At 39.4% G+C, this 72,089-nt stretch overlaps 2 protein-coding genes across 2 annotated transcripts; one reads left to right on the forward strand and one right to left on the reverse strand.

Moving 5' to 3' along the window:
* Positions 1–25,116: 25,116 nt before the first annotated feature.
* LOC138905833 (uncharacterized) lies at positions 25,117–26,361 on the reverse strand. The gene is made up of 2 exons (XM_070194350.1): positions 25,708–26,361; positions 25,117–25,644 (listed from the first exon to the last, which is right to left on the reverse strand). Exons 1-2 carry the CDS (start codon positions 26,359–26,361, stop codon positions 25,117–25,119), a joined length of 1,182 nt encoding a protein of 393 aa, XP_070050451.1.
* Positions 26,362–37,342: 10,981 nt separating this feature from the next.
* LOC138905835 (uncharacterized) lies at positions 37,343–38,269 on the forward strand. The gene is made up of 2 exons (XM_070194351.1): positions 37,343–37,449; positions 37,531–38,269. Exons 1-2 carry the CDS (start codon positions 37,343–37,345, stop codon positions 38,267–38,269), a joined length of 846 nt encoding a protein of 281 aa, XP_070050452.1.
* The last annotated feature ends 33,820 nt before the right edge of the window (positions 38,270–72,089 follow it).

The following is a 72,089-nucleotide window of genomic DNA, read 5'->3' on the forward strand; positions in this document are numbered from 1 at the left end:
ATTTAACAGTGGCTAATATAGGAAAACTTATTGCAAGGACTTTGGTTCGAGAATAAAAGATCATAGGTGAGTACTATATTTTGGATAATAGGATAGCCAACCCTAGGTATATTTGTATGTGCAATTTGGGATTCGTCATGGAAGCCATGTGCTTTTTCTTTTTTAGTTATTCCTAGGTTTACTAGCTATTGGAATGCCAAAAAGAGATTCCATAGGCTAAAAAGGAGGAAAGTCATTTAAACCAACTGCCTTTGTCCCGGCGCGAAAGAGCTACATATCCTCATCAAATTTATTATTTTAGTACATGTGCCGGAGTACCAATTAAGCAAGAAAGCAGAACTCTAGGTTCACAAGTCACTAGATCATGTAAATAGTAGCTCTTTATTTATAAAGAAGCTACTTCACGAGCCACTACGTACCAATAATCAAAAAGATTAACAGCGAGTTCAATCTATAATCACTAAGAAAATATTTTAGTTAAAGGGGTTTGTCTCCATTAAAAGAAACTACACAGTAGAATAAAACTTGTAAATTTATATGAAAATAAATTTTAGCTAACTAAAAGTATATCGTCCTAGCCAAAAAGATTTTAAGGACACCTTAATGACAAAAAGGTTATAATTTGAATCGTGATGTTACTGAGTTTGAATATTATCAGTTGGAATAGTTGGAAAAATTAAAAACTTGGAATTCCATTTGCCGTTCCCCCACATCCCATCGCAGCATAGAGAAAATAGAATACGGAATCCTTACTTATGGACCAAATTTCCAAACCGAGACACCAAGAACTAAGGTAACCAATTCGTGGAATACTTGGCTCTGAATTTTCTGATTCTAGATTTGTTCAAAAAGTTTTTGTAACAGTCCCTAAAAGGTTTGAAGCAACCATTTCCTCACTGGAAAATACTAAGGATATGTCAAAAATTAGTTTGATAGAATTATTGAACGCTTTGCAGGCACAAGAACATAGAAGGCTTATGAGGTCTGAAGAGATTGTACTAGCTGCAAAAGTTAAGTCAAAGTCAAGGAGAAAAGGGAAAGAAAAAGAAGCACAACCTGAATAAGAAGAAAAACTCAAGTATTGATTCCCCTAGGAATAATAGGAGAACAAAATATGATTTTCCTCCTTGCAAGCATTATGGAAAGAAAGGTCATCCACCTTTCAGATGTTGGAGAAGACCGACCAACAGTGCGAGAAATGTAAGTAGATGGGACATCATCAAAAGATTTAAACAACATTCTACAGAAAAATATTGCACAGGTAGCTAAAGATCAAGAAGAAGAAGATCAACTATTTGTTACATCGTGTTTTGCAAGCAATATTTCAAGTGAGTCTTGGCTGATCGATAGCATATGCACAAATCACATGACTTTTGATAAAGAACTCTTCAAGGAATTGAAGCCTACTCGATTTAAAACAGTTAGAATAGGCAATGGCAGCCATATTCCAGCAAAAAGGAATAAGAACCATTGCAATTGAGACACAATCAGGTACTAAAATAATATATGATGCTCTTTATGTACCTGATTTAGACCAAAACTTGTTAAGCCTTGGTCAACTGGTAGAAAAAAGTTTCAAATTATATTTCGAAGATAATTATTGCTTGATCAAGAATCCCGCGGGGCAAGACTTGTTTAAAGTCAAAATGAGAGCCAGAAGTTTCTCATTAGATCCACTTGAGGAAGAGTAAATGGTGTATTCAGCAAAAGAAAATATTGCTGAGTTATGGCATAAGAGACTCAGACACTATCACTATCAAGAACTTGTCAAAATGCAAAAACTGAAGATAGTGGAGAACCTACCTGATCTAGAAGTGAACTCTACAGAATGTCGAGCCTGCGAATTTAGTAAATAACACAGAAAGCCATTTACTAAATCAACCTGGAGAGCATCACAAAAGTTACAGCTAGTACACAATGATATTGCAGGACCACAAAGAACTCCATCATTACAAGGTAGCCTCTATTACGTTCTTTACATAAATGATTTTTCAAGAATGTGCTGGATTTTCTTCTTGAAATTCAAGTCAGAAGTTGCTGGTGTATTCTGGAAATTCAAGAATTTGGTGAAAAATCAAAGTGGATGAAATATTCAAGCTTTCAGGTCTGATAATGGAAAGGAATACACCTCAGCAGATTTAATTCATTATGCGAGGATGCTGGTATTGTGCATCAGCTTATAATACCACATACTCCGAAACAAATGGATTTAGTGATAGAAGAAATAGATCGATAATGGAAATGGTCAGATGTATATTGCATGAGAAGGAATTGCCCAAAATCTTTTGGGCAAAGGCAGCGAATACTGCAGTTTTTCAGCAAAATCGACTTTTAATGAAGGCTTTGGAAAATAATATACCATTTGAAGCTTGGTATGAGTTTAAACCTTCACTAAGTTTTCTTAAAGTGTTTGGTTGTGTGTGCTTTGCTTATGTTCCTCAGGTTAAGCGTGACAAACTTGATAAGAAGGCAATTCCAGGCATCTTTATGGGTTACAACATTATTTCCAAAGCTTACAGAGTTTTCGAACCTCATACAAGGAAAATTCTGATAAGTAGAGATGTCCATTTCATGGAGGATGAACAATGGAACTGGAACGAAGTACAACCAATATCAATTCCAAATAAAAGTACAAAGCTTCAACTGAAAGAAGATGAATTAGTAGATCATGTTCCAGTAAGAGGCACTAGATCTCTTTCTGATACCTACCAGAGATGCAATGTGGTTGTTCTTGATCCAGCTGATTTTTTGGAAGCAGAAAAAGATCCAAAAGGGAGAGCTGCAATGAAGGATGAACTCATCATGATTGAGAAAAATTATACCTGAAAACTGATGAGAAGACCTAAAGACAGAAAAGCCATATGAGTAAGATGGATTTTCAGAACCAAGCATAAAGCAGATGGCTCTATCAACAAGCACAAAGCCAGTCTTATTGTGAAGGGGTATGCTCAAGTCTTTGGTATTGATTTTTCTGACACATTTGCTTTTATTGCTATAGAAACCATCAGATTATTGTTGGCTATAGCAGCACAGAAGGGCTAGAAAGTGTTTCAGCTAGACGTTAAATTTGTATTCTTGAGGAAGAAATTTATGTTAAGCAACCTAAGGGATTCACAGTCAAAGGGCATGAAGATAAAGTGTACCATCTCAAGAAAGCTTTGTATAGACTAAAGCAGGTGCCTAGAGCTTGGTACAACAGAATTGATGAGCATTTGTTGCAGCTGGGTTTTAGAAAAAGCCCCAGTGAAGCTACTCTCTACATTAAAGGTGATGAAATCAATTTTATTGTTGTTTCACTATATGTAGATGACCTGCTGGTTACAGGAAACAATGGCGAACTTGTTAAGAAGTTCAAAGAAGATATGTATCATACTTTCGAGATGACGGAATTGGGAGGAATGGTCTATTTTCTGGGAATGAAAATCAAGCAAAAGAAAAATGAAGTGTTCATCGGTCAAAAGAAGTATGCAGGAGAGATTTTGAAAAAGTTCAGAATGGAAAATTGCAAAGAAACAACTACTCCAATGTGTCATAAGGAGAAGTTGAGCAAAAATGATGAAGCTGAAAAAGTTGATGAGACTTTTTATAGAAGTATGATTGGTTGTCTTATGTATCTTACAACAACTAGACCTGATATTTAATATGTTGTAAGTCTTCTATTTAGATTTACTAATTGTGCAACTGACACTCATTTTAGAGCAATGATCCATGTCCAATCCGCACTCAATAGTGTGTGGAAATGATCGTCGGAAGAATAGTACCCAACAAGAGTCGGGGTCAATTTTCACAGGGAGTTACTAGGGGTGTTAGGGGTATAGACTTGATGAAAGCGAATGAAATAACTAAATTGCACTTCCACAAAAGGCTTTAATTTCTAATTCTAATTTTACTCTTGCAATTATAAGCTAAGAAAAGAAACTAGAAGTGAATGATTATTTTTGGTATTTTTTCAAATAGTTAAAAAGCCTATGGATGTGATCATAACCTAGGTGTTCGCCTAATAGGTTAAATACATTAATACTTATTTTGTTGATTGGGGTATATTATAGCTCTCAACTCTATGTTACCCACTCAATACCTCTCGGTCAAAGAGTGATTTTGCCCAATTTGGCTTTCTCAAGTCCAAATGGGTATCAAACAAAATAGTTGATATGAGCTCAAGTTGGGTTCTCACTATCTCTAGTTTGAACCCTTTAATTAGGCTAATCAAACTCTCAGTTAGCCCAATTCCTTGTTAGCCAAGTTATCCTAGACTAGGTCCCTCTTTCTCAAGTAGAGACCAAGTCAAAAAGGCATGAATCAATATTTTTAACCATTAATTCTAAAATTGAAGCATAAACTAAGCTAAATAATCAATACCCAATCATAAACAAACATTAATTAAGTACCCATAAGGATTACACACTAGGGTTGGGTGACAACCCTAGTAAGAATCTAGCTACTCATAGTGGGAATTGAAAAACAATAAAGAAGAAATGCTACTTAAACTCATAATCTAAGATTAAAATGATAAAATATAATGTTTAAACACTAAAATAGTCACAAACTTCCTAAAATGACAAAATGTAACGGCTACAATAGCTCAAACTTCGATACTTGACCTAAAAATATGAACTCGTCTATTTATAGTGTCCTAAAATTCGCTGACAAAAATGTCTATCGGGAAGTTCTGCGGCCGCACAATTCCATGTGCGGTCCACAAATTTCTTCAGTTGCAAGATATTGGATTCTGCAGCCGTACAATTATGGATTGCGACTGCGAAGCATCTTCTACGGCCGCATAATTCTTGTGCGGTCCGCACTTCAGCAAGGCTTCAGGACTTGGTCTTCTGCACACTCTCTGAACTTTGAATCATTTGTCAGTGCATACCTTGTTTCGCAGCCACACAATTCATATGCGGTCCGCACATTGGCCAAATTCCTGCTGAGCTCTTTTACTGATCTGCGGCGCAGATGGAATTCTGCGGTCCGTTCTTTCTTCTGCGGCCGCAGAAATCTTTCTACGGACCGCACTTCTTTAGTTCTGCGCCCCTTTCTTGCCTTGTGATTCAGAACACTCCCTTTCAAGTCGGATTTCATCATGGGAGACCAAACTTCCAACATTCCTGTAATTTGCACACTTTCATTAGTTTCGGGAACATAAAGTAATATTTTTGGACTAAAACAAAAGCAAAAAGCTGCTAATAATAAGTAGTCAAAATCTCTACTTATCAAGCAGGTAAAAGAGTGATGAGATATGTCAAAGGAACACTGAATTAAGGAATCAAGTTCTATGCAAATCAGAAGTACGTGTTGCAGGGGTATTCAGACAGTGATTGGGATGGTTCTTTTGATGATATGAATATCACTTCCGGTTATTGTTTTAATCTTGGTTATTGGGTATTTTCTTGGTTTTCTATAAAGCAAGAAATTATTGCACAATCTACAGTTGAAACTGAGTTCATTGCAACAACAACTGCTGCAAATAAAGCCTTATGGCTTAGAAAACTGTTGCTTGATCTGAATTTGAAGCAAGAACAGTGCACAAAGGTGTTTGTGGATAATCAAGCAGCTATTGCTATCTCAAATAATCCTGTTTTTCATGGGAAAACCAAGCATTTCATAGACCTGCAGAAGGAAGGATATGTTAGATTAAAGTATTGCAGGACTGATCTTCAACTAGCCGATATATTTACCAAAGCTTTGCCAAGGAGCAAATTTGAATTTCTGATAGAGAGGTTTGGAGTTTGCAGCAACTGAAGCAAGGAGGACTGTTGAACAATTGCCTCAGTTACTCTGCAAGATTAAGTCAAACAACTGCTGCATTTTTTCTTCACCTGTTTTACATTTTAGTATTCTTAACTTAGTTGCTGTTTTTTAGGAGTTTGTTGATCATGGAATCATGTGCTAAGTTGTTTCTTAATTCTAGGATCTAGTTGTTCAGTTTTTTCTGTATTTAAGCACCATTTTCAGTTTTGAATATATCACTTTTTCACCAGAAAATATTATCTTTTCTTCTTGCCTTTATTTCTATTTTCTCAAAATTACAGCAGAACTTATAAAAACTCCAACAAATTTACATGGTCATATTGATTCATTTTCTTGTATAAATTGCCATTATAATAAATGGAAATACAGCAGTATTATTCCTTACAAACTGTTTTATCCCCCTCCCCCCCCCCCCCCCCCCGCCCACCTTAATTCTTACTTCTGTGTAGTCGAAATGACGAACTTAAATTCATTTCTACTTGCCCTCATCTACGAGTTACATAGTCAATTTCTTTTGTCCATTGGTTTTCTTTTTCTTTTGGTAAAAATCCTATAGAAACAAAGATTCCCAAGGCACTTGGGATATATTTTGACCAAGCACGAGCATTCACATACTAAATTAGAGTAAGAATAATCACTTAACTTAATTAATATGATAAAAGTTTATACACACAATACATGTTTTACATTCATGTGTTTGATATGGACACTAGCTAGGGACATGATTTGTTTGCAATGTTGAGTAATCTGAATCCTTCATCTTTTGAAATTCAAATTCTCTAATAATGTTGAGAATACATATTCCCTTCCCCTTTCATCTCCTTCATATTCTTTCTTCAGGAAACTCCAGACCTCAAATGCTAATTTCATTGTCATAATTCTGACAAAGATTTCTCGTGAGACTGCATCAAATAACGTAGTTCTAGCCTTTGACTTTCTTATTTTCTTCTCCTTGTGATTCTTCATCTGCGCCATAGTTGGATTTGCAGGCAAGGAAGGAACGTCGTAGTCCTCCTCAACAGCTTCTCAGAGATCATTTTCCTCCAGATATACCTCCATCCTTGATGCCCAGACATGGTAGCCTTCGCCATTGAAGACGGGTGGTGCAAGTGCAGTGAAAGGGGTTTCTAAATCCATAGAAGAAGAAAGAAAAAAAAAGTGTTTTCCCTTAATTACAGGTCCCTCAAGAAATGAGCTCTTGATACCAATTTATTGGAGTTATTGTAAGTTCTGTTGTAACTTTGAGAAAATAGAAATAAAGGCAAGAAGAAAAGATAATATTTGCCGGTGGAAAAGTGATATATTCAGAACTTAAAATGGTACTTAAATACAAAAGATATTGAACAACTAGATCCTAGAATTAAGCAACTACTTAGCTCATGATTCCATGATCAACAAACTCCTAAAAATCAGCAACTAAGTTAAGAATACTAAAATGTAAAACAGGTGAAGAAAAAATGCAGCAGTTGTTTGACTTAATCTTCCAGTAACTGAGGCAATTGCTCAACAAAATTTTCTATACAAGTTAAAAAGTGATGGCAAATCAATCCATTCTACTCGAAGTGCTTCTTCTTTGAGTGTAATTTTGTGATTATTTCCGTTACCAAGCATTACTTTGTCGCTTCTATCATAGCTAAAGTTAAAATGAAATGAAATATTTAGCAGATCCTCTGTTGAAACATGGTGAGATTCGCGTGAGTCAACTAATCAGTTTGCATCATTATTTTCAGCTAAGCAAAATTGGAGATTGAAAAGGTGTACAACTAGAACTGTTAAAATTTTCACCAGAATTTGAATCTATAACAGTATTCAAGAGCAAGTGGCTTATGGAAATGCTTAATGTGATGCCCTGGCTTGTGGCAAAGTTGGCAGGTAACTCAAGAACAATTTCTTACCATATTCTTGTTTGCGATTTGGAGAGGTAGGAAAAGGTCAACTCTTGTAGCATGAACCACTGTAATTGCGATTGGAGTGTCAATTTATAGCAAGTTCGGCAAAAAGAAACTTTGGTGTGATAGAAATGGTGACATTAGACGCATTAGACAAATGTTTGCTCAAGACCAAAGTAGCTCTTCAAATGTGATAGGAGGTGAGAATACGATACCGAATTAATGGAAATCCATGAAAAAAAACTTCATTTGTAGAAATCTGTACTATACCCCAATTAAACCAATGGGCAGAGCATATAATTATTTGCTTGATCTTCTGTAGATAAGCAAAAATAGAGAGATTTCCTTATGTTATGTTGTTTAAGTATTCTCTTAGCTGGCTCATGATACGCGCACGCACGTTATGGCTAAGTGGTCCATCGTAAGTTGTTGCCAAAGATCATATTCAATAAAATGGAGTACTGTAATGTCAGCGGAGAAAGCAACAATTTCACCTCAAATGAGATGATCTTGGCGGAGGTAAGTGTTGCTCAATTTTAGCGGGGCTTGAGAGATACTATTTATGAAATACGCTTGGCGCGCGTTATTATACATAGAAGAAGGTTAGCAGAAGAAGAAATAGAGGTAGCAGTGGAGGACAATGCGGTTGTTAGTTCAGAGATATTGAGTTTAGGTGTTGCGTCTGATAATGATCAGTTGCATTGGTTTTTCAGGAGGAATATAATTAAGCAATGTCATTTTCAAGAAGGAAATATAGACCAGAAAAGAAAATATTTTGGAGGGAATATAATGGTGTTACGCTGCACTTCCGTTGATTATAATAGCAATTTATACAACAGAATAAATCAATTACATCAAGTAAAAGATCAATACAAAACAATTAGTGATATCAAAGCAATCTACTCCTATGAAAGAAGAACTAACAACAAAGGAAACTACAGAACTGAAATATTTGATCAATCATAATATATCACAGAAAGGAGGTGAGCAAACCGCTTTTTGCTTCTTCTTCTTCGGAATTAAAAGGAAACTTCAAAGTGAACTTTGGTGGTAGAGTAACCATAGCCTGTCTACTCTTAAACAAACACTTCAAAGATTTCAACCGATAAATAAATAGGTTGAAGACCACAGCTTTAGCAACATAAAATGTTAATTAGATGCTCTTCCTCACCCTCTTTAATCTCCTCCCAATCTTGATCTTCAACCTGCGCAATTTCATTTTCACTACCAAAAAACAAAGAAATTGTGGCGTTTAAATTACGGAGGTTGTAAAGCACCGCCACAAAAAGAAACAAAATATGGCAATTTTATAGACGCCGTCTTAACTATTTTAATAGCGGCGGTTCTATTTATATTACGTGGTTTTAACCGCCGCTATATATATATATATATATGAAAAGTTAATATACAGTTTTACCCCTCAGCTATATTGAATTTCCCACCCATATTATTTGGTCTCCCTCCATATTTTCCCTCGTTAATTCCTTCTCTCTCATCTCTCTGCACTCTCCTTTCTCTCTCGTCTATCTACTCTTGAAAGAATTTAGGGCTCGCCGGCATCGATTGATAAATCTCTATACCGTGCTCTCAAATCGTTTGCTATGGTTCAATTTTTGGGAAAAACTGAAACCATTTCCTTAAATTTTGAAAATTCTGTAGCTAGGGTTCAATATAAATCAAATCGTTTCAATATAAGTTAAGAAAACATCCTTTCTTCTCTTTAAAATATGCTAGGGTTCATGCATGTTTGGGAGTGTAGTGATTTTTCCTAATTTCTGTCTTTCTTTTGGTCCTGGGTCTACTTTTTGTTATTTTCTGTTTGATTATCCGATAGTTATTAAATTTTTTGCTGCTTTATTTGGTATTTGGATTATACTTATATTGCATGCAATTAATTTTGACTTTGTTGCTTGTTGTCCGAAATTTGGTATTCGAATTTTACATAATAGTACTACACATAATACAATAGCTTAAATTAAATCTGCTATTTTATTTCAACTATAAAAGTCTGTTTTAATATCCCGATTGGCCAAGCTGCAAAAATCAGCTTATTTTGAAAAATACTTTTTTTCAAAAGTATTTTTGGTGAGAAGCAGTCTGTGTTTGACTAATTAATTTGAAAAGCACTTCTGAGCAGCAATTAGTGTTTGGCCAAGCTTTAAAAAACTGCTTCTAAGTGTATTTTTTCTCAAAAGTGCTTTTCAAAAAAGTGATTTTGGAAAGAAACTATTTTTTTCTGCTTCTCCAAAACTGCTTCTGCTTTTCCTCAAAAGCACTTTTTCTCCTTTCAAAAACTTGGCCAAACACCTTAATTTTAGAAAAAAAAAATACCTTTGACCAAAAAAAAACGTTTTTGCCTCAAAAGAAACTTGGCCAAACAGGCTATTCCTTTGCACATAACCTGTTTGATAAAAGTTCTGTTCAAAGGCCTAAAAATGTCACTCAACTAACAGAAATGGCCTATCTATGCCATCCGTTAAAAAGTTGGTTCATTCATGCCACTAACGTTAAATTTTTTGCCCATTTATGCCACTCAACTAACAGAAATGGCCTACATATGCCATCCGTTAAAAGGTTGGTCCATTCATGCCACTAACGTTATACTTTTGGCTTATTCATGCACTCAACTAACAGAAATGGCCTATCTATACCATCCGTTTAAAGGTTGGTCCATTCATGCCACTAATGTTATACTTTTGGCCTATTTATGCCAGCGTCTACTAACAATTCTATTTTATGATTTTTTCGTAATAAAAATTAATTTTTCGACCCCGGCTTTGCCACATATCTTTATATTACTGGTTCTTCTTTACTTGACCTTACATTTCTTTTAACCCTGATTATGTATAATTAACCATGCTCAACTCGATAAAATCCAACTAGTCGTGATGACACCTAACCTAGTAAGCCAATTAACAACTATCCAATTTAATGAGATTTTTAAAGACAAATAAATGATAAAATAACTGACCCTTAATACATTCCCATGGAGATTTAATAAGTTATTTTATCATTTATTTTTCTTTAAAAAAACTCATTAAATTGGATAGTTGTTAATTGGCTTACATAGCGGGTTGAGTTAGGTGCCACGACTAGTTGGATTTTATCGGGTTGGGCATGGTTAATTATACATAATCAGGGTTAAAAGAAATGTAGGGTCAAGTAAAGAAGAACCAGTAATATAAAGACACGTGGCAAAGTCAGGGTCAAAAAATTAATTTTTATTACGGAAAAACCATAAAATGGAACTGTTAGTCGACACTGGTATAAATAGGCCAAAAGTATAACATCAGTGGCATGAATGGACCAATCTTTAAACGGATGGCATAGATAGGTCATTTCTGTTAGTTGAGTGGCATGAATGAGCCAAAAGTATAACGTTAGTTGCATGAATGGACCAACATTTTAACGGATGGCATAGGTATGCCATTTCTGTTAGTTGAGTGGCATAAATGGGCCAAAAGTATAACATTTGTGACATGAATGAACCAACTTTTTAACGGATGGCATAGATAGGCCATTTCTATTAGTAGAGTGGTATTTTTAGGCATTTTTCGTTAAAATAATGATCTATAAAGGTCTGCTTATCTTAGCTTTAACTCGAATACCTTCAGACATTTTAATCTGTAATAGGATTCAATTGTGAGGTTCCTTCAGTTGATCGTTGTCATCCTTCCTTTGTATTGTCACAGTTCATAGATACAGATTTTGATGTATTGCTAGTTGTCTCGGCTAAATACATCTCCAATCCGTAAAGTTGTAATCTGAAAAAGTAGTTGCTAGTGCTTTTAATTGTCCTTGCTTAGGGTTTTTAAAAAGGTTACTGATCATATATTGGATTGTAAGTTCGAGGTAAGAAACCCGATCACAGATTGGATTATAAGTTTGATGTAATGAAACATTTAGTCAGTCTAAGATCTTTAGTTTCACAACTTGATATAAAACTTGATATACTCATTTTGTTCAAAATTAGTATGAATCAAGTACTCATTTATTGGCTAGTTAGTGGCTTCTCTGTAACATAAATAATGATAAGAATGATGTAGTTTAAAGGTTCTGTTGGTTTAACGGTAATTATTTCTTGATTATGGATGGTATCATTTTGTTTACTTAGTTTTGAACAAGAGAATAGAAGTAAAAATACAGAGACGATGAAAGCAAATATAAGAAACAAGTGTTAAATTTTTTATGGAGGTTCTTATCATATAGCTATATTAGCTATTTGTTTATTAGTTTTCCATTTTGTTTCTCTTTTTTCTCTGTTTTATTTTTACAATTCAATTTCTAATTTTCTTTGTGGTCTGCTAGTTTTGATCCTTCATATTAACTAAGTGCATCGTTGCTTGATAGGTTGCTGAGAGCTCAAAAACAGGTGCTAAAATTATTGGGGTTGACGTCGACATTAAGCAATTTGATGGGTATAGCTAATCCTTTCTTAGCATTGAGTTACCTTTAGGGTTGTTTGGTAGGAAGTATTTGAAAAAATAATGCAAGCATTAGCTTTATGCATTACTAATACTTTTTTTGGTACATTTTTTCAATCTGTGTATAACTATCATACTTGGTATTATCCTATATATAAGTAATGCATAGAAAACCATGACATTAGTAATACCAAGGCTATTAATGCATGCATTAGTATGGTTAAAGATAAAATTATCCTTAATATCCCTTAAAGCTTGAGAATATGGAGGGCATTTTTGTAAACAACTATTTTTCTTAAAAATTATGCAATGCATTATAATTTTAATACACCACACCAAACAGTAGATAAGAAATAATATCTGCATAACTAATGCTTGCATTACTAAGACATGCATTACTAATCATGCATTACTAATACACCTTATTCCGCACTATTTTTATACACCCTACATATAAAGAGAAGAACTAGCTCTTTACTAATACACCTCTTTATTGTATAATCGTTTTATTCAGACATATAAATAGCTAAGTTTATATAAATTTTCACTTAGAAGAACTAAGTTATAGATATCGGCAACTTTTAGATGGTAGAACTGATGATCATGAATGACGAATTTACGAGAGTAACATATAATGGGATAGATCAGAAAGCTAATGATGCGTCGTTAACTTTGTTTTTCTTGAATAAGTGGGATCAGGTGACTAATATTCTTTTTTATTTTGATATTATTGATGTTATCTTATTACTTCCTTTCCAGGTCAATTGATAAATCTTTGATTGGCAAATTACGAAACACACCTGAATATGCAGATGGGCTAAAAATATTTTTGAATTTTGCTTTTGAGCACGGATCTATTGATGGGCGCGTAATTAAGTGCTCGTGTACAAAATATGATTTTAACAAGTGGCAAAGAAGAGATATAGTTTAAGAGAACTTGATTCTTAAACCTTTTTCAAAAAACTACAAATTTTGATATTGGCATGGTGAAGAATCAAATGCAACCGTGCAACAGACTTCTCAGAGCACACATGTTACACAAGATACTTTACAGCCCCTAGATCTAATGGAAATCATGATTTATGATGCATTTGAGTCTCCACAGCAATGCTCGACCAGCCAGCTAATAATCAACAATAACCGTGGCACCTGGATCTACACAAAAATATGCAGAAGCATAGTATGAGTTCACCACAGCGGTATCTAGTAAGTATCAAGATTAACCTTGGTAGAATAGTGACGAGGGACAGTCAAGACACCTACCGGACTAAACAACCTAAACAAGCGTGAAGGTGAACTAACAAAGAAACAATATTAATATAAAGCTAAGCAAGATAAGGAATACAAAACAATACTTGCAATGATACACTAGTAACATCAATATTTAACAGGAAGCAGTCAGGTAATAATGCTGTAGAGTAAGCTGATCACAGTCTAAATCCGGTTAAACCAAATAAAGGAAAACCAACAACAACTCAATAAGAACAACCGCTTTCACACCAGATTTGTTCAAGCATTTCCACGAGGTACCGAACCTCATAATCACAGCTCATGGGTCCCAATTCATGAACCCTAATCACTTGGCATCTTGTGCCCACATTACAACTCATAACCGCACAGACGACTCACGTACCAATAGACAATCCTCACATAGAAGGCAAGTAGACAAGAGTAGGTATGATGGTCAATGACGTCAGGATTCATCTTCTAAAACCGATATGGGTGAATTAACTACGTGTATGCTTGTGCAAGTGTTCTACCACAATTCAAGTCAACAAATAAGAGCAGAGACAATGAATGACACATAAGAAACGATCACCACGAAATGTACAGTATAATAAAGGTAGCAATGAAGTTGAAGCAACGACTAGCACAATAAGATTAGCTACATAGAACTAAGCAAATAGTGCAACATGGAGGAAGATAATTAATAACATGCTAAGAACACAAAAATCAAAGATAAGTACAAAAGAATGGGGAAATAACAACAAGAGCCCTACCGAGGTACCACCTCGTAGTCTCAAATCATAAAATGAATCACAAACTTTCCTTATATTACCGCGGGAGCCTTTACATTTGGTTTTTGAAAATTATTTTTTCCAAAATAACATCCCCCGTTTTAGCCCACCTTATCACACCGCATGGCTTCTAGTAGTTCTGTCACGACCCAAAATCAAACCATGGTCGTGATGGCGCCTATCGTATTACAAGGCAAGCCTACTTCTCAAAATATTACTACTAAATTGATTATAAGAGTTTAATAAAATATTTCAACATTTAAATTTTTCATACTCTAAATTAACTCTAAATATAATATAGAAAAATACGAAAACGAGCCCCAAACATCGGGGTGTCACTAAGTCATGAGCTTCTAAAACTATAAACTAAGATATATAAACTGTCTAACTGTCCAAAAGAAGAAATGACAAAAGGAGTAACAAGGTCCTGCAGACGCTAGCAGCTACCTTACAATCTCCACAGATAGCCGGCCTGAACTCAACGATCGTCGCCTTCTAACTCATCTGGATCTGCACATAAAGTGCAGGGTGTAGTATGAGTACAACCGACTTAGTAGTAACAGAAATAACTAAGGAACAGAGCAGTAGTGACGAGCTAAGTAGAATAATCCAATTATTATTTCCATAATTAAGTACAAATAGGAGTAGACAGGTAATTTCATAAATCAGTAAGACTATAAGGAAAATTAACAGGTAAATGTAGCAATAGCAAAAGTAAATGCAACCTCACAGCAATGTCACTCCATCACTCAGCACTTAACGCTTAACACTCTGCGCTCACTGGGGGTGTGTACAGACTCCGGAGGGGCTCCCAAAGCCCAAGCGCTAAGCATTGACAACTCACATGCCATCATATCAATACCTGGATCCGCACGGTCAACTCACGTGCTATGCGGATAACTCACGCGCTATAGTATCAATACCTGGACCCACACGGTCAACTCACGTGCTACATAGACAACTCACGCTCTATGGTATTAATATACTCACAACCAGGCCCTCGGCCTCACTCAATCATGTACCTCACTAGCCTCACCATCATCAACAAATAAGGGAACACAACCCACATCAAGTATCACAACATATTAGCAAATAATAGAGACTGAGGTAAACATGTATAATAATTTCTATGACTGAGTAAAAATAGTGTGAGCATGAATAAAGCCTAAGCATGATCTCTAACATGAAGGCAGACAAGTTCAACAATAAGTAACTACGTAAACATAGATGATAGCCATGAGGCCTCACGGGACGGATCAAGTCTCAATCCCTAGAGGTATACACCCACACGCCCGTCACCTAGCGTGAGTATCACCTTCAAACAGTCACATGATATCAAATTCTCCGGATTTATACCCTCAAAGCCAGAGTTAAAACTGTTACTTACCTCAACAGCGTAAAATCCTACTCCAGGATGCCCTCGTCTCTGGACTCGGTCTCCAAAAGCTCCGAATCCCAATCCCTATGGTAAAAATCGCCTCCAAAATCACCCACAAAAGTACAATTCAACGATAAGAGGGATAACATGAATCAATGGTTCCAAATAAGGATAAGTCAACAATGATAAGGAATAACAAAACCTCATTTATGGTTGAGAAATTACGGAAGAGATATAACAAATTCAATTAAGGATAATCAGATTATGAAAATGATAATAATAACTTCAACTAATGATAGGCAATTACGGAAAAGATAATAATAACTTCAATCAAGGATAAATAATTACGGAAAAGATAGCATGGCAATAAAAGAGGCAACAACTTCAGTTACAACACATAAGAGTTTAATCGGCAATATGGGTAAAACATGAAATAATTAATTCCAAATAAAACACGTAAGGGTGAATTTAGTAAATGGGAAATTTAACATGACAAAACAACTTCATATTTAATGGACATAAGAACCTAAGAGCCCTAAACAGTCAAGTTTCCACAAATAAACCCGTGCACGTACTCGTCACCTTGCGTACACGACCTTCACATGACACAATTAGCAGCAAAGACTCAAATCCTAAGGGGTAGTTCCCCCACACAAAGTTAGGAAGGATACTGTAACACCCTAGAAAATTTTGAGTACTTAAGTGGTAAGCCCGGTAAATTTTGCAAAGAAAATAATATTTCATGGTGTCGGACTAGGCTTACGTGATTGAGGATTGTAGAAATTCTTGGACTTTTTGGGTTGAACAATGCACCGAAAAGTAAAGAAAAATATTTGACGAAAAAGTGCATTTCTGCGGTCCATTATGCGACCGCAGAATCACTCTGCGAACCGCATAATGGCCGCAGAGTGAGGCAGTTAATTGGACCAATTAGAAGCAATTATGCGGTCGACTATGCGACTGCATAACTATTATGCGACCGCATAATGGTTATGCGGACCGCATAGTAACCGCATACACAGACAGTTCTTTTGCCTATTTTATAACTAACTATGCGACCGATATGCGGTCCGCATATCGGTTATGCGATCGCATAAGCGATCACATACCTTGTTCCGGAGCTCCATTTTTGGATTTTTAAAACCCGACCCTATTTCATTAAATACACTCTTTGGGTCATTTTTGAGCTATTAAGTGACATTTTAGAGTGAGAGAGGGTGCCCTAGAGTGAGAAGGTGTTATCCAATATTTGTCCTTCAATTCTTGCCCAAGTTTTGGAAGATTAAGAAGGAAAACTCACTAGGTCTTCATCCTAGAGGTAAGATTCTACACCCTAACCCTCAATTTCGAATTTTGTATAGAAATGAATAATAAGCAAGATAATTTCTGGGCAAGAGGATTGGTTATTTTACATACATGTGTTATCAAAGGACGTAGGAAGATTGTTGAGCTAAAAATTGTAAAGATTGTGTTGTGGGATGATGGAATCCTCCATAAAAAGGGCCTTGAAACCTTAATGCACACCTAGTGTTTAATAAAATGCTCAAATGAGCTAGAACCATAATCATCTTCCTAATTGTGGTTCAATTTGTTATATTTCTAAAATAGATTGAAGTTACTAAGAATTTCGGAACGTTTTAGAGTTTGAGGAAGCTCAATTGAGGTATGTTGGCTAAACTCTTCTTTAAGAATTGGAATCCTCATTATCCTTGTAAGTACCGAGATGTTGATTATAAATCGAGTATTCCGATAAGTTTTGTGATGAAGATATATGTTCAATTCGTATTTCAAATGCTCTTATCATATTGCATTATAAATTGAGGATGTGTCCCAAACTATAGATTATGTATCCACATGTTATAATTTCTAGTCGTGATTTATGTGAAAATTATTATGCCAAGTTGTGTAGAGATTGCGATTGTGATACACCTCCACCCGCATACATCGGGGTGAGGTGGCATGACTGCTTTGTGTGGGAATTATGGTATAGAGATTGTGATTGTGACACACCTCCACCCGCATATATATTGGGGTGATGCGGCATGGCCGCTTTGTGTAGGGATTATGATATTGTGGGACTGCACCTCCACCCGCTTACATTGGGGTGAGGCGGTACGACCGCTTTGTATATGGTTTTGGTATTGTTGTGGCACCACCACCCGCATAAATTGGGGTGAGGTGGCATAGCCGCTTTGTGTTGGTATTGGTATCGTTGATGCATTTTCACCCGCATACATTGGGGTGAGGCGGCAGGGCCGCTTGATTAGAGTTGTGGTATTGTACGTACACCTCCACCTGCATACATCGGGTGAGGCGGCGGGGCCGTTTTGTGTGAAGATGGTTATAGAGGACCTCATCTTAAATCCTATAAATGTTGTTGTTAGCTTTTAATAAGCTTGTTATGGTTGATACAGTTATATATATTATTCTATTGCCGCACTGGTTCATCATAATTATCTTGTATTCCTAAATTCTTAAATTGGTGTTTAGTTTTTATACTAGTACTATTTGACGGTACTAATGTCCCTTTTGTCGGGGGCACTGCATCTTTAAATGGATGCAGGTGGTTCCATAAAAGGAGACATTGATCAGTGATAGCAGTACACCTTCTTCCCAGATGACTTGGTGAGCCCCACTTTATCCCGAGGTCATGTATCTTTTGTTCTTTATGTATTATAGTTGAGGTATAGCCGGGGCCTTATTGCCGGCATTATCATTGTACTCTTCTTTATCTATAGAGGCTCCATAGACACAGTGTGGGTTGTGTATTGGTACTGGGAAAGACAGACTATGCTATGTTGTGGTTGTATTACTTGTCCATTTGAGACTTTAAAAATGGTGAAACTTATGGTAAGAAATTGGTAACTGCAGCCACGACCACTTTATTGTTTAATTAAGGAAAACATATATTCTCTTTATTTATGAATGAGTTTGGGTAGAAGAAATCTAACAGGCTTGCTCGGTCGAGTTCACTAGGTTGAGCGTCGGTCGCGCTCCACGGTCTTGGGGCGTGACAGATACTTACCTCAAGGAAGCTAGACCGTTACTCTAAAATGACCTTCTCGAGTGAAACAACCTCCGGACGGCTCAAATCTAGCCAAAATAACTTCAAATCATAAATAAAACTCATAGGAAACAATTCCGGATAATAAAGCTCCAATCTTTAACAAGAACTAAAAAGACAACCCCCAGGCCCGCACCTCTGAACCTGATAAAATTCATAAAACCCGAACACCCATTCCGATATGAGTTCAACCATACCAACGCAAACCAAATGGTAAACTCAAACCGAACTTCGCATACGGCTCAGAATGTTCTCAGATGTCTACTAAATGATCCTGCTAAGGTATTTTTCTTAATAGTTCCATGAATGTTTTCTTAAAATTATCCAGATTCAGATTGAGCGGATTGTTATTAATGTAGAAAACCTGCTACTGCATTATTTGTTACATTAGGTGATAAGCCTATTTGTTGGAATTCAAAGAAGCAACCTACTGTATCATTGTCCTCTATAGAAGCTATGTATGGAGCTCTAAGGAAGACTGTTGCAGAACTAACTTGGCTTGTGAGGTTATTGGGTGATGTTGGTGTTTTTGTTTTCACTCATGTGCCTATATATTGTGCAAACCAAGTTGCATTGATAAAAACCATGTACAACATAAAAGAACCAAGCATAAAGAGGTTGACTGCCATTTTGTGAGAAAAACACTTGAAGATAGACTAATTTCTCTCTACTATGTCCCCACATCTTCTTGGTGTAATGATCTGACCGGCCGTTTTGAACTCTATTACTTCGGTCTGGTAGATTGAAACCTTGATTAGCTTCACATTATATATTATGACTCGCGTATGTATTTGTTTTCGATTTTTGAGAGGTTTGGAGTTGATTTGCATGAGTAATTCTTAATTCAGAAGCTTTAAATTGGAAGAGTTGACCAAGGTTTGATTTTTGAGTAAATAGCCTCGGAATCGGGCTTTGAAAGTTAATATGTTTTTGTAAGGTAGACTTGAGTGTATGTTCGGGTTGAGTATCGGGAGGTCCAGAAGCGATTCGGCGCTTATTGTCGGAATTTTGCATTTTGAAGGTTTTTGAATTTGCTAAGTTTGACTTGGAGTGGACTTTGTCATTATTGGACTCCGATGGTGTTCCGGGACCTTGGATATGTTCATTTAGTAGATCGGTACTTGTGTGTGAAGTTTGGTCATAATCCGGAATATCTAAATGTGATTCAGACGCGTTTGGTGAAGTTCGAAGGTTTGAAAGTTAAGAGAAGGGTTTTATCGTCGTATCTTAATATTGATGTTATTCGTGGTATTTCAAGCACTCAAATAATATTGGATAAGGTATTGGGACTGATTTGTAGGATTGGATGGGGTCGTGGGGGCCTCGGGTGTGTTTCAGGGTGGTTTTCGACCCTGTCAGAGTATTTTGTTGTTGCCGATTACTGGTTTTGGTTTTTTTCTTCATGAATGTGGTGGGAAGCATGCATTCGCAATGAAAATTTGGGCTGCTGGAGTTTTCTCTAAGCGAACATGGCAGGAGAGTCTTGAACATAGAGAAGGAACTGGAGGCCTCTAATGACCCGGTCGATTGTTATGAATATTTTAACCATGTTTCCCCTATTTGATGCTTTACATATGTGTACTTATGGTTACATGACTTGCGGGGGTGATTGGTTTTGTTTCGGGGAAGTTTTGGATTGAATTTGGATGCTTAGTCTCAAGGTTGGATGCTTAAGTTGTAAGAGTTGACCGGAGTTTGAATTTTATGTAGATGACTCCATAATAGTATTTTGATGGTTCCAGTAGCTGTATATGGTGATTTTGGACTTAGGCGTATGTCCAGATTTGGATTTGGAGGTTCCTAGGTTATTTTTGGCTTGAACTGGCGAAAGTTGGAATATTGAAGGTTTGGAAGGTTGATTGGTTTGACCGAGAGTTGACTTTTTTGATATCGGGTTCAAATTTTGGTTTCGGAAGTTGGAATAGGTCCGTTGTGGTATTTGGGAATTGTATACAAAATTTGAGGTCATTCTGACTTGATTTGTTGTGGTTCAGTACGAGTTTTGGAAGTGGAAAGCTCATTAGTTTTCTTAGGCTTGAATTGAGGTGTGATTCGTAGTTTTGATGTTGTTTTGTGTGATTTTAGGCCTCGAGTAGCTCTATTTTAGGATTTGTTTGTGTGTGTTTGGATGGGGTCCCGGGGGCCTCGATTAAGTCTCGGATTGATTTCATGTCATTTTCGGATTATGTTGCATTGCTGAAGAGGTGGCAGCAGATGCAGGAGGACTGGGGCTTAGTGAGGATCGCAGATGCGGTCCTTTTACTGCAGAAGAGGCACCACAGAAGCGGTTAAGTGTCCGCAAATGCGGATTAACTGGGCAGGATATTAATTCGAGGGGTTTTGGTTATTTCTCATTTTTAGAGTTGTGGAGCTTAGTTGTAGGCGATTTCGGAGGGCTTTTCATCACAATTGAAGGGGTAAGTGACCCTTACTTGATTTTGGTGTTAGATATTGATTACCCATAGATTATTACACCTAATTTGTATGAATTAAAGGTAGGATTTAGGAGTTTTTGGACTACGATTTTAGAGAGTGAGAGTTTGATGATCTGAGGGTCGATTTGAAGTTAGAATTGGATGAAACACATATATTTTGACTTGTATCAGAATGGGTGTTCGGAATTTGTGAGTTCTGTCGGGTTTTGGGGTGCGGACCCGGGATTGACTTTTTGGGTTGTCATTGCATTATTGAGCCAAGATCTTAGCTTTATTTTTAGGGCTTGTTTCATATAGCTTCTATTGAGATTATTAAGTTATTTTTGCTAGATTCAAACCGTACAGAGGTTGATTCACGCGGGAAGGACTTCTTAGAGTACTGATTTGACTTGCTTGAGGTAAGTATCTAACCTAAACTTGGCTGAGGCACTAGTTACCCGAGTTATTTGTGATAGCTACGTACTATAGGTGGCGCACATGTGTGGGGTTGAGCTCATATGTGTGCATTGGGGTATTATTCATACTTAGAGTAGGCTTTAATATATCTTGAATTGATTGCTAAGCTTCATGTTAAGATGTTTCTCCTATTTGTACCCCCTCTTATGAGTTATTTGAGCCATGTCTAAGATTACATAGAGGTAAATCTCCTGATTGAACCCATTATTTGCTACTTTCATGATGTATTTTCCTGATTGAGTTGTGATAGTACACTTTGCACATGCATACACCTTAGCATGTCACTTATACCAGTCTAGGAGTATGAAATTTGATGTCTATCGATTATGTACATGTACTCTTGTCTGCTTTCTGTGTGATATGGATTGGACTGATAGCATATGACCATGCCGGGCGGATTGTGATATTGAGCGTGTGACCATGCCAGGCGAATTGTGATATTGAGCCTATGACCACGCCAGGCGAATTATGATATTGATCCTGTGACCACGCCGGGCGAATTGTGATATTGAGCCTGTGACAGCGCCGTTGAGCACATGCGTTGCCTGTATAACACGTGAGTTATTCGTGCATATCCGAGATATTGTTATTATTGGCACGTGAGTTATCTATGCGGTTGATATATTATTGGCATGTAAGTTGTCCGTGCAGCACGTGAGTTGTCTGAGCAGCGTGTGAATATGGATCCATCCCTCTAGGGTCACCATCTCATGTTTCTTCTTGATGGTGTACACGCGGTTTGAGGAAATTTGATAAGTGGTTTGGTTTAATTATTGAGATTTGGAGGAAAAGCTGGCCAGTGTTTGATTTGTTTATTGCATTTCATCTTTACTTACAATTTCCTTGGTTGTTACCTGATTTGTTTGCATATTTTCTAGATAAGCTGGATTGTTGACTGAGCAGAGTATGGTAAGTTATTGTGTGCACCAAGGTGGTTCATTTTGTGATTCATGACTTGATCATATTATTATTTTGAACTTGTTGGATTTATAAACTGTACAGGTGATTAGCGAGTATCATTTATAATTCTTGCTTCTATTTTCTCGACGAGGTTAGTTGTGATACATGATGAGTACACGGGGTCAGTTATACTTATACTATACTCTACGCTTAATTGTGCAGATCCAGGTGTCGGACCGAGCCACCAGTAGCTGAGACTTGTTGCTAAGATATGTTGGAGAGATGAGGTAGAGCTGCATCTTGACCAAATACTTGTCATCTCTTTTCATTTTGTACTATTGTTAGATAGTATTGTCATTTGGTATTTCAGACGTGTATTTTTGGAGTAGAAAAATTAAATACAGGATATGAAGAGAGGGATTAGGAACAAAATAAAATGATATATCCATGGAAGAAATGAGGATTCTTATATGTAAAAGCTCTCACTTTTTCTTTCTAGAAATTTCAGCTTGTCCCTCTCTTCTATTTATGGTTTGTTTGAGTCAAAGAAAGCAGAGAGAAAGGAAAAAAAGAAAAGAGAATTTAGAGGTAAGGTGGGTATGGGGGGTAAAAAAAGTAGATTGACAGTAATGAAAAAGACGAGAGGAATAATGGGTGTAGGAGAAAGAGAAATAAAGGAAGAAGAGAGTGAAGGAGATGGGTTGAGGAGTTGTTGTGGGAGAAAAATATAGGGTTCCCTCCTTTTATATGATATGTCTAAATGATATTTTTTTAAAGTATATCCAAAATAGGCTAAACATGGTAGAAATTATAAGTATGTGCTCATTTTAATAAAGATAGTATCTACGCTGTATTTTCACGCAATTCTTTCTATTACAAACGCCTCTTTCTGGTAATAATGTTTTAATTAATATTCATGTGTCAATGTGTTATGACCCAAAATCCCACCAGAGTTGTGATGGCACCTAACCCCGCTTGTTAGGCAAGCCAACAACAAATATGCGGAAATAAATTTCAACAATGATAAGACATAGTCTCAAATAGAGGAATAACATAAGTAAATGAAGTCATAAAGTCAATACAACTGAATCCACCCCAAAATCTGGTGTCACCGAGTGCATGAGCTCTATACAACAACAACAACAACAACAACAACAACAACAACAATAAACCCAGTGTATTCCCATAAGTGGGGTCTGGGGTGGGTAGTGTGTATGCAGACCTTATCCCTACCTTTAAAAGGCAGAGAGGCTATTTTCGGTAGACCCTTGGCTTAGGGAAGATAAAGGGAAGGGCTAATGACATGCAAACCAATCAAAAAATCAAGCAAAAACACACAACTATCACTAGTTAGTAAAATTAAAATGGAAGCGAAGGCAACCACAAGTAATAACAGAAGTCAAGAAAGGCGAAAATACATAAAGACACTAAGTGGAGTATCGAAGCTATTATAATAAAACAAAGACAAAGCTAGACTACCTAACCCTCTACCCTAATTTTGAACCTCCACACCTTCCTATCTATGGTCATGTCCTCAGTAATCTGGAGCAGTGCCATATCTTTCCTAATCACCTCTCCCCAATACTTCTTCAGCCTGCCTCTACCTCTTTGTTGGCCCTCCAAGACCAACCTCCAACACCTCCTCACTAGTGCATCTATGCCTCTCATCTTCAGAAGTCCGAACCTTCTTAGTCTTGCCTCCCGCATCTTATCCTCTATATAGGCCACACCTACCTTGTCCCGGATAACTTCATTCCTAATTCTGTCTAGCTTGGTATGCTAACACATCCATCTCAGTATTCTCATCTCAGCCGCCTTCATCTTGTGGATGTGAGAGTTCTTGACTGGCCAGCACTCTGCCCCATACAACATAGTCGGTCTTACAACCGCTCTATATAACTTCCCTTTAAATCTTAGTGGAACATTCCTATCACACAAGACACTGGAAGTGAGCCTCCATTTCATCCATCCTACCCTAATACGATGTGTGACATCTTCGTCAATCTCCCCATTCCCTTGAATAACAGAACCAAGATACTTGAAACCCTCTCTTAGGGATGACTTGTGAATCTATCCTCACTTCTTCGTCAACTACCGGAACCGCACCACTGAACTTGCACTCCAAGTACTTTGTTTTGATCATGCTCAACTTGAAGCCTTTAAACTCCAGGGTCTGCCTCCAAAACTCTAACCTTTCGTTAACACCACCACACGTCTCTTCGATTAGCACAATGTCATCTGCAAATAACATGCTCCACGACACTTCCTCCTGAATGTGGCACGTCGGTGCATCGATTGCCAAGGCAAATAGGAAAGGGCTGGCCCCTGGTACAACCCCATCATAACTGGGAAGTGTTCCAAGTACCCTCCCACTATCCCCAGTCAAGTTTTAGCTCTATCATACATATCCTTAATAGCCCTAATATGTGCAACAGGAACACCTTTGGTCTCCCTCGACACATTATCGTAAGCCTTCTCTAAGTCGATGAACACCATGTGTAAATTCCTCTTCCTTTCCCTATACTGCTCTATCAACCTCCTAAGAAGATAAATTTCTTTCATGGTTGAACGTCCTGGCGCAAATCAGAATTGATTCTCAGAAATAGACACAATCCTCCTCACCCTCAACTCCACCACCCTCTCCCATACTTTCATGGCATGGCTTATTAACTTGATACCCCGATAGTTGTTATAAGTTTGGATATCACCCTTGTTCTTATACAATAGGATCATCATGCTCCATCTCCATTCATTTGGCATCTTTTTCATCCTAAATATGACATTAAATAACCTATTGAGCCACTCTAAGCCTGCCCTACCCACGCTCTTCCAAAGTTCCACCAGAATTTTGTCTGTCCTGGTCGCTCTCCCCTTCTCATTTTACGCATAGCCTCCTCAACCTCCACAACCTTTATACGCCTACAATACCCAAAGTCCGGACGACTCTCGGAATATTCTAAATCACCCAGCACAATGTTCCTATCCCCTTCTTCGTTCAATAGTTTATGGAAGTAAGTCTGCCATCTTCGTCGAATAAGTGCCTCATCCGATAGAACTCTGCCTTCCCCGTCCTTGATACACTTAACTTGGTCCAGGTCACGGTCCTTCCTTTCTCGCACCTTAGCTAGCGTATACAGCTTTTTATCGCCTCCTTTGCCACCAAGTTCTTTATACAAGCATTCAAATGCGGCAGTCTTAGCTGCAGTAACTGCTAACTTTGCTTCCTTCTTGGCCACCTTATATAGCTCCTTGTTCGACCTCTTCTCCACCTTGTCCACGCTCTCCAAAAATTGCAAATATTCCACTTTCTTGACATCCAATTTTCCTTGGATCTAAGTACTCCACCACCAGTCCCCTTTGTGGCCACTAGAGGGTCCATTCGAGACCCCCAAAACCTCTCTAGCCGCCTCTCTAATGTAATTCACAGTCGCGGTCCACATACCACTAGCGTGCCCACTACTCCTCCATGCACCCATAGCCAGTAACTTATCCCCCAACTCCTGGGCTCTGTCTTTAGTCAAAGCTCCCCAATTAATCCTAGGTAGACCATATACCACCCGCTTTCTTCGCTCCTTCCTGATCTCCAAATCCATGACCAGGAGCCTATGTTGAGTCGTGAGGATCTCACTCGGGATGATCTTGCAGTCTGCGCAAAGACCTTTGTCAGACTTCCTGAAGACTAAATAATCGATCTGGGTCCTGGCTAACAAACTTTGAAAAGTAACCAAGTGCTCCTCCTTCTTCAGGAAAATTGAGTTAGCTATCACCAACTCAAACGCCTTAGCAAAATCTAGCAATGAGGTTCCACCTCCGTTTCTTACTCCAAAACCAAAGCCGCCATGCATGTCATCGTAACCCCCCGACGATGACCCAATGTGGCCATTGATAGCTCCTCCTATGAAGAGCTTCTCAGTGTGTGGAATACCACGTACAACCTCATCCAGCTCCTCCCAGAAGCACTTTTTGACCTCCTCGTCCAAGCCCACTTGAGGTACATACGCACTAATCACGTTTAAAGTAGAACCCCCAACCACTAACTTAATGCACATTAGTCTGTTGTTCACCCTCCTAACATCCACCACTAAATACCGGAGATCCCTATCAACCAAGAAACCTACCCCGTTCTTGCCCCACACACATTCGGAGTACCAAAGTTTAAACGCGTCATGAGCTCTATAGAATACTAAATATAAGGTCTGAACAAAATACAATATTGTCCGGAAGATTAAAGAATAATAACAATAGACAAAGTAGGGGACATCAATGCTTGCGAAGAAAATTATAGTGCTATCTCAAAATAACCAAGCAAATCTAGATAGACAACTCGCTAGCAACCACCAGTATCAACGACACCTGGATATGAACACGAAATGCAGAGTGTAGTATGAGTATAACTGATACCATGTACTCAATAAGTATCAAGTTTAATCACTAAAAACACAGTGGCGAGGTTGGCAAAGTCTGATGCTCACTTTCAACAAGCAACAACAATAATAACAACAGAGTAATGGCATAAGGAAAAGCAGCTCAAATAATACAGGCTCAACTCTAACACAATAAGAGGAGAAATAAGCATGCTTTTTAGGTATATCAGTCAAGGCATCAAAATTTCCATAGAAATTACTTAGACATGGATTTAACAACATAAACCTGTGACTTCAAGCGCTAACATCAAGTAGAGACATCAATTACCAATTAGCATGAGAAACATACAACTCTATGCCTGCATGTCATGTATACATGGAAAATCAACAATAATACAATTTAATCATCACGTATATACAATCTCAGCACATTCATAGTGCCTGACAAAAGTATCCCTCAATGATATTCTCACGGTGCCTGGTATAATGCCCCTGAATCATACTCTCAGCACTCTCACGGTGCTTGAAAAAATGCCCATAGATTATTATATACACACACACACACACACACAGCACTATACGGGTGCCTGACATTCGCCTCTCACAAAGCTCATATCATGTGCTTGCACTCACAGGTTCAAAGTAATATGCCTGACTCCAGTGGGGCAAATCCTAGCCCAAGCACTGATTGGATCAAAATCAACGATCAACATCACTCAGTTCAATATGGGTCTTGGTGCAAGCAGCTCCCCACAATCAATAGCAACACTCAACCATCAATGTTACCCAGCCCAATATGGGGCCTTGATGTAGTCACCACCTTGCAATCAATATCAACATGGCTTTATGGTCCCAAATAAATCATTAATCTCTTCAAGTCTCAATATGTAACGACTCGATTAGTTGTATTACTTTCTAAATCCATGTTCCTCTATTTAAGACTTCTTTTATGTGTTTTCCTTACTTTATGACTTGCGGGGAGGGTTAGTTTTATTTTGGAAGGGTTCGGGTTCAATCCAAAACACTTAGTTCCATTATAGTGACCTAAGGTGGACATGTTTGACTTAAGTCAACACTTTGAGTAAATGATCTCGGAATCAAGATTTGAATATTCAGTAGGTTCGTATGACAATTTTGGACTTGGGCGTATGTTCGGATTGAGTTTCGGGTGGACCGGGACTGTTTCGGCGCTTATTGTCAGAAGTTGACAACTTGAAGGTTTTAGAATTTTCTAAGTTTGATTTGAAGTAGACTTTGGTGTTATTGATGTCGGTTTGGGAATCCAAGCCTTAGAATAGGTTCGTATAGCGATTGGAGACTTGTGCATAACATTTAGCGTCATTCTGAGTTATCTAAGTATGATTTGTCGCGTTCGGAGTTGGTTAGAAGAAGTTTGAAGTTGAGAAGTTGATTAATTTGGTTTTGAGGTGTGATTCTTGGTTTCAATGTTATCTTATGTGTTCCGAGACTTTGAGTAGGTGCAGATTATATTTATGGACTTGTTGGTATAATTGGACGAGATCCCGGTTGGCTCGAGTGAGTTTCGGACCACCCAGAGCAAATTTGAAGTTGGCAGATTTTTGTTGGTTCTGGTTTTGTTCTTTGCAAATGCGATGGGAGTCATGCATTCACGATGAAGGATTTGGGCTGGAGGCATTTTGTGCTTCACGTTCATGTTGGGTGAGCCACGTTCGCGAAGGCTTGGGGCAGTGGAGCTACACGTTTGCAAGAAGGATGTCGCGTTCGCGAAGAAGAAGTAGGGATTTGAGGTTGAACTTCATGATTGCGTAGGTTTGGTCACGTTCGCATATGTTAGTCTAGGTAAGACATCATCTTCGCGAAGCCTTTGTCGGGGTGACCGCAGATTTTGCCTTCGCGATCGCGAGGAGGCTTCTGTGATCGCGAAGAGGAAGGGCCTGGGTAGAATGTATTTTTATTTCGGGACTTATTTCTCTCACGTTGCAATTGGCTCGGGCGATTTTGGAGCTCTTTGGAGGGGGGTTTTCATCAAGTATTATAGGGTGAGTGATTTCTACCAATTATGAGTTAAATACATAGATTATGAGTAGATTTTAACGTGGAAATTAGTGAAGTTTTAGGGATTTTGTTGGAAAACCTAGGTTTAATAAAAATGGGATTTGACAACGAAATTGATTATGGAATTGGTTATAAGTTATATATTTGAGTTCTTAAGGTCATGGGTAACATTTATCTTCAAACATTTTCGGAATTCGGGCATGTGGCCCCTGAGTTGACTTTTGTTGACTTTCCGAGTTAGGTTGGTAAATTACTCTAATAGTTTAATTATGAGCTTTTGAGCATATATTTATTGTTTTGTATGTCGTTTGATTAGTTTCGGTTTTCTCGGCCTTGATTTGAGGTGACTAGTGAGGTTTGAGAGTCGACTTGAGGGCTTGGAAGCGAGATAAGTCTCTTGCCTAATCTTATAAGAGAGAATTATCCCCATAGGTATTCTAATCATGTTTATGTTTGTGCGTAGCTAAAATCATATTTATGTCCGGGTATACTTAGATCTTCACCATGCCTTAATTGTAATACTTGATCTAAACTTATTTATTTGATTGCTTAAGAATATTAATTGAGATTGGATTAGAGTTTATGGTTGACTGAGTCTCTTCACCTTAAGTTTTGGCTAGATACTTGATTTTCGATAAAAAGTATGTTTTCATTGCATTCCTATCCTCGTTTTGTGTTTATGTGACCGGTAGTTTGGAAAATTTCTCTATTCCTATGGATCGGGTCGTACGCCTCGGCAGTGCTATGAAATAGCATTATAGATTGGGACGTACGACCTCGGCAGTATATTTGAGATGCATCTATTGATCTGGCCACACGTCCTCAGTAGTGTACACCATTATTATGGTTCAAGCCGTACGACACAGGTAGAATTCGTGCGCAATATTTGATAGGAGTCAAAATACGCATGAGCATTCCTTCTTGACTTGAGACTTGAAATTTACTTGATGTTCCTTGTTCGTTTGATATAGCATATAGTATTTGAGGATCTTATATTATTATTATGTTTAAGGATCATGTTATTTACAATTACTTATTTCATCGCTACTTGTTGTGTTTCATGCTTGTCTATTTTCATGTGCTTTAGTTATTGGACCACTAGTAAGTATCGTTGTCGATCCTTCACTACGACTTCTTCGAGGTTGGACTAGATACTTACTGGGTACGCGTTGATTTACGTTTGCATACTACACTTCTGCTCTAATTGTGCAGGTACTGAGGCAGGTACTCTAGGAGGTCATTCGGGTGTGCATACGCACTATCCGAAGACTTAGTGGTAAGATGCTCTCCATGCTTTGATCTGCAGCACCCGGGGTCTGCTTCTTATTATGTTTATTATTTTTTTCTATTTTATTTTAGACAGTAGCTATAATGAGGTTTGTATATTTTACTAGATTATTCGTGCACTTGTGACACCAGGTCTTGGGTATTTCTGGTGGATGTTCATGGTTGTACCTAATGTTATTATCACTTTGCTTCATGTTTACTTATACTCTGTGATTTGGTAAGGAAATACGTATATTGTCATCATTTACAAATTTAATTCCATTTACTTAATGTAATTCCTGATTTAAAAAGTATAAAAATGGATAATTAACGAGCGCATCCTAGAGTTACTCCAGGGGTACCACCAGTGGATCTGGTGGAGGATCCTGTTATTGAGGAGGAGGATGAGGTACCTATAGCTGAGCCGGCCCGAGCAGACTTTATGACTGCACTGGGATTTCAGGAGGTCATGGGCTGTATGCTGCAGTTCATGGATTCTATGACTTAGGTTGGACTATTTCCAGCAGATTCGGCTATATTTCAGGCGGGAGAGGGAGCACAGACCCCTATCGCTTATGCTCTCGGGCACGCTGTTGTCGTTTATCAGACCCCAGGTTGAATACCTACGGGCGGGGTTCAACCTGTTGCAACTATTACGGCAGAGACTAGATCAACCGCGATCGTTGAAGAGCAGAAGCGGTTGGACAGATGGACTAGACTTCATCCTCCTTTCTTTTGTGGTGAGAAGTCAGAGAAACCATATGATTTCATTGACCATTGCAGGGAGAGGCTGCATAATATCGGGGTAGTGGAGTCTAACGGGGTGGACTTTACCATATTTTAGCTAGAGGGGAAGGCCCGTAGATGGTGGGAGTCTTATCTCTAGAGCAGGCCAGCATTACTCCCTGTTGTGTCTTTCTTTGTGAGCTCGTTCTTCTGTTTCCTTGTGTTCTGAAGTTCCTGAGTTGATTTACTTGTCGTATTCTCGTATTATTGGCATTGTTGCTGTTGTATTCAGTATTGTTGAGCTGAGGTCTATGCGTGGTTGTGATATTGAAACTATTTTGAGGAAATGTTGTGGCATGTGGGAACACATTGTGAAAGTCATCTAATCGAGATGTTATGTTTTGGCACATGTGTTATTGTTGAGAGAATTGTTATTGTGTTTGCACAAGGTTTCTGCCATGTAGTTGTTATTGTGTTTGCATGAGGTTTCTGTCGTGTGGTTGTTATTGTGTTTGCACGAGGTTTCTACCGTGCGGTTGTTATATGTTTTCATGAGGTTTCTGTCGTACTGTTGTTATTATTGATACGCATACGGTGGTATAAGGTCTAGATGTTGAAATGCATGCGGTGAGATACAGTAGGCTTGAAATGCGTGACTAGTAGGGGAACTACTAGAAGCCATGTGGTGTGATAAGGTCGGCTAAAACGCGGGATGCTATTTCGGAAAAAATAATTTTCAAAACTAAATATAAAGGCTCTCGTGGTGCTATAAGGAAAGTTGTGATTCATTTTTTTGTACTTGTTTTTGATTGTTGTTTCCTTAGCAAACTATTAATTGTCTTCCTCCATGTTGCAATATTTGCTTATTTCTATGTAGCCAATCTTGTTGTGCTTGCCGTTGCTTTAACTTCATTGTTGTCTTGCTTACACTGTACATTTAGTGGTGATCGCTTCTTTGTGTCATTCATTGTCTCTACTCTTATTTGTTGACTTTAATTGTGGTACAACACAAGCACAAGAATACACGTAGATGAATCACCCATATTGGTTTAATAAAATGAATCCTGACGCTATTGACCATTACATGTACTCTTGTCTACTTACCTTCTGTGTGAGAGCTGTTCTCGTGGTACGTGAGTCGTCCGTGCGGTTATGAATTATAATGCGGGCACAAGATGCCAAGTGATTATGGTTCATGAATTGGAACCCGCGAGTTGTGATTATGAGGTTTGGTACCTCGTGGAAATGCTTGAACAGATCTGTTGTGAAAGCGGTTGTTCATATCGAGTAGTTGCTGGTTTTCCTTTATTTGGTTTCACAGGACTTAGACTGTCATTAGCTTACTCTACAGCATTATTACCTAACTGCTTCCTGTTAAATGTTGGTTTCATGCTTGTTCATGTTGTTTAGTCTGGTAGGTGTCTTGACTGTCCCTCATCACTACTCCACTGAGATTAGTCTTGATACTTACTGGGTATCCCTATGGTGTACTCATACTATGCTTCTGCACATTTTTGTGCAGATCTAGGTGCCACGGTTATTGTTGATTATTAGTTGGCTGGTTGAGCATTGCTGTGAAGACTCAAGATAAACCTGTCGTCACGTTCGCAGGCCTCGGAGTCACTTTCTGATATTGTACTTGTACTGCTTAATTCTATTCCGAACAGTTGTATTTAGGAATTTTGTTTCTAGCAAATTCAGTAGAGCTTATGACTTGTACTACCGGTTTTGGGAATTGTAAGTTGTGTATAAAGATTTCTATTTCATATTTATTATTTGATGGTTGAATTCTTCTATTAATTTAGTAAGTGCTAGGCTTACCTAGTCTTGGAGGCTAGGTGCCGTCACGACATCATATGTTGGGAAATTGAGGTCGTGACAGATGGACGATAGCTTCCATTCTCATCTGCTCAAAGTTCTTTCCTTATACACATTCCCACACGCATTCTTCTCAATGTGCATAAGGTCTAGATTATGATGCAACAAGTTCGTTTCCTAATAAGGAAGATCAACAAATATGCTCCTCTTTCTCCATTGTCTCGATCTAGCTTCATTAACAGTTTGTCTTCGAGTTCTTTTACCTTTATTATTCAAATCAGGTACTTTTCCAAAATTGACATTAAAGCCCTCTACTTGTTTCAAGATGTCTGACCCTGATAATGCAATTGGTGGCTCTCGTTGCTCGAATTTCCCATTAAAATGAACACGTTGCAATCTAAAATGATGGCCACTTTCAAGAAAACGATGATGACCCATAAAATATCATTTTTTACTATGCTTCAATCTGCAAGAGTATGCACCAAAGTTACACGTAGGGCAAGCAAATCTAGTGTATTTATTCCATCCAGATAAGGTACCAAGCCCAGAAAAATCACTAATTGTCCACATAAAAGCTGCTCGCATTTTAAATATTTCATTCTTTGAAGAATATAATGTCTTCACTCTATCGTGCCACAATTGACTCAACTCTTGGATAAGAGGTTGTAAATATACATTTATGTCATTGCCTGGTATTTGTTTTCCTAGAATGATCATTGAAAGAATGAATGGTTTGTTTCATGCACTCCCAAGGAGTACGGTTGTATGAAATAAGTATCACTGGCCAGATACTACAGTTTGTTGCAATTGCTCTAAAAGGATTGAAACTGTCACTAGCTAGGCCTAATCGTACATTCTGAGGATCTGCAGCAAATTCAGGATGAAGTAAGTCAAATGTTTTCAAGCTTGAGAATCCCTAGGATGCCTCATCAATCCATCTTGGGTACCCTCTAAAGAATGCCATCTCATAGACTTGGCAAATTTAGAGCACATGAACAATCTTTGTAACCTTGACTTTAGTGGAAAGTAGCGCAAAATGTTTCTTCTTACTATCCTTCCACCTAGATGTCTTGCATCTTTTACATTCTTTCAAGCCTTCATCTTCACCAAAATATAACATATAATCATTTAGGAAAGCATATATCGTGGTATAATTAAGACCAAGTTTGTTGATGGTTTTCTTGGCCTCATAAAAGGAACCAGGAATCTTGGCATCTTTAAAGGCATTCTTAAATAATTCTAGTATTATACTCATTGCTTTGTCAGTCATTCGATAAAGACATTTTATATGATATAATTTGATTATAAAGGATAATTTGGAAGCTTATAAACTGTAATGATCTGGTCGGTCGTTTTGAGTGTTGTAGCCCCGTTCCCCTATTTACTGCCTTTTTATGCTCAATTGTCATTATGTGACTTGCCGGAGTAGTTGGTTCGGTTCCGGGGATGTTTCGGAAATAGTTGAGGTACTTAGTCTCAAGGTTGGATGCTTAAGTTAAAAAAGGTTAACTAAATGTGGAATTATGTGTAAATTACTCTGGAATGGAGTTTCGATGGTTCTGATAGATATGTTAGGTGATTTTGGACTTAGGAATGTGTCCGGATAGTGATTCAGAGGTCTGTAGTTGACTTAGGCTTGAAATGGCAAATATTGGAAAATTAGAAGTTTTGAAAATTGAGAAGTTTGACCGAGAGTTGACTTTGTGGTTACCGGGCTCAGATTTTTGTTCTAGGAGTTGGAGTTGGTCCGCTGTGTCATTTATGACTTGTGTGCAAAATATGAGGTTAATCGGACTTGATTTGATAGGTTTCGGCATTGATTGTAAAAGTTGGAATTTCTTAAGTTTCATTAAGCTTGAATTGGGGTGCATTTCATTTTTTTAATGTTGTTTGATGTGATTTGAGGGCTCGACTAAGTTCGTATCGTATTTTTGGACTTGTTGGTGTGTTTGGTTGAGGTCCCGGGGGCCTCGGGTTGGTTTTGGATGGTCAACGGATCAAATTTTGGACTTGAGAAATAGCTGAAGAATGTTGGACTGGTGTAATCGCACATGCAGATGTCATGGTCGCAAATGCGAGGCCGCAGATGCGTAGAGGGCATCGTAGAAGTGGCCTGGAAGGAAGTGGGCAGTGGTCGTAGATGCGAGGTTATTTTTCGCACCTACGTGGTCTACAGAAGCGTACCTGTAGATACGGAAGATTGGCAGTAGGTGCACGAGGACGGGAGTTGTGTTTTCTGCAGAAGCGGATTTTTGACCAAAAAAGCGGTACCGCAGAAGCAGAGTTTTGGACCGCAGAAGCGGAATCTCTTGGCAGTGTTTAAATTCGAAGAGTTCCGAGTTTTTAATCATTTTTGGACATTACAATCTCGAATTGAGGCAATTTGTGAGAGGGATTTCGGGGAGTTTCTTGAGATAAGTCACTTGTTATCATTTTTATTCAATAATATTGTTTCTCCATTGAATTTCCCACCTAGTTTATGTGTTTTTGAGGTGGAATTTTAGAAGTGCAGAGGCTAGGGATTTGGAGAGTAAAATTTTGGGATTTGAGTGACGATTTGGTGTCGGAATTTGATAAATTTGGTATGGTTGGACTCGTGGTTGAACGGGCTTTCGGATTTTGTAACTTTTATTAAATTTCGAGATGTGGTCCCAGGGGGCGACTTTTGAGTTGACTTTTGACTTTTAATTAAGAACTCGATATTTTCATATGGAATTAATTACTTTAGCTCGTGTTAATTGTATCAAATTATTTACGGCTAGATTCGAGGCATTTGGAGGCCGATTCACGAGGCAAGGGCTTGTTGGAGTATAGATTTGCACGTTTTGAGGTAAGTAACACTTCTAAACTTGGTTCTGAGGGGTTGAAACCCTGAATTACGTGTTATGTAATTGGTGTTGAGGTGACGCACATGCTAGGTGACGGGCGTGTGGGCGTGCACCGTAGGAATTGTGACTTGGTCAATTCCGTGGAACTGTATAGTTGAATAATCTTATCGCTATCACTATATTCTCCATGTGTTAGAGAAATTGAGATGCAAGTCGTGTTAGAAATCATGCTTAGGCTACATGCTGGTACTGTTGGGACCTACAGAGTTCGTGTTCCATGTTGAATTATTTGCTTAATTTGCAATTATGTACTTAGTCAGAGCTATTCTTTGCATATCATATCTCACTCTTTGTTGCCATTTATTGATACATCATATCATCATTGTTTGGGCTGATTATTATGATTCTTGTGAGCCCAAGAGACTGGAGAGATTGATGAATGAGTGAGGCCGAGGGCCTGATTGTGAGGATATTTATGGGATTGGGCTGCACGCCGTAGAATGTTTTATTGATCCATGCCATGATTGGCTTATTATATCGCTTGGGTTGGGTTTGCCCCTTCGGAATCTGCACACCCACAGTAAGCACAGGTACCTACTGAGTGTGAGTGGAAGTGCCGATCGATTGGGAGGATTGAGTGACTATAAGGATGGAGTGACTGTGAGGATGGAGTAAATGGGAGAAATGAGCGATTGATACTCTGAGAGTATGCATATGATTTCATCACTGTTTTGTATTAGTTGGCATACGTAACTGACATGTAGATATCGAGATGTACCATATCTTGTTTCACTTTAACTTAACATATCATACCTGTTTGAGCTTTAATTGTTAAACTTGAAAGCATGCCTACATTTTTGTACCGTATTTCTGTAATTGGACTGTACCTGTGAAGCTCGTCATTACTTTCAGCCCAAAAGTTAGATTTGTTACTTAATGAGTTGGTTGTACTCACATTACACCCTGCACATCATGTGCAGATCTAGGCATTTATGGACACGGTGGTTGCTGATCTAAGAGTTTTTAGTCATTCGAAGATTATCGAGGTAGCTGCCTTTGCGTCCGCAGACCTTGACTCTCCTCCCCTATCCCTCAGTTTTACTTATTCAGTTTCTACTTCCTTAGACAGTGTATCAGACTTTGTATTTGTATAGATGCTCATGTACTCAGTGACACCCCAGTTTTTGGGAAACTTCTGTATTGAGTTGTGACATTTTCATCCGATTTTTATGAAATTCTCACTTATTTAAATATGCTTTAGTATATTTTGAATTTGAAAGAGTTGGTATGTGTGAGTTGTCGTCCTGCCTAGTATCATGATAGGCGCCATCATAACAGGTCGAGTTTTGGGTCGTGACAAGTTGGTATCAGAGCCTAGGTTACATAGGTCTCACGAGTCATGAGAAGTTTTAGTAGAGCCTTGCGGATCGGTACAGAGACGTCTGTATTTATCTTTGAGAGGCTGCCGAACCCCTAGGAAAACTTTACATTCTTGTATTCTTGTTGTGCGAATTTGTTGATCGGGGGAACTAAACCTCTGTTACTCTATTCTCTCATAGATGGTGAGGACACGTGCTATCAGACCGGGCGAACAGCTATCAGTACCACCAGCTAGGTCCACGAGAGGTCGGGGTCGCAGTAGGGGCCGAAGTGCAGCTCGTACATCAGCTAGAGCAGCACCTGCAGATCCACCAGTTGCTCTAGCTTAGGAGCAGGTTCCAGATGTGTTTGAGCCAGTGGGGCCAGCTCAAGCACCACTTGTGCCCCTTGTGATTCCAGACCTTCAGGAGGCTTTGGCTCAGATATTGACTGTTTGCACTAGCCTTGCTCAACCAGTTTCTGTTCAAATCGCGCCATCCACTTCTCAAGCCGAGGGAGGCACTCAGACTCCCACCGCCCGTACTCCAGAGCAGGTGATGTAGGAACTTCAGACACCGGGGGTACTTCTAGCCCAGCTGGTTACAGTTGCTCAGACTTAGGTGGGTCCCATTATGACTGATGAGGAGCAGAAGAGGCTGGAGAGATTTGGGAGGCTCAGGCCTCCATCATTCAGTGTGGCTGAGTCAGAGGATGCACAGGACTTCTTGGATATGTGCCAGTAGATTCTTTGCACGGTGGGTATTCTAGAGACTAGTGGAGTCTCCTTTACTACTTTTCAGCTATCAGGGGCTGCCTTCAGATGGTGGAAGGCCTATGAAAGGAGAAGGACAGTTGGTGTTGCACCACTTTCATGGCATGAGTTCTCTGTTCTCTTCATGGAGAAGTTTGTGCCACGGACTCGCAGGGAGGAGCTACACAGGCAGTTCGAGCAACTACAACAGGAGGGCATGTCTGTGACCCAGTATGAGATGAGATTTTCAGAGTTGGCTCGTCACGCAGTTTGGTTGGTTCCCAATGAGAGGGAAAGGATTAGGAGGTTCATTGATGGCCTACACTATCAGTTGTATTTTATTATGACTCAGGAGTGTGTATCCGGTGCTAGATTTGATGAGTTAGTTGATATTGCTCGGTGGATAGAAATGGTCCGTAGTCAGGAGCGTGAGGAGAGGGAGGTCAAGAGGCCTCCTGTTTCGGGTGATCTCAGTGGTGTTCCTTCCGGGGGACAGTCCTGCCACATCAGGGGTCATCCTTATAGGCTCGCTCAGATGGCTCATCCATTTCATCGTGTTGCATCAGCTAGCCATGGTTTGTATAGTGCTCATCTGGGTCAGTCATCTCCCAGTGCTCTCCCAGCTCAGAGTTCATCCCGTGCTCCATCGGTTCAGGGTTCATCTGTGCCAGGTCCTTCTAGCAGTTACTCCGGTACTCGGGGCCTAATTCAGTCCCCACCACCACCAGCGGGGAGTTGCTTTGAGTGTGGGGAGTTTGGGCATATGTGGAGACAGTGTCCTCGTATCCCGGGAGGTCCAAAGCAGTAGAGGGGTCAGGCTATGACTTTCACACCAGTTACTTCATCACACTCCCAACTAGCTCGGGGTGAGGCCCAGGCAGCTAGAGGTCGCCCTAGAGGGGAAGGCCGATCAAGTGGTGGTCAAGCCCGATTCTATGTTATTCTTGCCACGCCAGATGATGTTGCTACAGATGCAGTGATCACAGGTATTGTCTTAGTGTGCCATAGAGATGCTTCCACATTATTTGACCCTGGTTCTACTTATTCCTATGTATCATCCTATTTTACTCGTTATTTAGATATGCCCCGTGAGTCCTTAGTTTCACCTGTTCATATATCTATGACGGTGGGCAAAACTATTGTTGTGGACCGTGTATATCGGCCGTGTGTAGAGACTATTGGGGGATTGGTAACTAGATTTGATCTCTTATTGCTTAGTATGGTTGACTTCGACGCGATTTTGGGTATGGATTGGTTGTCTCCATGTCATGCTATTCTGGATTGTCATGCTAAGATCGTGACATTAGTGATGCTGGGGTTGCCAAGGATCGAGTGGAGAGGTTCTCTAAATTATGTTCCCCACAGGGTGATTTCTTATTTAAAGCACAACGGATGGTTGGGAAAGGGGTGTCTGTCATATTTGGCCTTTGTGAGGGATGTTGGTGCTGATACCTCTACTATTGATTTTGTTTCGGTGGTGCGAGACTTTCTGAATGTGTTTCCTGTAGACCTGTCGGGCATACCACCCGACAGGGATATTGATTTTAGTATTGATTTGGTGTCAGGCACTCAGCCCATTTCTATTCCTCCGTATCGTATGGCACTAGCCGAGTTAAAGGAATTGAAAGAGCAGCTTCAGGAACTTCTTGATAAGGGGTTTATTAGGCCTAGTGTGTCACCGTGGGGTGCACCGGTTCTATTTATGAATAAGAAGGATGGTACTATGCGGATGTGCATCGACTATAGACAGTTAAAAAAAGTTACAATCAAGAACAAGTGTCATTTGCCGCGCATTGATGATCTATTTGACCAGCTTCAGAGAGTGAGGGTGTTCTCTAAGATCGATTTAAGGTCTGGGTATCACCAGTTGAAGATTCAAGACTCGAATATTCTAAAGACGGCACTCAGGACCCGTTATGGTCACTATGAGTTCCTTGTGATGTCTTTTGGGCTGACCAACGCCCCAGTAACATTTATGCATCTGATGAACAGTGTATTTCAGCCATATCTCGACTTGTTTGTCATAGTTTTCATTGATGATATCCTGGTGTACTCACATAACTAGGAGGAGCATGCCCAATATTTGAGGATTGTATTACAGCGGCTGAGGGAGGAGAAGCTTTATGCCAAGTTCTCCAAGTTTGAGTTTAGTCTTAGTTCGGTGGCATTCTTGGGGCACGTGGTGTCCAGTGAGGGGATTAAGGTTGATCCAACGAAGATAGAGGCGGTTCAGAGTTGGCCTAGATCATCCTCAGCTACTGAGATTCAAAGCTTTCTCGGCTTGGCCTGTTATTAATGTCGCTTCGTGGAGGGTTTCTCATCTATTATAGCGCCTTTGACCAAATTGACCCAGAAGAGTGCTCCTTTCAGGTGGTCGGATGAGTGTGAGGAGATCTTTCAGAAGCTCAAGGCTGTCTTGACCACATCTCTAGTTCTAATTTTGCCTTCAGCGTCAGGCTCTTATACAATGTATTGTGATGATTCTCGGATCGGTATTTGGTGTGTCTTGATGTAAGTGGGTAGATTGATTGCATATGCTTCATGTCAGTTGAATCCCCATGAGAAGAACTACCATGTTCATGTTTTGGAGTGGGCAGCCATCATTCATGAATTGAAGATTTGGAGGCATTACCTCTATGGTGTGTCTTGTGAGGTACTTACGGATCATCAGAGTCTCCAGCACTTGTTCAAACAAAAGGATCTAAATTTGAGACAGTGGAGATGGTTGGAGCTGCTAAAGGACTATGAGATTACCATTCTGTATCATCCCGAGAAGGCGAATGTGGTGGCCGGTGCCTTGAGTAGAAAGGCGGTAAGTATGGGGAGGCTTGCATTTATTCCTGTTAGTAAGAGACCACTTGCAGTTGATGTTCAGGCCTTGGCTAACCAGTTCATCAGATTAGATATTTTGGAGCCCAGTCGGGTTCTAGCTTGTGTGGTTTCTCGGTCTTCCTTATATGATCGCATCATTGAGCACCAGTATAATGATCCCCATTTACTTGTCCTTAGGGACATGGTTCCGCATGGTGATTTGAAGGATGTTACTATTAGGGATAATGGGGTGTTAAGGATGCAGGGTCGGATTTGTGTGCCTAATGTAGATAGGCTACGTGTGTTGATTCTTGAGTAGGCCCACAATTTGCGATATTCCATTCATCCAGGTGCCACGAAGATGTACCAGGACTTGAGGCCGCACTATTGGTAGAGGAGGATGAAGAAGGATATAGTGGGGTTTGTAGCTCGGAGCCTAACCTGTCAGCAAGTGAAGTATGAGCATCAGATATCGGGCGGATTGCTTCAGAGGCTTGAGATTTCGGAGTCGAAATGGGAGCATATCACCATGGATTTTGTAGTTGGGCTCCCACGGACTTCGAGGAAGTTTGATGTTATTTGGATGATTGTAAATCGATTGACCAAGTCCGCGCATTTAATTCTAGTTGGGACTACTTATTCTTCGGAGCGGTTGGCTAAGATCTACATCTACGAGATTATTCACCTTCATGGTATTCCGGTGTCCATCATTTCAGATCGGGGCACACAGTTTACATCGCAGTTGTGGAGAGCAGTACAGCGAGAGTTGGGCACCCAGGCTGAGTTGAGTATAACATTTCACCCTCAGATGGATGGACAGTCCGAGCGCACTATGCAGATATTGGAGGATATGCTATGCACGTGTGTCATATATTTCGATGGTTCATGCAATCAGTTTTTGCCGCTTGCAGAGTTTGCCTACAACAACAGCTACCAATCGAGCATTCAAATGGCTCTATATGAGGCTTTGTATGGGAGACGATGTCGGTCTCCAGTGGGATGGTTTGAGCCGGTTGAGGCTAGGCTGTTTGGTACTGACTAAGTTCAGGATGCTTTGGACAAGGTTAAATTAATTCAGGATCGACTTTGCACGGCACGGTCTAGATAGAAGAGCTACACCAATCAGAAGGTTCATGATGTTGCTTACATGGTTGGGGAGAAGGTACTGCTCAAGGTTTCACCCATGAAGGGTGTTATGAGGTTTAGGAAGAAGGGCAAGTTGAGCCCTCAGTATATTAGGTAGTTTGAGGTGCTTTAGAGGATTGGAGAGGTGGCTTACAAGCTTGCCTTGCCGCCTAGCCTGTCGAGTGTTCATCCAGTGTTTCATGTTTCTATGCTCTGGAAGTATGTCGGTGATTCTGTCTAGACTTCAGTACGGTTCAGTTAGATGGTGATTTGACCTATGATGTGGAGCCGGTGGCCATTTTGGATCGGCAGGTTCGAAAGTTAAGGTCCAAGAACATAGCTTTAATGAAGGTTCAGTAGAGAGGTCAGCCTGTCGAGGAGGCTACTTGGTCCAAGTACGTTTCTAGACTCGTTCGAGGATGAATGTTTGTTTAAGAGGGGGGATGTAATGACTCGGCCGATCATTTTGAGTGTTGTAGATCCGATCCCTTATTTACTGCTTATTTTATGCTCAATTGTCATTATGTGACTTGCCGGAGTAGTTGGTTCGGTTTCGGGAAAGTTTCCTAATGAGTTGAGACACCTAGTCTCAAGGTTGGAAGCTTAAGTTGAAAAGGTTGATCGGATGTTGAATTATGTGTAAATGGCTCCAGAATGGAGTTTTGATGGTTCTGATAGCTCAGTTGGGTTATTTTGAACTTAGGAGTGTGTCCGGATAATGATACGGAGGTCCGTAGTTGATTTAGGCTTGAAATGGCAAATGTTGGAAAATTAGAAGTTTTGGAAATTGTAAAGTTTGACCGAGAGTTGACTTTTTGGTTACCGGGCTCAGATTTTGGTTTTGGAGTAGGTCCGTTGTGTCATTTATGACTTGTGTGCAAAATTTGAGGTTAATCAGACTTGATTTGATAGGTTTCGGCATCGATTGTAGAAGTTGGAATTGCTTAGTTTTCATTAGGGTTGAATTGGGGTGCGATTCATGTTTTTGATGTTGTTTGATGTGATTTGAGGGCTATACTAAGTTCGTATTATATTTTAGGACTTGTTGGTGTGTTTGGTTGAGGTCTCGGGGGCCTCGGGTTGGTTTCAGATAGTTAATGGATCAAATTTTTTGACTTGAGATATAGTTGAAGAGTACTGGACTGGTGTAATCGCACCTGCGGAGGTCATGGTCACAGGTGCGAGGCCGCAGGTGCGTGGAGGGCATCGCAGAAGCGGCCTGAAAGGAAGTGGGTAGTGGTCGCAGGTGCGAGCTTATTTTCCGCACCTGCGTGGTCCGCAGAAGTGGTCGATATCTCGCAGAAGCGCACCCGCAGATGCAGAAGATTGGCCGCATGTGCGTGAGGACGGGAGTTGAGTGTTTTCTGCAGAAGCAGATTTTTGACCACATAAGTGGTACCGCAGAAGCGGATTTTTGGACCGCAGAAGCAGAATCTTTGGGTAGTGTTTAAATTCGAACGGTTCCGGGGTTTTATTCATTTTTGAATTTTACAAGCTCAGATTGAGGCAATGTTTGAGAGGGATTTCGAGAAGTTTCTTGAGGTAAGTCACTTGTGATCATTTTTATTCAATAATATTGTTTCCCCATTAAATTTCCCACCTAGTTTGTGTGTTCTTTAGGTGGAATTTGGGGAGTTTGACGCTAGGGATTTGGAGAGTTAAACTTGGGGATTTGAGTGATGATTTGGTGTCGGAATTTGGTAAATTTGGTATGGTTGGACTCACGGTTGAATGAGCTTTCGGATTTTGCAAATTTTATTGGATTTCGAGACTTGGGCTCGGGGGCCGACTTTTGAGTTGACTTTTTGACTTTTGATTAAGACTTATAGTATTTTCACATGGAATTGATTCCTTTAGCTCATGTTGTTAGTGGCTAGATTCGAGGCATTCCGAGGCCGATTCGCAAGGCAAGGGCTTGTTGGAGTAGATATTTGCACGGTTTGAGGTAAGTAACACTTCTAAACTTGGTTCTAAGGGTATGTAACCCCGAATTACATGTTATGTGATTGGTGTTGAGGTGACGCATATGCTAGGTGACGGGCGTGTGGGCGTGCATCGTAGGAATTGTGACTTGGTCTATTCTGTGGAACTATATAGTTGAATAATCTTGTCGTTATCCATATATTCTCCATGTGTTAAAGAAATTGAGTTGCAAGTCATGTAAGAAATCATGCTTAGGCTACATGCTGTTACTGTTGGGACCCACAGAGGTCGTGTTGCATGTTGAATTATTTGCTTTATTTGCAATTATGTACTCAGTCAAAGCTATTATTTTCATGTTGTTTCTTAGTTTCTGTTGCCATTTATTGATACATCATATCATCATTATTTGGGCTGATTATCATGATTCTTGTGAGCCCGAGAGGCTGGAGAGATTGATGACTGAGTAAGGCCGAGGGCTTGATTGAGAGCATATTTATGGGATCCGGCTGCACGCCGCAGCATGTTTTATTGATTCATGCCATGATTGGCTTATTATAGCGCTTGGACTGGATTTGCCCCTTCGGAGTCTGCACACCCACAGTGAGCGCATGTACCTAATGAGTGCAAGTGTGGGTGCGAGTGCCGAGCGCGAGTGCTGAGTGATTGGGAGGATTGAGTGACTGTGAGGATGGAGGGAATGGGAGAACTGAGTGATTGATACTTTGAGAGTATGTTTATGATTTCATTAATTATTTTGTATTTCAGTTGGCATACGTAACTGACATGTAGATATCGAGATGTACCATATCTTGTTTCACTTGAACTTGACATATCTTACATGTTTGACCTTAAACTGTTAAACTTGAAAGCATGCCTACATTTCTGTAATTGGATTGTACCTATGAAGCTCATCACTTCTTTCAGCCCAAAAGTTAGATTCGTTACATATTGAGTTAGTTGTACTCATACTACACCCTACACTTCATATGCAGATCCAGGTATTTCTGAACACGGTGATTTCTGATCTCAGAGTGTTCATTCATTCGGAGATTATCGAGGTAGCTGCCTTGGCGTCCGCTGACCTTTACTCTCCTCCCCTATCCCTCAGTTTTACTTATTTAGTTTTTGCTTCCTTAGACAGTGTATCAGACTTTGTATTTGTATAGATGCTCATGTACTCAGTGACACCATGGTTTTTGGGAAACTTTTGTAATGAGTTGTGACTTTTTCATCGGGTTTTTTTTTTAAATTCTTACTTATTTAAATCTGCTTTAGTATATTTTGAATTTGAAAGAGTTGGTATGTGTGAGTTATCGACTTACCTAGTATCATGATAGGCGCCATCACGACAGGTCGAGTTTTGGGTCGTGATATAAACACTAATGTAATACTTATAAATTTAAACATTCTTTTAACAAAATAAACTAGCAAAAAAAATAAAATATGCCCATGAATAAACTTCAACATATGTCATCTGAACTTAGAAAAATTTCATTAAAATCTCTTTAAAATTTAAGAATACAACTATGAAAAAAAAGGATAAGAAAATAGCAACATCTATTCAAGTTAAATCAATACTTCAAAATTTACCAAATACTTAGTAGGAGATAAGCTTTTTTTCATACACCATTCAAGACTCAAATTAAGCATAAAAATCAACTCTCAATCGAATACAAGTTAGTTAAGTGTTCAAACAAAATCTCCCAAGTTCAATTCAAGTACTAAATTCAATAAATTACAAGACTTGGGCATAAACACCCCCGAAAAAAGTCAAAATCATTCACCAAGATTAAGTTAAAAAAAATTAGTGTCATGACCCAATAATCATTCAAGAGTGCATATCTAAGTGTATCATATGGATTATGTACAAGTCCCCAAAAGCCTACAAAAAGAAGACATAGGCTTATGCAAGTGAGATCTTCATCTAAGCTTCCAAATAGTCTACTTCAAATGATATCCTCAAGCATCTCCCGGTACATCACCTACGATAATAATAAACTATCGCTAAGCATAAAGCTTAGTGGCACATAAACTTATTAACATTTCATAATAAAAGAAATGTAAACTATGTAATGAATATAATGAATAAATTCTAGATATGAGCGTATTAGAATCAACATCAAGTACTTTATGAAGGTACAATCATCTCAGGAGGGCTAAATATCAAATCATAAAATGGTTCAAGATACAATTAATCAAAATCTCTAATGTCAAGAAGATTTTCTACTTAAATCTGAGAAAGTCCACCGATTAGTTGATTCGCCCAACACGTGCGTCATGCAATTACATCAAAGCATAATCAAGTAACAAGAAGGATCGGAGTCCTAGATCAAGTAGGGTCGTTACCCAATTATCAAGAGAATCAAGAGCCATACTGAAAGTGGCTTTCCCATCCATACTCAAAATGGACAAAGTCCATGATTAAAATAGAATGTGAATCCAAAGTCAAGATGGGTCAAGATCCAAACAAAAGGCATGCCACATAATCACTCTGCGGACCGCATAATGGCCGTAGAGTGAAGCATAAAGTTTGGCTAACTTGAGGTCAGCTTTGCGATCGATTATGCGACCGCATATTGGTCGAATAATTCCTCTTGGGTTTTTGCGGAGGGAGTTCTGCGGTGCATTATGCGATCGCAGAACAAGTATGCGGACCGCATACTGGTCGCATACCTGAGCCAAAAGTTCAGGCCCATGAGGGTCATTTCTACGGTCACTTTGCGGACATCATAACCATTATGCGGTCATATATGCGACCGCAGACCTGTGTCGGGGCACCTTTTTTCTTAATTTAAAATCCGACCCCCATTCCGTTAAAACACCCCTTTAGTCTATTTTGAAGCTCATTTCTGATATTTCTAGAGTGAGAGAGAGGGTTCTAGAGGGAGGGCCTAATTTTTTATCAAATTGATCTTCAACCATCACTCAAAGCTTTGGAAATATTCAAGTACAGCACCAAAATCCTTCATCCTAAAAGGTAAGGCTTCGTCACCCCAGCTCTTAATTTCAAACATAGCTATAATGGGGTACTAGGGTGATACTTCATGGGTATGAGGGTGGTTTATCTTGCATGCATGTGTGATAAAGAGTGTGGGGAAAAAGTGGGCTAGAACCATGAACTTTTTCCCAATTCTGGGTTCAATTTGTATATTGCTAAAATAGATTGAGGTTGCTAAGGGTTTCGGATAATTGTAGAGTCTAAAGAAGTGCAATTGAGGTATGTATGGCTAACTCTCTTCGTCCTAGAATCGAACTCCTGGTGTCCGAATAATGGGTGTAAGTTCCAACTTGATCATACTATAACTGTTTTCCTTTGTGTGTTGGATTTAAAGATTCATGTTCCCTAATTATTTTAGATGGTTACCATGTCATCATGCTATTTGAGAATGTAATTATGATTTTCCAAGCTCCTTCCCTTATGTGTGAAATGCCTTATGCGATGGTACTTATCGACATGAATGATGATGTTATTTGAACAAATAAAAAGGGAAAGATTTAAATTGTAAAATGTTCCCAAATGCCAATAACTACTTAATAAATGAGGCTGTTTGTGCCATGTAATGAAAGATGGGAAAGAAATGTGAATTGAGTGAACAATTGAAGAGGTTATGTCTCAAGTGAGATGGCTTAGCCGATCGGGCCGAGATCGGACGCCATGCTGTACACATGGTAGCATTTGTGTTGGAATTATTGATTTACATGGTGGATATGGATATGTCTCACTTGAGACGGCTTAGCTGGTCGGGCCAAGACCGGACTCCGTGTAAAAACATGGTAGCATTGTGAGTTGTGGCATTTGGCACTAAAGATTATTAACCTAAAAAGATAGAAATATTGAATCAGAAACTATGTGATCCTTACTTGGTGTTTCTGTGTATTTCTGTGAAGCACTTATTGATTATTATGACTGCCTTCTCCTTGTTTCACTGTTCATTCTACTAAGATTGGTGTTTGCCTTATATACTAGTACTATTCGACAGTACTAACGTCCCTTTTGCTGGGGGCGCTACATCTTTTAATGGATGTAGGTGGTTCCATCACAGATAGCGCTGATCGCAGATAGTGGTGCTCTCCCTCACACTCATCACAGCAGTCTTGGTGAGCCCCATTTCCTCTTGGGGTCATGTAGTCCTTCTTTTGTAGAAGTTTTCACATTTTGAGGTATAGCCAGGGCCTTGTTCCCGCCACTGTCATGTTGGTCTTTTGTATCATTAGAGGCTCCGTAGACGTTTATGTGGGTCATGTATGTATGTTGGGGTGGTCATTGGATCGAGTTGTATTTTGGAAACTCAACTATGGCATAATGTATCTAAGGAAAAATGAATTAGCAATGTTTATATATTTATATGACTGATCTCTCCCCTATTTTACAAATGGTGATGCGATCCCTTTTTGGATTATGAATGAGTCGGGTAGGAAAGGTTTAATAGGCTTGCTCGACCGGGTTCACTCGGTTGAGCGCCGGTCGCGCTCCCCGAGGTTGGGGCGTGACAAACTTGGTATTAGAGCCTAAGGTTTTAAAGTGTCCTAGGATGTCTCGGAGCCGTGTCTAGTAGAGCCCTTCTTATCGGTGTGTTGTCGACCACATCTATAACTAGAGGGCTACTTAGACCTTTTGGAATAATACCCTTCATTGTTGTTCTATATCGTGCGATAGAGCGGAATGTGAGGTTGTTCTCCTCTAACTCGTGCATTGTTCTAACTTTCAGTAAATGGCACCTAAGAAGAGAGCGAGAATTGGCCAAGAAGCCAATGCCATACCAGGAGTGGCTGTTGATCACCTACTTGATAATGCGGGTGAGGATAATCCCCCTACTATCACACTGCCTGATTCGTCTACTCCAGAACAAACTACCCCAGTTCCTACACCCACGGAGGGTGCCACAATCCCTCCCGCCGATATACCTGTTCCACCTCCACCCCCAGCTCCAGGACCCAGTATTTCTGATGGGGATCTTAGAGGAGCTATTCAGATGCTGACTCAGTTAGTAGCTTCCCAGTCTCAAAGGTCGAATGTTGCACCCACCTCATTTAGCTTGCAAGGAGATTCTTCCGATTCCAGGGTAAACAGGTTCCTTCAGTTAGACCCTCCAGTGTTCACAGGTACTGATCCCCGGGAAGACCCTCAGGATTTCATTGATGAGATGCATAAAACTCTCCGAGTTATGCGTGCTACTGAGACGGAGGGAGTAGAGTTGGCCTCCTATCATTTGAAAGGGGTGGCATATTCCTGGTTTGAGATGTGGGAGGATTCCCGTGAGGAGGGGAGCCCTCCGGCGAGATGGAGTGAGTTCGCGGATGCCTTCATAGACCAATTCTTACCTGCTGAGACTAAGGTAGCCCGTGCTATGGGGTTTGAGACCCTTAAACAGGGTAGTAAGAGTGTGTGGGAATATCACATGGAGTTCGCGCGCCTGTCAAAGTATGTTGTTCATATGATGCCGATTATGGAGGCTAGGGTGCGTCGATTTGTGCAGGGCCTTAGCCCTTTGGTTATTAATGAGGCTTCCACGTCTGCTCTAAATTCTGACATGAACTATGCAAATATGGTGGCATTTGCCCAAGCTACAGAGGCTCGAAAATTAAAGCACATGATGGAACGAGAAGGTAGTAGTAGGGACCGATCAGCAGGCAACCTTGGGGATTTGTTTGGAGGTGGGAGATCAGCTTTTCGGAGAGGATCATCAGTGTCGTCCCAGTCTTATGCTCAGTCTTCAGCTAGTGCCCCGCCATCAGGGCACGGTCAATAGCAGGGGAGTCTCTTTAGGCCGGGTCAGGGCAGCAGGGGGTCCTACCATGAGGGTCGATCAGGAGGGAGATTCCCGCAGCAGAGGGCCTCATGCCCTAAGTGTTGGAGGATACATTCAGGAGTCAGATACCTGGACAGGGGAGTGTCGTGCATCCCGTCAGGGTGCAGGCAGGGGCACAGCTCAGTCATCCAGTCCTACAGCTGCTACATCTTCAGCACACCCTCCAGCTCGAGGCTCTTCAGCACCCGCAGGGCATGGTACAACTAGAGGTGGTGCACAGAGTTCGGGAGGACCCAGCCGATTCTATGCTATGAGTGGTTGACAGAGTGCAGAGGCATCCCCAGATGTCATCACAGCTATATTGACTGTTCAATCTCATGATGTGTATGCCCTTATTGATCACGGATCTTCTTTGTCTTATGTTACTCCTTATGTTGCTACGAGCTTCGGGATAGAACCGGAACAATTTCATGAGCTGTTCTCTATATCTACTCCGGTTGGCGAGTCCATTACGGCCGCGCGGGTTTATAGAGATTGTGTTATCATGGTGCGTGGTCGGGATACCATGGTTGATCTCATTGAACTAGGGATGATTGATTTTGATGTAATAATGGGAATGGACTGGCTCTATTCATGTTTTGCCAAACACGACTGCCGAACTAGAATTATGAGGCTTGAGTTTCCTAATGAACCAACTGTTGAGTGGGAGGAGAATAATGTTATGCCAAAAGGTAGGTTTATTTATTACCTTAAGGCCACAAAGATGATCAGGAAGGGGTATATTTATCATTTGGTCCGAGTTACGGAAACCACTACTGAGGTGCCTACCCTTGAATCTGTACCAATTGTGAATGATTTCCCCGATGTCTTTCCGGATGAGCTCCCTGGAATTCCTCCAGACAGGGAGATTGATTTTGGGATTGATATGATGCCAGGCATGCAGCCTATATCAATTCCACCTTATAGAATGGCGCCAGTAGAATTAAAAGAGCTAAAGGAACAACTAAGGGATTTGCTAGAGAAAGGTTTCATCCGACCGAGTGTGTCGCTTTGGGGCGCACCGATTCTCTTTGTCAGAAAGAAAGATGGATCGCTGCGGATGTGTATTGATTACCGGCAACTCAACAAAGTCACTATCAAAAACAAATACCCATTGCCTAGAATAGATGATTTGTTTGACCAATTACAAGGTGCTAAGTTCTTCTCCAAAATTGATTTGCAGTCCGGATACCATCAATTGAAGGTAAGGGAGCAGGATATTTCAAAAACATCTTTCAGAACCCGGTATGGGCACTTTGAATTTTTGGTAATGTCTTTCGGGCTAACAAATGCACCGGCAACTTTCATGGATCTTATGAATCGAGTCTTCGGGCCGTTCCTTGACTCCTTTGTGATAGTATTCATAAACGACATCCTTGTATATTCACGAAGTCATGAGGACCACGCCGACCACCTCAGGGCAGTTCTGCAGACTCTTCATCACCACCACTTGTATGCAAAGTTCTCGAAATGTGAATTTTGGCTTGAATTTGTTACATTCATGGGTCATGTCATCTCCGGAGAAGGAATTAAGGTTGATCCTCAAAAGATTACGGCGGTGAAGGATTGGCCTAGACCTACTACTCCAACAGAGATTCGCAGTTTCTTGGCTTTGGTGGTATTATAGGAGGTTCGTGGAGGGGTTCTCCACTCTTTCCTCTCCATTTACTAAATTGACGCAGAAGGCGGTTAAGTTCCAGTGGTCCGATGCTTGTGAAAGTAGCTTCCAGGAATGTAAATAAAGATTGACCTCGGCGCCAGTATTGACCCTGCCAGAGGGTACCGAGGGGTTTGTGGTGTATTGCGATGCTTCAAGGATCGGTATTGGGTGTGTATTAATGCAACATGGTAAGGTTATAACATATGCTTCAAGGCAACTTAATAATCATGAAAAGAACTATCCAACTCATGACTTAGAGCTTGCGACGGTGGTTTTTGCATTAAAAATTTGGCGTCATTATTTGTATGGAGTCCATGTAGATGTATTCACGGACCACAAAAGTCTTCAATACATTTTCAAGCAGAAGGAATTGAACTTAAGGCAGAGAAGGTGACTTGAGTTGCTCAAAGATTATGACATCGATATTTTGTATCATCCGGGGGAGGCTAATGTGGTGGCGGATTCTCTTAGTCGGAGATCTATCGGTAGTTTGGCTCACTTGGAGGCATGTCAAAGGCCCTTGGCCCAGGAGGTTCACCAGTTGGCCAGTTTAGGAGTTCTTCTTGCGGACTCTAATGAAGGGGGGCTGATTGTGCGGAATAGGGCAGAATCATCGCTTGTGACGGAGGTCAAGGAGAAGCAATATAGTGATCCAGTGTTGGTGCAGCTAAAGGAAGGGATTCATAAACATAAGACTGCGGCTTTTTCTCTTGGCATGGATGACGGTACATTACGGTACCAAGGGCGGTTATGTGTTCCAAACATAGATGGTCTTCGGGATAGAATCATGGCAGAAGCTCATACTTTTAGATATTCCGTGCACCCAGGTTATACGAAAATGTATCATGATCTCAAGGAAGTTTACGGGTGGAATGACATGAAGAGGGGTGTGGCGGACTTTGTGGCAAAATGTTCAAACTGCCAACAGGTGAGGCCGAGCATTAAAGGCCCGGTGGGTTAGCACAGAGTATAGAAATTCCAATGTGGAAATGGGAAATGATCAATATGGATTTTGTGGTAGGGTTGTCGCGCACCCCGCGTAAGTTTGACTCAATTTGGGTGATCGTGGATCGACTCATGAAATCAGCACACTTCTTACCAGTTAAATCCACAGACACTGCGGAACAATATGCTCAATTGTATATCAAGGAAATAGTCTGGCTTCATGGCACTCTAGTTTCCATCATTTCCGATCGAGGGGCCCAATTCACAGCTAATTTCTAGAAGAACTTTCAGCAAGGTTTGGGTACGCAGGTAAATCTTAGCACGACTTTCCATCCACAGACTGACGGGCAAGCAAAGCGGACTATTCAGACGCTTGAGGACATGTTGTGTATGTGTGCTTGACTTCAAGGGTAGCTGGGATGATCATTTGCCGCTCATAGAATTTGCTTATAACAATAGCTTCCATGCCAGTATTCAGATAGCGCCGTTTGAGGCCTTGTATGGTAGAAGATGTAGATCGCTGATGGGGTGGTTCGAGGTGTGAGAAGCTGAACTAATAGGACCAGACCTTGTGCATAAGGCTATGGAAAAGGTTAAGATTATAAAAGAACGGTTGAGAACTGCTCAGAATCATCAAAAATCCTATTCGGATGTTCGTCGCAAAGACTTAGAGTTCAAGGAAGATTACTGGGTTTTCTTAAAGGTATCTCCCATGAAGGGGATCATGCGGTTTGGAAAGAAAGGGAAATTAAGTCCTAGTTATGTCGGGCCGTATAGAATCATTCAAAGGATAGGTCAGGTGGCGTACAAGCTTGAGCTACCACCTGAGATGTCATTAGTGCACCCGGTATTCCATGTGTCCATGTTGAAGAAGGTAGTTGGAGATCCGTCCGCTATCATGCTGGTTGAGACCATCGATATTAGTGAAGAACTGTCATATGAAGAGATTCCGGTTGCTATCCTTGATAGATAGGTCCGGAAGTTGAGGAACAAAGAAATTGCATCCGTAAAGGTATTATGGCGAAACCAGCAAGTCGAAGAAGCTACTTGGGAAGCCAAGAATGAAATGAAAAAGAAGTATCCTCATTTTTTTGAATAGCTATGTAATAGCTCTATAAAGTTACCCCCCCCCCCTAAATTTTTGTATTACTTGTTCGGCTTATATAAAGACACTCTGTTCTAGTTATATGTCCCCCATGAGGCTTTGGTTGGTGTTATTTTGCATTCTGTTGTGTCATTTCATTCTATATATGTTGCCAAGGTGTGTTTCGGGGGCTCTCTGGCAGGTGGATAGGCCTAAATACACAGGAAACTCTGGCAAAATTTTCAGGAAGTTAGGAAGTTAGGCAAATTTGGGGCTGATGGTATGTGGCTGAAATTCTATTAAGTGAACCTCGATCCTCATTCGAGGACGAATGATATTAAATGGGGGAGGATGTAAGGACCCGTAAAAATTTTAACCAAAAACTCGGGATTTTGTTGTTCCAAGATAGATTCCTGCGTTACTTGGATTGAACAGTACCCTACGGACTTAGAGGAAAATGTTTCGCAGAAGAACGCATTTCTGCGGCCCATTATGCGATCGCATAATCACTCTGCGGACCGCATAATGGCCGCAGAGTGAAGCAGAAAGTTTGGCCAATTTGAGGTCATCTTTGCGGTCGATTATGCTACCGCATAATCGATATGCGGACCGCATATTGGTCGTATAATTCCTCTTAAGTTTTTGCGGAGGGAGTTTTGCGGTGCATTATGTAACCGCAGAATAAGTATGCGGACCGCATACTGGTCGCATACCTGAGCCAAAAGTTCAGGCCCTTGAGGGCCATTTCTGCGGTCACTTTGCGGACCGCATAACAATTATGCGGTCATATATGCGACCGCAGACCTGTGTCGGGGCACCTTTTTTCTTACTTTAAAACCCGACCCCAATTCCGTTAAAACACCCCTTTAGTCTATTTTGAAGCTCATTTCTGATATTTCTAGAGTGAGAGAGAGGGTTCTAGAGGGAGGGCCTAATTTTTTATTAAATTGATCTTTAACCATCACTCAAAGCTTTGGAAATATTCAAGTACAGCACCAAAATTCTTCATCCTAAAAGGTAAGGCTTCATCACCCCAGCTCTTAATTTCAAACATAGCTATAATGGGGTACTAGGGTGATACTTCATAGGTATGAGGGTGATTTATCTTGCATGCATGTGTGATAAAGAGTGTGGGTAAAAAGTGAGCTAGGACCATGAATATTTTCCTAATTTTGGGTTTAATTTGTATATTGCTAAAATAGATTGAGGTTGCTAAGGGTTCCGGATAATTGTAGAGTCTAAAGAAGCACAATTGAGGTATGTATGGCTAACTCTCTTCTTCCTAGAATCGAACTCCTGGTGTCCGAATAATGGGTGTAAGTTCCAACTTGATCATACTAGAATTGTTTTCCTTAGTGTGTTGGATTGAAATATTCATGTTCCCTAATAGTTTTAGATGGTTACCATGTCATCATGCTATTTGAGAACGTAATTATGATTTTCCAAACTCCTTCCCTTATGTGTGAAATGCCTAATGTGATGGTACTTATCGACATGAATGATGATGTTATTTGAACAAATAAAAAGGGAAAGCCTTGAATTGTAAAATATTACCAAGTTCCAAGAACTACTTAATAAATGAGGTTGTTTGTGCCATGTAATGAAAGATGGTAAAGAAATGTGAATTGAGTGAACAATTGAAAGAGGTTATGTCTCAAGTGAGATGGCTTAGCCGATCGGGCCGAGATCGGACACCATGCTGTACACATGGTGGCATTTGTGTTGGAATTATTGATTTACATGGTGGTTATGGATATGTCACTTGAGATGGCTAAGTTGGCCGGGCCGAGACCGGACTCCGTGTAAAAATACGGTGGTATTGTGAGTTGTGGCATTTGGCACTAAAGATTATTAACTTAAAAATTTGGAAAGATTGAATCGGAAAATATGTGATCCTTACTTAGTGTTTCTGTGTATTTCTGTGAAGCACTTATTGATTATTATTACTGCCTTCTCCTTGTTTCACAGTTCATTCTACTAAGATTAGTGTTTGCCTTACATACTAGTACTATTCGACAGTACTAACGTCCCTTTTGCCGGGGGTGCTACATCTTTTAATAGATATAGGTGGTTCCATCGCAGATAGCACTGATCGCAGATAGTGGTGCTCTCCCTCACACTCATCACAGCAGTCTTGGTGAGCCCCATTTCCTCTTGAGGTCATGTAGTCCTTCTTTTGTAGAAGTTTTCACATTTTGAGGTATAGCCGGGGCCTTGTTGCCGGCACTGTCATGTTGGTCTTTTGTAGCATTAGAGGCCCCGTAGATGTTTATGTGGGTCATGTATGTATGCTGGGGTAGTCGTTGGATCGAGTTATATTTTGGAAACTCAATTATGGCATAATGTATATAAGGAAAAATGAACTAGCAACGTTTATATATTTATATGACTGATCTCTCCCCTGTTTTACAAATGGTGATGCGATCCCTTTTTGGATTATGAATGAGTCGGGTAGGAAAGGTTTAATAGGCTTGCTCGACCGGGTTCACTCGGTTGAGCGCCGGTCACGCTCTCCGAGGTTGGGGCGTGACAATATAAGTGACAAAGTCACTATCACAAAAGGGACAAAATTCCAACAATAATGCAATGATGCTCAAGCAATCCGTATATGTGGGCGAGTTAAAATGTCTTTCAAAAATACTTCACATGACACCCATATAATCTTTAACATATTAATAACTTAATTTCAAAATTATACCCTCAATGACCACTAATAATTCAAAATGCCTCAAGATATTCTTTCTCAAGCAAGTAAACTAGTAAAGTAGCAACCAAGTCAATATGACAACAAATTTAAATTAAGGTAAAATTTCACCAAACCTTAACCTCTTAAAATATTTCAACAAAATAAATTGAAAGAAACACTCAAGTTTATGTGCAAACCTTGGAGCTTTAGTGTTTCTAAAGCTCAAACGGCATCAAGGGATTTAAGATCTTCTAAGCCAAGAAAAGAGCGATTTTCCTAAGGTGTGCCCCTTAGCTTGAACGAATGTCTCTTGTACCTTAAACACATAATCAACACTCACTCAAGGTCTGAAATTTAAAGTTGTTCAAACCAAATCATGATGAATATCAAAAGGGGCACTAAATGGGTCACAACTGTTTTAAGAAAAATCTGGCAGCAACTCTACCCTGTATTTCAGTCCCCTTTTGGCATAGTAGACAGCAGAATTGGCCATTTTGGTCTTCATAACAATTATAGATCTATGTCTTATCTTTCTACAGAATTTTAAAGCACTACAATCCGTATTTTAGATAATACGTTACGCTCAAAATACTAACTGCTGTCCAGTTCATAAACGGGATTAAATCTCTTACTTTCAAAATCTCAAATTCTCTAACAACAAACTTACAAATTTTACCAAAATATGTTGAACAAGAAGCTTACCACAAGTTTGAGAGAGTTTCTCCACAAATCCAAACCTAGAGTTTCAAATAAGCTTAACCCATTTTGATTCTTGAAGATAACATTCTAACATATTCAAAAGATAAAGACTAAAACTTTTATGTAACCAAATGTGATCTTGATGGTAGTTGGAGAATGGTACTTGTGTGGATTGAGAGGAAGTCTTATGAGAGAGAAAGAGATTTTGCTAATATAAAGGGTTTATCTCTCAAATGGGTAGAAGATAGATATTATTTTTATCAAATGGGTCAAAATAGATTTAAGGGATCTAATAGGATATAATAAGTCTTTTCTTTTTATATCCCCCCCCCCCCCCCCCCAAATCAAATAAAGTAGAAAAATTAAATTTAATAAAAATGATAAAATATTAGCAATAAAAACAAGATCACCTAAATACACATAATTTACTTATAAAATTCACGGTGTTACAACCCTCTCTCCCTTAAATAAAATTTCGTCCCAAAATTTACCTGATACTAGTCTTGAAATAAATGTGGATATTACAGTCGCATGTCCTCTTCTCGCTCCCAGGTAGCTTCCTTGCCATAATGATTTCTCCAAAGGACTTTCACGAAGGGAATTCTCTTGGTCCTAAGCTCTTTAAAATCATGAGCCATGACTTGAATAGGTTATTCTTCATATGTTAAGTCGGGATTAACTTCAATGGACTCAATAGGAAGAACATGAGACGGATCAGAGCGATATCTTCTGAGCATAGAAACATGGAAGATAATATGGATCTTGCCTAATTCAGGAGGCAAAGCTAGCTTATATGCAACTGGACCAATTCTCTCAAGTACTTCATAAGGTCCAATGAATCGAGGACTAAGTTTCCCTTTCTGACCAAATCTCATAATCTTCTTCCACGGAGAAACCTTCAAAAATACCTTATCGCCCACCTGATATTCAATTACACGCCTTTTAAGATCAGCATAGGACTTTTGCCTGTCTGAAGTAATTTTCAAACAATCTTTGATGATTTTTACCTTATCTTTAGTTTGCTGTACAATCTCAGGAGCAACCAATTTTCTTTCACTAACTTCACTCCAACAGAGAGGAGTTCTATATTTTCTCCCAAATAAAGCTTCATAAGGAGGCATACCTATACTTTTCTGGTAGCTATTATGAAAAGCAAATTCTATCAAGGCCATGTGTTTGTCCCAACCACCCTCAAATTCAATAATACATGCTCGAAGCATATCTTCCAAGACTTGTATTACCCTCTCGGTCTGTCCATCTGTTTGTGGATGGAAAGCAGTACTAAAATTTAACCTAGAACCCAAAGCTTCTTGCCAGCTAGACCAAAATCTAGATGTAAACCTTGGATCTCTGTCAGACACAATAGAAACAGGGATTCTATGCAGTCTCACAATCTCATTAATGTATAATTCTGCCAAACGTTCTAGTGAGTAGTCTATTCTAATTGCCAAGAAATGAGCACTCTTAGTTAGTCTATCTATAATGACCCAAATTGCATCATGATTCCTTTGAGTGCATGGAAGTCCAAAAACAAAGTCCATCGTTATCCTTTCCCATTTCCACTCAAGTATTGACAAGGGTAGTAGTAGACCAGCTGGGACTTGATGTTTAGCTTTTATTTGTTGACAAACCAAGCATTTAGAAATGAACTTCGCAATGTCTTTCTTCATACCACTCTACCAGTAGTGCTCCTTGATGGTCCGGTGCATTTTAGTACCTCCAGGATGCATTGCATATGGTGAACTATATGCTTCAATCAAGATCTTCTTCCTCAATTCATCATCATTAGGAACACACAACCTATTTTTATAAAATAAGGTACCATCTTCCTTCAATGTAAAATCTGATTCTCTTCCACTTTGGACTCCTTAAACCCGTTTTACAAGCTTCTCATCTAACTTCTACACTTCTCGGACCCACTCAAGTAAGACTGGCTTGACTTGCAAATTAGGAATGATAGAACCATTAGAATCAAATGAAAGACAAGCATTCAAGTCTCTTAATTCAAGAAGCAAAGGCAAAGGACTTAGAGTTAAACTTGCAAGAGAATTGCGACTCAACGCATCTGCAACCACATTGGCTTTAGCGAGATGATAATCAATCGTGCAATCATAATCTTTAATGAGTTCAAGCCATCTGCATTGTCTCAAGTTTAACTCTTTTTATGTATCCAAGTATTTCAAACTCTTGTGATCGGTAAATATATGACACTTCTCCTCGTACAAGTAATGCCTCCAGATTTTTAAGGCAAAAACAATGGCAGCAAGTTCAAGATCGTGAGTGGGATAATTCAACTCATGCGAATTTAAATTTTGAAAGGCATAAGCAATTACTTTGCCTTCTTGCATCAAAACACAATTTAAGCCACGGTGAGATGCATCACTGTATATCACATAATCTTTCCCTTCAGCTGGCAAAGAAAGTATTGGAGCTTGTGTCAACAAGGATTTGAGCTTTTCAAAGCTCTCTTGACACTTGTCATCCTACACAAACTTGGCGTCTTTCCCCAAAAGTTTGGTCAAAGGAGAAGCTATAATAGAGAAGCCATTCACGAACCTCCTATAGTATCCTGCAAAACCCAAGAAACTTCTGATCTCAGTTGGAATTTTAGGGGGTTTTCAATCAATAATAGCTTGAATCTTACTACGATCAACCTTCACATTTTCAACTGATACAATATGCCCCAAAAAAGCCACTTCACTCAGCCAAAATTCACATTTGGAAAACTTTGCGTAAAGTTGCTTCTCCTTCAGAATTCACATGACAATCCGGAGATTCTTATCATGATCTTCTCTATTATTGGAATAGACTAAAATGTCTTCAATAAAGACCACCATAAATTGATCAAGGAAGGCTAGAATACACGGTTCATTAGATCCATAAATGCAGTAGGAGCATTTGTCAAACCAAATGGCATTACCAAAAATTCATAATGGTCATACCTATTCCTAAAAACATTTTTAGGAACATCTTTCTCCCTCACTCGCAGCTGATAATATCCAGAGCTCAAGTCAATTTTTGAGAACAAGTTGGCACCCTTCAGCTGGTCAAACAAGTCGTCAATTCTAGGCAGTGGGTATTTGTTCTTGATTGTTACCTTGCTCAGTTGTCGGTAATCAATGCAAAGCCTAAGAGTGCCTTATTTCTTTTACACAAATAAAACAGGAGCTCTCCAAGGCGAAATACTGGGACGGATAAAACCCTTCTCAAGAAGTTCTTGCAATTGAGCCTTCAACTCTTTTAATTCAGTTGGAGCCATTTTATAAGGAGCGATATAAATCGGAGTAGTTCCAGCAACAAGCTCTATAGGAAATTCAATCTCCCTTTCTAGAGGCAACCCAGGAAGATCATCAGGAAATACATCAGGAAAGTCGCACACGGTTGGTATGTCCTTAAGACTTGGACTCCCCAATCGTGTATCGACTATATGAGCAAGATAGGCATCACAACTGATGTTTTTAACTTCAATACCACACAAGATGGGGTGATTTGTATGGTACCCAATTTTTTGCCTAAACTGATTATAGAAGGACTGGGTTCTTGTATGTGTTCCTTAACCTACTATTGCTGAAATAGTAAATGCGAAAAGTAAAGAATACAAGTATTTTATGTGGAAAACACCTGGCTCAAAAGGTGAAAACATCACGACCTACTTCCCAGTAAGATTTTCCCAAACTCTCCACTAAATCAGTGAGCCAAAAACTGCATTTACAAAACACTTTTTTAAACCTAGGATTAACTCTAATCCCGTTGTGGCAACCAACCTCTAACTGTTGCGACAACTTCAAGTTAACTCTAACTAGAATACTCTGAGTACCTATTACAATTACTTCTAGATAAAGCTGAAGGGTACAATATTAAAACACCTACTACAATTGAACTAGAATAAAAGACAGACACTTGGAGCTAATTCTTCTATCTGATTCATGTAGCTTCAGGTTTGTACACTTGAATCACACACGAATTGCTTGCAAAATTCCTTGCTATTTTGCTCTCAATTCACGTTTAACTTCTGCTTTTGTGCGTCACTGTTTAATGAGAACATCCTGCGATTTATAGAGTTAGTAGAGTAGAAAATAGCTAGAGTTCTAATGCTACTCTTTCTTGGTGGAAGAGTTGTAGTTGATCTCAACTTCTAACTCCTCCCTTATCTTGGATAGTGTTCTCTTTGATTAAGGAGTCCTTCTCCTTATCAATTATGCAAACTTTTCAATCAGGAGATATCAATTTTACCAAGTTAAGCTTATCTCTTTCATGTGCCTCCCACATGCTTGAATCTGCCCATGTCTATGCACACAAGGGATGGACCTGATTCATGCGTGAGCTTTCTTTGTCAATCTTCAAAACTCACCTTCACTTGGGCCAACAACAACCTTGACGAATCATCTTCCTTGCCAAGACCGCAGAAATAATATTAGATATCAATGATCTTTCTCCTTGAACTACTATGTGTGAATATGCAGGAGTTCTAAAAGTCACTTGCTTCAATCTACAATCAACCAATGCATGGTGCCTATGGATCCAAACTATACCAATAATAACATCATCATAGTCTTGGAAGGGCATTCCAAGCAAGTCTGCAGGAAAGACTAGATTTTGAATCATGAATGGACAATCTCGATAAATCCTATTAACAACAGTATGATGATCTAATGGACTCGTGACAAGCACATCAAAGTCAAGTCTCACAGATTTAACAGTATCGGGAAATGCAAGTGATGAGCAAACATAAAAGTGTGAAGATCCAGGGTCAAATAATGCAACAACATAGATGCCAAATAAGTTAAATTTACCAACAACCACGTCCATTTCGGATGAAATATTTTCACAAAGTCATCCCAAGTAAGCATTAGAGGTTTTGCTTTTGTATTTGGCACACTTACCCACCAATAATAGGCGGATTTTTGTAAAAGAAAGATAGCATACTTAAATTTGGCAGCATTAGTAAACTCTAATTGTCCAAATACCCTCTTCATGCGCTCGAGCCATTGTTCAGCAACCGTGGGATCAGTAGTGCCTTCAAATTCAACTCCACCCATTTTTCTTATCTTCTCAAAATTTATTTCATTAGGTTCTGATATTGTCCCAACCAAGTGACGAAAGAACTTAGCCATCTGCTGAAATGGAAGAGTCATAATAGGAGTACTATGACCCATTGCTCTAGGATTATTGCCCACTTCAGATTCACTAATGAGAGGATGGTTTAGGTTAGGCAAAGATTCCTCATCTCCTCCCTGAAGGTGAGGTGGAGCATTATAATGGGCCTGACTTTTGTCAACAAATTCAATAGCTCTATTCGAAGAGGAGGCCATATTAAAATTCCTATAAAAGACAAGATCACACTGCATTAGGGACATTACATGATGCATATGCACAGGATACAACAAATTATATTAAAAAAAGTATGTAAAAATTTATAATCTCCGAGTCATTTTCAATAAAGGAAATAACAACAAATACTAGGTACGATCACAATAAAAATCCAAGAATCACAAACCTAGGGTCTGATACCAAAACTTGTAGCAACCCCCTAGGAGGATGCTACTTATAAACACTAATGTAATATCTATAAATTTAAACATTCTTTTAACAAAATAAACTAGCACAAGGAAAAAAGAAAATATGCCCATGAATAAACTGCAACATACGACATCTCAACTTAGAAAAATCACATAAAAATCTCTTAAAAATTTCAAGATACAACTATAAAAAAATGGATAAGAAAATAGCAACATCTATTTAAGTTAAATCAATACTTTAAAATTTACCAAATACTTAGTAGAAGAATATCTTTTTTCATACACCATTCACGACTCAAACTAAGCATAAAATCCAACTCTCAATCAAATACAAGCTAGTTAAATCTTCAAAAAAATCTCCCAAGTTCAATTCAAGTACTAAATTTAATAAATTACAATACTTGGGCATAAAGACCCCCGAAAAAGTCACCAAGATTAAGTTACCAAAATAATAGTGTCATGACTCAATAATCATTCAAGAGTGCATATCTAAGTGTATCATAGGGATCATGTACAAGCCCCCAAAAGTCTACAACAAGAATCATATGCTTATGCAAGTGTGATATTCATCTAAGCTTCCAAAGAGTCTACTTCAAATGATATCCTCAAGCATCTCCCGGCGCATCACCTACGATAGTAACAAACTATCGCTAAGCATAAAGCTTAGTGGCATATAAAGTTATTAACATTTCATAATAAAAGAAATGTAAACTATTTAATGAATATAATGAATAAATTCTAGATATGAGCTTATTAAAATCAACATCAATTACTTTATGAAGGTATAATAATCTCAAGAGGGCTAAATATCAAATCATAAAATGGTTCAAGATACCATTATTCAAAATCTCAAATGTCAAGAAGATTTTTAACTAAAATCTGAGAAAGTCCACCGATTAGTTGATTCGCCCAACACATGCATCATGCAATTACATCAAACCATAATCAAGTAACAAGAAGGACCGGAGTCTTAGATCAAGTAGGGTCGTCACCCAATTATCAAGAGAATCAAGAGCCATATTGAAAGTGGCTTTCCCATCCAAACTCAAAATGGACAAAGTCCATGATTAAAATAGAATGTGAATCCAAAGTCAAGATGGATCAAGATCCAAACAAACGGCATGCCAATATAAGTGACAAAGTCACTATCACAAGAGGGACAAAATCCCAACAAGAATGCAATGACACTCAAGCAATCCGTATATGTGGGCGAGTTAAAATGTCTTTCGAAAATACTTCACGTGACACCCATATAATTTTTAACATATTCATAACTCAATTTTAAAATTATACCTTCCATATTCAAGATATTCTTTCTCAAGCAACAAAGCAAGTAAACTAGTAAAGTAGCAACCAAGTCAATATGACAATAAATTTAAAGTAAGGTAAAATTTCACCAAACCTTAACCACTTACAATATTTTAACAAAATAAATTAAAAGAAACACTCAAGTTTATATGAAAACCTTGGAGCTTTAGTGTTTCTACAGCTCAAACGACATCAAGGGATTTAAGATCTTCTAAACCAAGAAAAGAGCGATTTTCCTAAGGTGTGCTCCTTAGCTTGAACGAATGTCTCTTGTACCTTAAACACGTAATCAACACTCACTCTAGGTCTGAAATTAAAAGATGTTCAAACCAAATCATGATGAATATCAAAAGGGGGACTAAATAGGTCACAACTGTTTTAAGAAAAATCTGGCAATAACTCTACCCTGTATTTCAGCCCCCTTTGACATAGTAGACAGTAGAACCGGCCATTTTGGTTTTCATAACAATTATATTCTATGTCTTATCTTTCTACAAAATTTTGAAACACTACAATCCGATTTGTAGAGAAAATGTTACGCTCAAAATACTAACTGCTATCCAGATCAACAACAGGATTAAACATCTTACTTTCAAAATCTTAAATTCTCTAACAACAACTTACAAATTTCACCAAAATATGTTGAACAAGAAGCTTACTACAAGTTTGAGAGAGTTTCTCCACAAATCCAAACATAGGGTATCAAATAAGCTTAACCCATCTTGATTCTTGAAGATAATATTCTAACATATTCAAAAGATGAAGACTAAAAATTTTATATAACCAAATGTAATTTTGATAGTAGATGGAGAATGGTACTTGTGTGGATTGAGAGTTCTCCAATAAAAGGGCTAGAAGAAAGAAGAAGAAGAAGAAGAAGAAGAAGAAGTCTTATGAGAGAGAAATAGATTTTGCTAATATGAAGGGTTTATCTCCCAAATGGGTAGAAGATAGATATTATTTTTATCAAATGGGTCAAAATAGATTTAAGAGATCTAATAGGATAAAATAAATCTTTTTTTTATAACACCCCCCCCCCCCCTTAATTAAATAAAGTAAGAAAATTAAATTTAAGAAAAGTGATAAAATATTAACAATAAAAACAAGATCACTTAAATACACATAATTTATTTATAAAATTTAGGGTGTTACAGAAATAACAAATAAAGCATTTAGAATAATAACGGGGATGGAACATATAATAAAGGAGTAAGAGCAGAACAGTAAGTAAAAAATCACCAAGTAACTTTTTTTGAAATAAACAACGATGCAGCCAAGTAAATTCAGAAATCAAGTAAAGCATTGAAATCATCAAATAGCACAGTATCACCCTTCGTATTTTTACTATCATCCTCATCATATGATATGTTAAATGAAATGACACGGCATTACCCTTCGTGTTTTTACTCTCATCCTCACATGATATAAGAAATGATAATAAAGCAATCAAGTTCACGGCATCACCCTTCGTGCTTTAATCCTCACATTCGCTCATTCAATGATAACAATATGAATATATAGTAAGAAAACACCCTTCGTACTTTTCACTCTTCCTCATCAAGCTACAACAATAATTCACGATATCAAGCAAGGTGGGAAACCAAGTTCAACTTCAATCATGGTGTTATAATAAGCAAATTCAACTTCCGATATCCCAATAACTTCAAATTAATCAATAAACACGATGCAAACAATCAAAGAATAACAATCTAACTAAAGCATAGAAGGCATGATAAAAGAAGCAACATGGTACAATATATAAATTTTCACCCGCATGCTTTAACCCATGACGACACATATATACTCGTCACCTTGCATATACATCGTCCCCACACGTAATTCACATAAAAAAAATAGACCAACTAGTCCTAATTCCCTCAAATAAAAGTTAAACACAATACTTATAATGTAATTATGTGACTTGCTGGAGTAATTGGTTTGGTTTCGGGTGAGTTTCGGAGTGAAATGGGATACTTAGTCCCAAAGTTGGATGCTTAAGTTGAAAGAGTTGACCGGAGTTTGACTTTTTTGTAGACGACTCTAGAATGGAGTTTTGACGGTTCTGATAGCTTTGTATGGTGATTTTGGACTTAGGAGCATGTTCGGATATTGATTTGGCTTGAATTGGCCAAAGTTAGAAAGTTGAAGGTATGAAAGGTTGAGAAGTTTGACCGAGAGTTGACTTTATTGATATCGGGGTCCGATTCCGATTCCGGGAGATTGAATAGGTCTGTTGTGTCATTTATGACTTGTGTACAAATTTTGAGATTAATCGGAGTTGGTTTGGTATGAATCGGCATTAGTTTTGGAAGTTGGATGTTTATGGTTTCAATAGGTTTGAATTGGGTTGCGATTTGTAGAATCGATGTTGTTTGATGTGATTTTAGGCCTCGAGTAGGTTCGTTATGTGTTTTGGAACTTGATGGTATGTTCGGACGGGGTTCGGGGGGGCGGGTGTGAATCGGATTGAAATCGGGATCATTTTTGGACTTAGTTGATTGCTGAAGGCTGCTGAAGTTATGGTGTAATCGCACCTGCGGTGGGCTTGGCCGTAGGTACGGACACGCAGGTGTGGTGAGCTTATCGTATATGTGGATTTGAGTTGGGATCGGGAGGACCGCAGGTGCGGTGAAGCTTCCGCAGAAGCGGGCCCATAGAAGGGAGACATTGCCCACAGAAGCGGGTGGTGACCGCAGAAGCGAAAAGTTCAGGCTTAATGAGAAGCCACACCTGCGATAAATTTTCCGCAGGTGCGGAGCTGTAGAAGCGGTTATTTGTTCGCAGATGCGGAATCACTGGGCTAAAAAGGGGCAAATCGAGGGTTTGTTCCCATTCTTCATCTTTTGAGTTAGAGACCTCGATTTTGGGCGATTTTGAGAGAGATTTTCAAGGAGTTGATCGGAGTAAGTGATTTTAACTCGGATTTGATTATTATACATAAATCCATCATTATATTTACCATTTAATTAGTGTTTTGAGTTAAAAAAATTGGGGAAATTTGTAAAAACTTCATAAGCTATATTTTGAGAATTTGAAGGTCAATTTGAGGTCAGAATTGAATAATTTTAGTATGGTTGAACTCGTTATTGAATGAGTGTTCGAATTTTGTAAGTTTGGTCGGGTTCCGAGACGTAGGACTGGAGTTGACATTTTGAGTTAACTTTTTGATTTTCTTTAAAGATTGTAACTTTATTATCCGGAATAGTTTCCTATGGTTTGTATTTTTATGGTATAAAGTTATTTTGGCTAGATTTGAGCCGTTCGGAGTTGGATATTCACGAAAAAGGCTTACTAGTGGATTGAGTTAGCGTGTTTGAGGTAAGTATCTTGCCTAACTTTGTGTTGGAGAATTACCCCTTAGGATTGGAGTTGTTTTGTATTAATTGTGGTACATGAAAGCCGTGTACGCAAGGTGACGAGTGGGTATACGAGCTATATGTGGTAATTGACCGGTTTAAGCTATGTAGATTCTTTTCATGCCTTTAATCGAATTATCATAACATGTTTTATCAATTTTCGTTAATCTTTCCTTACATGCTAGTTGAAGTTACTGTTTCTTATTGCCTTGTTAATTATTCAATTGTTGAGTTACCTTATTTGAAGTTGTTATTTCTTGGAATATCTTATTGTTGAGTGTGGGAGTGAAGTTGTAAAAGCCATGATCACATTGAGGCAAAGTTATAAATTGTTGAAATACCATTCTTGTTGATCTTTTCACTTTCAGTTGCTATTGTTGAGACTCTTGTATACATTGTGGTTGAGCCATGGGCTATTTGTTGCAGAAACATCGATATTGTTGATACTTTTGGCAAGTTGTGGCATTTGGGCACTTGAGGTGCGAGTTTTGATATGTTGTGTTATTGATACGCATGTGGTGGTATAAGGATAGGGGTTGATACGCATGCGGTGAGATAAGGTAGGCTGGATACGCGTGTTGCTAGTAGGAGAACTACTTGAAGTCACGCGGTGTGATAAGGTGGGCCAAAACACGGGTAGCTATTTTAGAAAAAATAATTTTTAAAACTAAATGTAAGGCTCCCGCGGTGATATAAGAAAAAAATTGTGTAGTCTATCTTGTTGCATTTCTTTATTGCCTCATTTACCTCGTGTACATTCTTGGACTGTATTATACTTGTTCAATTTCGTATTTCTATTCTAGTAGGTGTCTTGACATGACCTTGTCACTACTCTACCGAAGTTAGGCTTGATACTTACTAGATACCGTTGTGGTGTACTCATACTACGCTTCTGCATATTTTTTGTACAAATCTAGGTACCTCATACCAGGCTAGACCTCAATGAGTAGAGCTTCCAGATCGGAGCCTTCAAGGTATACCTATCGGCGTTCGCAGGCCTCGAAGTCACCCTTTATCCTTGTTTTCTCTTGCATACTCTTTATGTAGATAGTGATGTATTAGGGATGTTTCAGTATACTCGTGTAGAACTTATGATTCAATCTCACCAGATTTTGGGAGTTATTGTCAGTTGTGTTGTGGAGTTCTTATATGATAGCTGGTTGGTTTAAATTTGAAGTTCTATTATTATTTCCGTTATTACATCATGTAGGTTAGGCTTACCTAGTCTTAGAGACTAGGTGCCATCACGACATCCTATGGTGGGTGATTGGGGTGGTGACAACTTACCTCACTCTGCAACCAAATCAATTAATCAACCACGGCCTTGCCTTTCGAACAAGCCTCCAAACCAACTGAATCTAGCCAACTATCGATCAAACAATTCAAAATAAACTTTAGAAACTACCCACGAATGAAAAAAATTTAATTTTGATCATTTTTTAAAAAGTCAATAAAAGTCAACCCTGGGCTCGCTTGGTCGAAATCCGATATTCAGACCAAAATCCGATAACCCATTCAACCTGAGCCCGGTTATGTAATTTGTTTCGAGATTCGACCTCAATTTGAGGTCTAAATCTCAATTTTATATAAACACTACAACATCCCTAATTTCTACCATGGAATTCATAGATTTGATGTTAAAAACTCATGAAAAGTAATAGGGAATTGATAGAAAATGAACTAGAGTTGCTTACCAATGAATTTGGGAAGAAAAAGTTCTTCAAATATCGCCTCTAGAGAGTTTGGTTTTGAGAAATGGTGTAAAATGAGCTAAGTCTCATTTTTTCCTCTTTTACCCAGCTGCATGTGGCGCATTTGCAAATGCTTGTTCACAAATGCGATACCCACAAATGCGACACACTGATCACAATTGCGGTTAGTGCATCAGGCCTAGTGAAGTCGCAAATGCGACATTTTGTTCACAAATGCGAAACCTCCCCCTCCCCCCCCCATCGCAAATACGCTAAAATACTTCGCAAATGTGAAGCTGATAATTGTTACCAATGGTGGCAAATGCGACCACGATGTTCGCAAAAGCGACTGCTCCCCCATTCGCAAATGTAACGACCCGGTCGGTCGTTTTGAGAATTAGCATTCCGTTCGGTGGATTTAGGTCTCGAGGAGCTTCGTACTATGTGTTGTGGCTTGTGTGTGTGGCCGAGTTCGATTTTCGGAGGATTCAGGATCAATTTGGAAGAAGGATTTTTGCTTTTGAAGCCTAAGCGGTAAGAGTTTACTGGAATTTGACCTTTATGTAGATAACTCCGAAATTGCATTTTGATGATTTCAATAGCTTCGCATGGTAATTTTGGACTTAGGCGTGCGTCCAGATTTGGATTTGGAGGTCCGTAGGATAATTTGAAGCATTTCGGCGAAAATTGGAAAATTAAAGTTTTGAAAGGTTGAGAGGTTTGACCGAGAGTTGACTTTAGTGATATCGGGGTCGGAATACGATTCCCATAGTTGTATTAGCTCTGTTATGTCATTTGGAACTTGCATACAAAATTTGGCATCATTCAGGGTTGATTTGATATGTTTCGGCGCGAATTGTAGAAATTAGAAGATTTGAAAATTTATAAGTTCGATTCGTGGTGCGATTTATAGTTTTGACATTGTTTGATGTGATTTGAGGCCTCGAGTAATTGCGTGTTATGTTATGGAACTTGTTGGCATGTTTAGACGGGGTCCCGGGGGGCCCTGGTGCGTTTCGGACGGGCCACGGGCCATTTTCTTATTTTTGGGAATGCTGAAGTTCTGGTGTCTGATGTCTTTCTACGTGATCGCGTAGGCTGTTTGGTGAGTGACCCATTTTCCTTCTTCGCGTTCGCAGTATAAGGTTCGCGATCGCGAATGTGTACATTCTCCTTCATCGCGTTCGCATTCAGAGATCTGTGTTCGCGTAGCTCAGCGTTAGCATCCGGTGTATTTTCTCTTCGCGATCGCGTAGTACATTCTTGGGGCATCAATTGTTCCCTACTTCGCGATCGCATGCAATTGTTCGCTATCGCGTAGTACAATTACTGGGAAGTTGTCATTTCCTTCTTCATGATCGCAATTGCATTTTCGCGATCGTGATGTGCAAATAGTTGGGCAGCAGAATATATTTCCAAAATCGTGGGTTTTATTCATTTTTCATCTTTTAAGCTAGAAACCTCGGATTTAAGCAATTTTTGAGGGGTTCTTCGCGTGGTTGATTGGGGTAAGTGATCTTTACCCGATTTTGATTTTATTTCATGGTTTTATCTTTGTTTTCATCATTAAATTAGAGAATTAAGTTGGAAAATTGGAAAAATTTGTAAAATCTTTCAAAAGTGTAAAATGATGATTTGAACTACGAATTGATATCGGAAGTTGATGCTTTAGAGCTCATGACTCTATATTTACTAGTTGTGGGGGGATTTATTATGTATCAGCACTGTTGTTTATGTTAATTGTCCTTAGACTTGTACTATTTCTATTATTTTAGTATTCATATTTTGCTTTGTTATGTTTGGCTTGCCTAGCATGTGAGTTAGGCGCCATTACGATCGATTTGTGGTTTTGGGTCATGACAAGTTGGTATCAGAGCCCTAGAATCATAGGTTCTACGGGTCATGAGCAAGTTCAGTAGAGTCTTGCGGATCGGTACGGAAATGCCTGTACTTATCTTTGAGATGCTACCAAACTGTTAAAAAAACTTCACTTTTGTTCATTCTTGTCGTGCGGATTTTATTAATTCTGAAGTTTGAACCTTTACTCTTTTATCCTCTCACAAATGGTGAGAACACGATTAGCCGGATCAAGCGGGCAGGCACCAGTACCACCAGTCAGGGTCGCTAGAGGCTGGGGCAGAGGTAGAGGCAGTGGTGGGGCCCGCACTATACCTAGAGAAGCACCTGTGGAGCCACCGGTTGCCCCGATGGAGGAGCAGGTTCTGGATACTATTGAGCCAGTAAGACTAACTCAGATACCGACATTACCTATTGTTATACCTTGTCTTCAAGAGGCTTTGGCTCAAATCTTGAGTGTGTGCAGGAGCTTGGCTCAAGTGGGTATCGTATCAATTGCACCAGCTACTCACAGGCGGGAAGGGGGGGGAGCCCAAACTCCCGCCACCAGTACACCGGAGCAACTAGCTCAGGGTTATCAGCCACTGGGGGGTGTTACCAGTTTAGCCAGTTATTACTGCTCAGGCCAAGGTAAGTCCGTCTATATATGATGAGGAGCAGAAGAGGTTGGAGCGATTCACGAGGCTTGACCCTCCCGAGTTTAGTGGAGGAGAGTCAGAGGATGCTCGGAGTTTTCTAGATCGGTGTTATCGAAATCTTCACACAGTGGGTATTGTGGACACCAGTGGAGTTGCCTTTACTACTATTTAGCTGACAAAAGCAGCCTACAGATGGTGGCAGACTTATGAGTCAGGCAGGCTAGTTGGAGCAGCACCACTTACAAGGCATTAGTTCTCAGTTCTCAGTTCTCTTCTTAGAGAATTTTTCCCACAGACTCGCAAATAGGAGCTGTGTAGGGAGTTTAAGCAGCTACACCAGGAGGGTATGACTTTGACCCGGTACGAGATGAGGTTCATAGATTTAGCATGGCATACAGTATGGTTGGTTCCCATTGTGAAAGAGAAGATTAGGAGGTTCATTGATGGCCTCAACTATTGTCTATGTTACTGTTTGGCTCGAGAGGATTAGACGGATGCTAGGTTTTACCATGTGGTTGAGATTACTAGGGGCTTGGAGCATGTTCGCAGGCTTGAGCGAGAGGAGCGGGAGAGAAAAAAGCCTCGTGGTTCAGGTGGTTTTGGTAATACCTCATCTGGAGGCCAGTCACATCACAGCTGGGGTCATTCTTTTAGTTCCGCACATCCAGCTTGCCAAGTTCCTTGTGGTTTATCAGTTAGCCATAGTTCATACAGTGCTCACCCAGTCTAGTCATCATTTAGTGCATTGCCGGCACAGAGTTCTTACCATACTCCATCTGCACAGGGTTCCACAGGTAGCTATTTGGGTTATCAGGGTTAGACGCTTCGTCAGAGAAATGGTTGTTTCGAGTGTGGAGGCTTGAGTCAACTCAAGAAGGATTGACCCAGACTTTTTAGCAGGGTCCCACAACAGAGCTTGCAGCCTATGATTTCAGCACCAGTAGCTACACTACCCGTACAACCAGCTAGGGGTGGAGCTCAGTCAGTTTGAGGTTGCCCTAGAGAGGGAGGTCGATCAGGCAGTGGTTAGGCCCGTTGCTATGCATTTCTCGCCAGGCCAAAGGTAGTTGCTTCTGACACCATGATCACAGGTATTGTTTCAGTATGACATAGGGATGCTTTAGTGTTATTTGACCCTGGTTCCACTTACTCTTATGTGTCATCATATTTTACTCGTTATTTGGATATGCCTCGTGATTCTTTAGATATTCATGTTCATGTATCTATAGTGGTGGGTGATTCTATTATGGTGGATCACGTATATCGGTAGTTTGTGTTCACTATTTGGGGTTATAAGATCAAAGTTGATCTTTTACTACTTAGTATGGTTGATTTTGAGGTGATTTTAGGTATGGATTGTCTATCCTCTTACCATGCTATTCTTGACTGCCATACTAAAATCGTGACTTTAGCGATGCCAGGGTTGCCTAGGTTGGAGTGGAGAGGTTCTCTTGGTCACACTCCCAGTAGAATGATTTTGTATTCAAAAACTCAACGGATGGTTGAGAAGGGGAGTTTGGCATATTTGGCCTTCATG

The sequence above is a fragment of the Nicotiana tomentosiformis genome, chromosome 2 (genome assembly GCF_000390325.3).
Source record: "Nicotiana tomentosiformis chromosome 2, ASM39032v3, whole genome shotgun sequence".
Classification (NCBI taxonomy): Eukaryota; Viridiplantae; Streptophyta; class Magnoliopsida; order Solanales; family Solanaceae; genus Nicotiana; species Nicotiana tomentosiformis.

What these genes read in the sequence shown, in the direction of transcription:
- LOC138905833 (XM_070194350.1), bottom strand. Translation starts at nt 26,361, where the DNA reads ATGTGCATTAAGTTAGTGGTTGGGGGTTCTACTTTAAACGTGATTAGT. An exon ending in TTAGAGAGGCGGCTAGAGAG is followed by an intron (nt 25,645 to 25,707) that starts GTTTTGGGGGTC and finishes TGGAGTACTTAG; the next exon opens with ATCCAAGGAAAATTGGATGT.
- LOC138905835 (XM_070194351.1), top strand. Translation starts at nt 37,343, where the DNA reads ATGACTGATGAGGAGCAGAAGAGGCTGGAGAGATTTGGGAGGCTCAGG. An exon ending in GACTTCTTGGATATGTGCCA is followed by an intron (nt 37,450 to 37,530) that starts GTAGATTCTTTG and finishes GGCTGCCTTCAG; the next exon opens with ATGGTGGAAGGCCTATGAAA.